Source organism: Melanostigma gelatinosum (genome assembly GCF_949748355.1).
Source record: "Melanostigma gelatinosum genome assembly, chromosome: 21".
Lineage (NCBI taxonomy): Eukaryota > Metazoa > Chordata > Actinopteri > Perciformes > Zoarcidae > Melanostigma > Melanostigma gelatinosum.
Window position 1 is genome coordinate 9316160 of NC_136654.1, and position 72089 is coordinate 9388248.

Below are 72089 nucleotides of genomic sequence, written 5' to 3' on the forward strand. Positions count from 1 at the left end.
TAATTCATGTCCTACTTTGATGCGTTTTTGTGACCAAAAGTATCACAAGTCAACACGAACGTGCATTCAAATAAAATGAGTTCGCGTTTACGACGCATGTCAGTGAACACAGAGGCTGAGCAGCGGCCGGTTGAGGTTATGGTGAACGTAAGATATACTCTGTTACTTTACGGACACGTAACAAAAGAACAACAAGCTGTGACCGGACCCGGTGGTTCATGTCACTCACGTTAACGTTAAATAAACACGCACGTCTCCGTTGTATCACGTCACGTATCGTCATTAATGCATGTAGTTCATAGTTATGTACATTAACTGCTCCACGTGTGTTTGACAGCATTAGTTACTAACGTTAGTTACTTGGCAGATTCAGGATATCAGTCAAAATATACTCAACTAATAAATGATGTGTTATTACAGATTAAACTACCAGCAGTATATAAAGTCATTAAAGTGATGAACACATGCTTTTTTGTACTTTTACTTAAGTCAGACTTTGAGTAAGTAAGATTTGAATGCAGGACTTTCACTTAAAGAGTATTTACACCATGTGGTGGTATTAATACATATTTTTTTACTGAAGTACAAGATGTGTAGACTTTCTCCATCACTGTTAAAATAATGTTTATGTACAAGAAGTGCAAGAAGATATTCATTTAATGAAGTTCTAATTCTCGTCTGTTTGCATCTCAGTGATGGATGAAGATGAAGAGCTGGATAGAGGGATGCTGAGTATCTCCTTCAAAGCCACATGTGCAGAGCTGAGAGTAAACATTTGATGTCTTTCATTTCTACCACCTGAAGATTTAAAATCAGTTACAGTTCAGCCGGTTTGCTATTAATCGTGTATTCTATTCAGTGTATATGATATGTTTTTTGTTTGTTTACCAGCTGTTTCTGCATCATCAAACAGCCAGACAACAACAGGCTCCGGGAACAGAAAGAGGTTTTTCACCAAAAACGTTCTGCCATCAACAGACAAGCATGGGACCATGACTTCTTATCCCACGTGAAGCATTGAACCGTTCTGTCTCATGTTTTGGTGTTCTGCTTGTTGTCCTCGTGACTATGAATTGATACCAGTCATGATGAGGGTACGTATCACTCTTTGTTTTCTTATATGGATAAAAGGAAACAATATGTATGTATGAAACTGCTGTGTTACTAACACCTGAATGCATGTGTTTGAAGTGTGCCATGTTGCTTCACCTGCCTAGGTTACATCACAATGACTGGCCACTGAATATTAACCCATTGAAAGACAAACACACGTGTATGAATGAAGTATATTCTTTATATATTAATGTGAGAAACAGTCTGTCATTGGATACGGCTGAGAAAGGTGAAGTAACGATACTAACAGTTGTGTTTGTATATTGTCAAATTATAAATTACTGACAAGGTGTTTTCCATTGTAGAACCATCTGCTACACTGGCTGCACCAACTCATCTGAAGGGTTCACAAGTAGATGGTAAATACATCCAACATTTAAACACATCTGTCATATTCACTGTGCTCATATCTGTTATAAACCGTTGATTATGTTTTGTGATCCTTCTCTCCTTGCAGCCGCCGCTGTAACTGTAAGGAGACCAGTGCCTGTTCCTCAGGAGCTCACGTGTCTGCTGCCAGAAGGAGCGGGTCGTCCAGCAACAGAGGCGACTGTCACAGTCCCTGGTGTGTGTTATTTGACCTGTATTTGCATCTTAAAAATATACTTCATGTAGTGTTAATCAAAACTGTTGTTAATGCTATACAGTTACTGCTGCACTGTATTCAGACAATAGGTAGGCAGCACTCCAGTGTCCAGCTTGCTGAGTTTCACAGACTACAGTGTAGCTGTCATGTTACATCCTTGCTTCATCTTACTGTCAATAATAATGACAACATGTTTAATATTCTCTGTAGTGTCAGAGGCCCCCCTGATTTCTCCTGAGACGTCTGCAGAGCCCGCTCAACTGTCACCAGCACAGAGAGATCAAAGTTAGTGTGACAAGGTTTTTCATGTCAAAAGATTAAATCAAGACGCAACCAGAATCGTACTCATTTGCTCCGTTTATTCTTGTCTGACTAGGTGAGCCATCACCCAGGCCGTTAGCTGTCCCCACCCGTCCTCCTCCACAGCTCCCTGGCTACGAGCATGAAGTCAGCCAGTGGACCTGTTCACAGCAGCAGAGGATCTGGATGAAGACAGAGCTGGAATCCACGGGTCTCTGGCCAGGCTCCTTTCCTGTGCGCAACCTCATGAAGATGGTGTCATTGTGGCGTCTCCCTCCCCAGCCAGAATGAATCCACAGCATCTCTGATCTTCCTCCTCCAAAGTTCTTTCAGCTGGAACTGGATGCTACAAGGAAAAGGGTGGAGGGCAGAAGACAGCAGAAGAGGAAGAGGACTGAATCCCAGCCCACAGGTCGCAAGTGTCGATTCTGTCAGATGGATCTGAAGCAGGATCCAAACAGTCCTCACATTCACACGGGGTTCCCTGGACTAACAGGGAAGTACATTTACTGCCCTGGTAAAGTATTTTCCTTTTACAAAGACCAGGGCATGAGAAGCAGACAACCTGCTTTTTATGAGACAGAAAAAAAGAGATGGGAGGTTGAAAAAGGGAAAGTAAGAGAAAAGGGGAGTGTTTTGTCATTATTATATTTGTTTAACATATTTGTGTTGTGTATTTGTGACCTTGCATTATTGGCTCTGTGTTCAATATTCACTGTCCCTGTTGTGTTTAATAAATATATTTCATTCACTAATGTTCACATGTCTCATTAATACGTGAATCATTATAGTCAACAGTAAAAACTACAATATAATAGGTTTATAGCCAAAAATAAGTCAAGTACTTGATAATCTATCTGCCACTACAATCTAGTGACAATCAGTAAAAGGTAAAGCTGGATGAACATTTCTTGATTTATGAATAGCTCTTTGTCATTGATGAGTGGCTTAGCCCCAGTGAGACTCGAATCTGCGTCCAGGAGCTGAAACCAGCGATATGAAATGCTGCAATTTCATTGGCTGTCAGCGTATGCCAACTATACACGGCTTGCCACCGCGTGGAAGGCAGCTGTACTAACCACTACACCACCAGCGCAGTACATCAACAACACAATTTAACACACTTAAGTAACCTAGGCCTCTGCTCTGGACCTGTACTCTGGTTACTTTTATTTTAAACTTCGTCCGTTATCAACGACACATCGATTAACTTAAATTCTGCGCTCTCGTACAGAAACTTCGTCAAGGATACTCTAATTAGAGATATCATGTTTTTACACTGCACGCCACTCACAAATTTAGTATCCGGAGATTTGATGGTCTCAATACGGTAATTTTTTCTTCGTCCGCTATCAACGATTCATCGGTTAACTTAAAACCTGTGCTCCCGTGCAGCAACTATCTTAAGGTTACTCTACGCAGAGTTAACATGGTTTCACACCACACGCAACACACGGGTTTAGTGTCCGGAGACGTGATGTCTTGATACGGTAATACTTCACGGTCAATTCTCTCAATACAGTTTATCAATGACATCAATGACATATACATATATCCCCGTCATGTTATACAGTGTCTTCGTAGCCCAAAACGTCTTATAAATTTCGTTAAAGATTACGCTATTTGTGGCATGAATTCGAGTGCTTCGTGTGAAGCGCGTGACAGCGACACAAGAGGCGCGTGGCCGCGTCTCACATTACTTCACATCTACACCGCCACAGGTGCGCAATCTTTCGTCTTTTATCTTACGTTTTCTGCTGGACTCATTCACGCATGTGTACAGACCCCCCAAATGGCTGTATAACAACTCTGTTGCAGTGTGATTACTCTTTACAAGTACTCTATGACTATGCAATACTCACAGTTCGGTCAGTCTGATCAAATTTGGATCATGTCTATAAATACAATATGCAGAATTCAGTTAAATAGGCTTCTGCTCACCTTAGATGTACCGGTACAATCAGACTCCCGAGCTGCTCGCACTGCTCTGGTGGCAATTTCCAGCAATCCCAGCCTCACGGGAAAAAACGCCTTTTGGTTCTGAAAAGATAAAGAGAGGTTCATTATTTCTCTAATCCGAAGCTCTGTATCGTGTCTGCCCGCATCCTCCACCAATTTGTTGTGAAAATAAAGCTATCTTTCACACTCAGAGCGGATTTAAGAGGATAATGAAAGCTCTCAAGAGGCGTTTAGTTATATCAAAAGCAATAGGTTTATTATCAACAGTTATTCAGCCCAGCAGTTATACGTGCACGGGCCACTAATAGCTTCACTCTCAGAGATCCACCATAAGCGCACACTTCAACATAGCAGCGTGATGCTTTATGTAGGGTTCCTCTTATGGAAGCCCATTGGTCAAACTCAAAGATGCAGGCGTAGCGTGTTTGTACACGTATGACACCTGGGTGGAGCCTGGACATATCCGTCCACACTGGCCCGTCCCAGAAGGCGTGGTCATCTGTCAGTGCGTATGAAATGTTGTCGACTGCGGGGGGGGACTGGGTTAATACAGCCCGAGGCTGTTGGGCCTATCTAAAGATGGCGGCCTATTCCTTGTGACGCAGTTAAATCAGTAATCTCCCTCTTGCTTCTCCCTTGCCCTAGCGTGTACTGTGTGTATTGCGTGAGTGGTTAATAAAGCTGCATAAGCTAATGGTTATTAAATCTGCATATAAGCTAGTGGCTAATTAAAGCTGCTATAAAGCTTAGTGACTATTAAAGCTGCTGCTATAAAGCTATTTTATCCCTACTAATTGCAAACAGTAGAAGGTGTAAACTATTACACCTTAAAAGAAATAATTTTCTCAACAATGGACACAGGCTGCATCTCTGTGCGTCCTGCTCTCTGCTCCAGCAGAGCGGCCTACTGGTGCAGGCTGGGACCGCCGAGGGATGGCAGGTGAGAAAGTTACTTCAGCCAATACAAACCCTGGCACCCGCCTCATGGGAGGATGACGGTGCTGCAGCTCCTGTTGAAATGGCTCATGAGTCACGAGTCTGGGGTACCCTCTGCACCGTCTATGCGTCCACTCGACAGTGACCCACAAGAGGCAGGCGGAAACTGGATTGTCGGCCCCAGGGGATCTTGGAAGGAGTCGGTGCAAAGGAACTGGCCATACAGCCCAGTTCAGGCCGAGGTTACCTACCCGCCCCTCGCTTCCGTACAAATCCCAGCATCCTTCAGGGTCTTCCGCGACCCTGATGCACCAGGATACACCGCCTTCGCACCAAGCCTACCCGATTGCCGCTCAGAAATGGCAACGAGCCTGGGTTGGCTGGCGCCCTGGGAACTTATGTCCTGGCGCCTGTTAATCGAGGATGTGTTTTGTGATCCAGACGTGCCAATACACGAGCTTGCCCTCGTGCCCACAGAGGCTGGCGCACGACGCACAAATCTCCTGTATGACATCACGTCTCTGGATGCCTTTTACCACACCGGGACCAAGACAAAGGAGAAAAGTAAGATCTTCACGGTCACCCCCAAGGGGTGGCGAAGAGACGGTGTTATGCAACTACCGGGCGGTTGGGCGGCTAGAGCAGCAACGCCTACCTGGCCGGCCCACACTATGCGCGTCATGGTGACGCTGAGGACCGTGATGTCCCATTCGACGGTGTATACTCCATTGGGGTGGAGCTGACCAGAGTGGATGAAGCGGTGCCTCCTCCAGACCCACTCGCAGATGCAAGGGGTTTAACCGCTTGGGCACGGAAGTCATTCCGCAAACTGAAGCGGGGAGGAAAGGATCGCAGTAGCAGCGATTAAGAAGAATCATTGCTAGAAAACGGAACTTGATTGTCGACATGTCGCTGCCCAACAAACCAAATAAAGAAGGACGGAAAAGAAAAAGAATCTCTCCGTCTCTCCGACCACGAAAAAGGCCATATCTGCAATTGCCGAATGAAAAAGTCTATTTAGACAAACCCCTAAGAGATTTTGCATACCGAAAGGGTTTCTGTGGATCCGGTGCTTATTTCTGCAGCAATGGCGAATATAAGCGCTCCCCAGACCTACAGGTACCAGGGAAGTTGGACCTACAGAGAACTTTTCGCACAGGATGGGATCTCCAGTACGACAGAGCCATGGTCAGGTGGACCTCTCCATGGCTGATGCAGCCGGTCCTCTGTTGTCCTGACCTGTCTCCCTGGATCCTAAATACCGCTTTCTTCACCGTAAAAGGCAGAACACTGAAGTTACGGTGGGGTCCTAACTATGCTGATTATTTGCAAGACGAATATGTTGATCTTTGGCTGGGTGAGAATATGTTTTGGACCAACTGGTCATGCAGTGGCGCACAGCGCTTCACGTTAAAAACAGAGAACGCTGTGTTATTGAGAATCAAGACATGCAGTTGCGTACAGTGAGTTTACCGCCTGCCGAGCCTAGGCCCACCGAACCCGGACCCGGGCCTGCGCATGAGGGATTTGCCTCCTACCAAATCGCGGAATTGGATGCACGCGCAGGTGAATCGCTCAGATTTGTGGGCTAAAGTGACGGAGCTCCAGATGGAGGACGGCCAGCCATTATACGCAGCTCTCGCTCAAGTCCGTAACCTCGCCCACCCGAAGGACAGGGAGGTGTACGTATGGCTTGGGTTGAGTGCTGACGAAGACGGGGATTGCATTGGACCCCTCCCACGCCCCTTAGTTAGTAGTCACCTATTACAAGTGGGTGTGGAGGGGGCTGGACTTCAGCATTGGCCGACACCCATCGGTACTATATCACCTGCTCCTGAAGGGTAAGATTGTTCAGTACGACCCTGACTCTCCCCCGAGCCACAGCTCCGGCTGTACCGCTCCGCCTTCGGACCTGGACCTACCGGTCACCACACTGCAGCATCCCGCACCATGGATCTCCCACTTCTACATGGGAGGGTTCAAGAATTTAGGCGCTTCTCAACCTTAACCCCCCACATCATTAAAACGACGACAAGGCAAGCGACTGGATCAATCAAGTGAACGACCACGGAATGGAAAACGATTATGGATTTGCTTAATGGCTAAAGTAGTAGCAGTACTAACAGGACTGCGCATCATCCTGGCTATACTGTACTACTACGGCAGTGTCCCATGGGCCCTCACTCATGTAAGGGTGTCCCACACTACCACGAAGAGGTTCGACCAGACATGCTGGACGGTTGAATCTGGAACGGTCATTCTCTCCCACTTCACTGGATGGAGGAGCACCTCGTCCCAGTTGGACCTTGAGGTTGGGTCTAACGCCACCAGTCAAGTCCAACAAGGGGGTGGGACGGCACCGAACCTGACCGCTACCATCATCGCGTGGATGACTATCTGGGAACAGAAAATCAATGACAGGTGAGGGAGCAGATTGGGCAGGTGAATTCCAGAAGGTAATAGAGAATTCGACATGGAGGATAGATGGCGTATCTACGCTGGGAGCGGAGATGAAGATTACGATAATGATGAAGAAAGCAGAAGAAGAAAAAAGGGCACAGTGTAATTGGATCTACCCCGAAAACGGTGTCCCAGGCTGGTACTGTTCATGGGCATGTGTCTCATGGGCAGAGCAAGGGAACGAGGGATACTGGAAACCCGAGGTAACATATGCAGCGAGCCACCGCAATGATACGTGTTTGACGATTTTACCGGCAGAAGGAAAGTTCTGGGGACACTACAATCTCACCTGTGAGGCCACACCGCCGCGACGTAAACCCCGGCGGTTTAAAGTTAAAGTGAAGCCACTAGGTAACACCACCAACCACCAGCAGCACAACACCACCAGCCGAGCCGACAATGTCACGCAGGAGGAAGAAGAGGAAGTACTACCTACGGCTCAAGAGGACAAAGAATGGCAGCAGCCGCCGCCACAATTCAAGTCGCGTGACAGTCTTCGGAGAAATAGGAGCAGGAAGTGGACGAAAGAATGTAAAACGAACAAGCTCCCTCTCCTAGATAAGTGCTTCTGGAATGTGTTCTTTTGTTGCGAAAAGCAGAATTACTTCGTAATAACTCCGGTTAATAAACCACAGTATCAGGCTCATAAGAACATCTATCTACCCCTATCTAATGCCCAGCACGAGGAGTGGCTCAACAACACCCTGCCATGGATATGGATAACCCCGCTAACGCATTTCAAAGGGGCCTTCACGCAGGGATACTCCAGAGCTAGCTACGGCCTTTTGGGACCAAGGACAACCGACATGTATGTACAAAAACTGCCGAAACCCGAGGATTTAATGACAGCCCCAAGAGGGGATTTCCAAAAAATGTACACTTGTGTGACCACCAAAATGTTCAACGCTCTGAATGGAACAGAGTATCTAGCCAACGGAGCCTCCCCGCGATGCACTCTGGCAAGAGTGGTACCGGGCTTGGGGAACGTGGCTATATGACTGCACGGGCCTGACAACGAATCAGACGATCAAAGGAACCCTGCAGGCATGGAAAGAGGCCCACACCAGGGACGACAGCTCAACCTGGTGGGGCCTACAGAAGGATGAAGTGATAGAATGGGTGGTGCTATGTCTAACTCAAACCACAAACTACTGGGTGAAATATCAGTACCTGGCCACAGTATACTCGAAGGAAAGAGACATCTGGCCTGGGGTTTGGAGCCGACCAGAACCATATATAGGCCCGCGGCCCTGGAAGATGGAATGCAACCGAGGAAACACGACCTGCAACATCAGCGTGGCCGGGGGACATTGTGAGACTGTGCCAGGATGGAAAGACCATTGCCAGAACCACTATGGAGCTGAATATGAAACCCACGTGCAAGAGGTAACCTGGATGAAGGATAAAGACAAGAAATGGAGACGGTCAGGGCCTCTAACCAGCAGCTGTACCAACTTAATCCTGGGCCATCGCATGAAAGACAGAGTAAATGTGAACGGCCAAATCATCCCCCCGGTAACAGACCCTACAGTCTTTCTTGCTGAGGGCCACGCCTTCAGGAAGAGCCTCTGCGAGGGTAAAGAAGACAAAGGATTTGAATGGGTAGGGGCTAACCGTTAAAACCTAAACCTGGCATTTACCAAGAGCACGGATCCAGAAGAGGGAAGCTGCCATAACCGACGAGACTGGTAGGAGCGCCCGGGGTCAGGGTGGCCCCTCGACCGAGTGCACTCAGACCGGAGGAAGCAGGGTAGACGTCGGGAGTAACGGCCGAGACTCTGTGCGCTCATTGTAAACTCTTGGTATGGAAGGTTGATAGTCTGTTGAGATCTTCATGCATCATTCTCCAGCATTCAGAACCGTACAACAGGGTGGATAAAACACAGCTCTGATACAATTTAAGCTTGGTCTTGATGGTGTACTGCTGTGACCTCCATATGTTATTTAGTACTTTGAAAGCATTCCTTGCCTTCTTAAGACGGTTCTTGATGTCTTTATCTGTGCCCACGGACTGTTTACCTGCACTAAACCAAAACCTGCTCAAACATGACTGGTCTCTACTCTGGCTACAAATGGAAACCAGAATGCTCCCCATGCCGAAATCTTGTTCCCTTGCTTGCTGCATATAAACACAATTTGTTTATTGAGATTAGTCTTGCAGTACCCTGTTCAGGGGCTATAGTTTATTTAATGAAATAGAATACCAAAATCAGTAAAAGAATATATTTTATTTGTGTAGAAAACACCAATAAGGTTTTCCTTGCTTTCAAATTTGAAAACTTCCAAAATAGCAAAACAAAATTTTTTTAATAATAATAATTAGTAATAATAATAAGTTTGTCTCTTTTGTGTTGTCCTAGCACAGCACATTCAGAATGGCTACGATAGTGTTGTATTAAAGTAATGGGGCCTTTTTTATAAACATATTTTGTTATTTTCCTGTGTGAATGTAACATCTGCGTCTTGGGACTACAGATGAAAAATAGCCTCTTGGCTAACTCTGGCGCATTTACAGCAATGTTTTCATTAATGTGCACTGTCCCTTATCAAATGAACCAATAAAAAGACCATACTCAAAACCAGTGGCGGGCCGTGCATTTTATACCTGGGCCTTCTGTGCTGTCCTACTGTACTGTCCTGCAATACAATACAACAATACACGTATTCGTATTAAACTGTTCGAGGCTTACCAACCGAACAATACGTTTGAATAATACTAGTGCATTTGGAAAATGCAGAAGCTTAAATTGTGGGAAACATAATGTTTTGGGTGGACTGCGCTCACATAACAGACAACGGGCTGTGTGACCTTTTGAACCCGGAACAATACCAAAAAACAGCTGAGGCCCCTCACTTCAGGGAGGCTAAGCTAACTAGCTTAGCTGGGAAACAACAGCAGTTAGCTGAACAGAGAATCAGATGTCCGAAATAACCCCGCGATGACGGCATGCTTCATCATTAACGGACAAGTCAGAACCAATGTAACTAACACAATGAATAGAACAAACTCACAAGAACCAGTCACACATATTTATATGACAACAAATCAATCCAGCAAACCTACAGCGCAAGAGCACGAGCCATTCATATTATTCATAGTATTCATAGTATTCATAAAAACGACACCATAGACAAATGAACACAGTAGTAACGGTACTGCAGATGTAAAAACACAAAAGCAGTTCACTTTAGGGTGACCATATCCATAACACCAAAAAGGAGGACACTCTGCGGTATTTTTGTTTCTTTAAAGCAACCCTGATTCAACCCTTCAACCCTCTCCTACAAAAATTCTGTTCCCATACAACTAAAGTTCATTCTCAATTTTTTAGGGAAACTATTTTCTCGACGATTACTGTCAGTTTTAAAATGTAAATTGTAATTTGAATCAAAACACATCAATATTGGTATTGGTGCATCATTAGTAAAAAAAAATACAATAGTTTGGCTTATAAATAAATATGCTCGTTACATTATTTAAGTTGCAGACATATATTAAAATAAGTCAATATTTACATTTGGTTTCACACAACACACAAACAGCTGTCTCCCAGCTTTAAGTCCTGTGTTGAGCCACCCATCCATCTTTACCCAGACGTCTGCGGACTATGATCAGAAACGTATCTGAGATACGTCCAAAACAACATAAATGACAATGCAGTTTCGTTGAATAGGAACATAATAGTATATCCATCAATAGTTAGTTTGATTTTCTTAGATTCAGAAATCTATCTACAGTTTTACATTGTCTTGAGGAAAAGGGAGTCCTTTCAGTTTCATTGAATTAAAAGCTCCCAAGTACTTTCTTACACACGAACTAACTACACTCATGTCCCTTGTTTTGCCAGATGACATCAAACACTACAGACCACTCCATCCTTTTTAAGTCACATACTGCTGTGAAAGAATATATACATGGTTTTAAAAACAACGAGTAAAGACTTTGCACTTGTGTGTTTATTCCTGTGTTAAAGGTTCCCTGTGGAGTTTTTGACCTCAAGTAGTGCTATATAGCTGTATTTTTAGGAGTGGGTCCCTGTTTTGTTTATGTCCTGCACTTCCACAAAGACACACTTCTACCAATAGTAGAACTATTCAAGAGTCAAGATATGCTGCAATGTGCCAACGAAGTCCGGGAAGAAGAAGACTGCAAGCTAGTACACATAGCAATAACAGTAGTAGCTAGTAAGAAACAATAACTTTGAAAATTGGCTTTACAAATGTTTTATGAAGAAGGAAGTGCAATGGGCATCTGTGTTGAAGTTCAAAGATACACACAACATGTTGGGGTGAGAAACTCAACATGTAACCCCACAGGGCAATTTTAATGAATGTGTGCAACTCAACTCTGCACCCAATTTTCATTTTTAATTGATGGTCACGTGAATATATGAGTTGAAGAGCAATAAAATAAAATGTATAACCTTTGATATATTTATCTGTGATTGCTGAAACTATTTTTTTAAGATACCAAGATTCTGACATGTGTTACTCAACTGCAGCTCTGGATCAGCGTGTCACTGTATTAATAGTACAATAGCGCCATCAAGTGGCTTCAAGATTAAAATGACTTTAACAGCTAGAGTTAGTGTGCACCAATATCATGGTGTTGGTCAACACTTTCTGTCCAGGAACTCTTTGGGCACTGGGCTACTGGTTGTGTTATGTTAACAGCACAATCAACCCCATATGCTATGCCCTTTGCAACAAGACCTTCTGAACAACTTTCAGGGATATTTTGATGTGCCAGTGGAATCAACTGTACCATAATCAACCATAATTCCAGAGGTTTTCCCATCATGAGATCAATTTGTACTTGATTTGTAACCACACTGCAGTTCAAATGTATGGTTTAGAGGCAGAGAAGTGAATTAATTTAGGCTCTTAAAGTCACTTGTCCTCCGGGTCTGTCATTACGTTTTTATTTGACATGTCAGATGCAGCTTGCTTAAGTATGGTCTGCATAACAATGATGGCTGTTATATGCTCCATATTGCCATAGGCCAGGCTGTTCCGATTCATTGTTCGTACTTCAACTTCCGAAAAGTAATGCACTGTAATAGTAGTTGTGAGGCAGGACGGGCAGGGCTCCTGCTCAGGAAGTCAGGTGAGGAAGTCTAAAGAGGGAGAACATCTATGTATGGAGGATTGAAGTCAAACACAGGACTTCAAACAAACACAACACTGCTGCTCGTGTCCTCTGTGAAACAACGTAGATTTGTTTAACTTTACTTTTGTAACTTACGAAACTAACGCCACATGTAACAAAATTCATTCTTTTATGTAACAAACACTGTTTTTAACCCAAACTACAATCTTTGAGATGGATTGAGCAAAGTAATCCAGTTCCTCCAAAAGACTTCGGGACAGACTCAACACAATTGAGTTTTATGATGCTGCTGCTGAGTTTCAACAAGAAAACTATTAGGTTGCTGAACAGGAAGATGGGACCAACTGTCAAACATGGCAGTGAAAGACACGCAAATGTACCACCAATCCTCCAACTCCTGGTGGCCATGAGATTTTTAAGCCACCAGATGTTTCCAAGGGGTTAATGTGGACCTGTTTGGCCTACGCAACTCTGCCAAATCGCCAGCAGTGTTTCGGGCAATAGCAAGTCTGAAGAACCAATTGATCTGGTTCTCTCCTACACACGCTGGATTCTACAGGCAAACTGGATGTCCAGGGGTGCTATCTTCCTCCGGATCCATACCCTCAACTCCGTTGAACCTTTCAAACTCATTATGTTGTTGACAAAACTGGGTTATTTGGAGAAATATGCTGATTTGCAGTGGTATAATCAGGATAATGTAACGGAGAGTCTATTTAGACAGGGGTGAGAAGGTATTCGCCTATTTTCACCCGTTGAATATACTACTTAATCTAGCAATAGCTAGCTCTGCTAGAAAACCCTTTCTTGCAGAAAGATTAAGGAGTAGTGGTAATCGTTATAATAGTAGCAGTGCTATAAAAAACAACAAAGTATGTTTAGGGAGTTGGTGGTAGATGAATAGGTCAAACTTAGAAATATACATGGCCTCAGTAAGCTACCGTACTTTCCGGACTATAGAGCGCACCTGTATATAGGCCGTACCTGCTGATTTGTAAAAGGAAAAATAATTTGTACATAGATAAGCCGCACCGGTTTATAAGCCGCAGGTGTCCCCGTTGAACGGCAAGATGCTTTTAACAGTACTGAAGTTGTCTTCTTCTCTGAATATCATAACATGTCCGACTTGCTAGCTTCTAAGCAAATTTTAACATTACCGCCAATGGGGAAATGCTAACCGCGATTAGCATGAGCGAATATAATATATCTTCGTAAATCTTTTCATGCTCCATACAGACATACTTACATTACAGACTAAGGTCTCTCAAGGCTACCAAACGGAAGAAGTAAAACGAAGCAGCGTGTCTTCTCATTAGAATCTAAAAGCCACGAGGCAATAACTGTTAGCTAATAGCTTGGCCAACAGCAATTGGCCAAGCCAGTTAGCCGTAAATGCTATTCAGAGCTACGAGCTACGAGCAACAACAGTTATTGCCTCGTTGCTTTTAGATTCCAGACAAATTGTATTTGGTGGAAAATAGAGCAAATTGGCTCTTTGGGTAGAAAAGGTTGCCGACATTATATTCAAAGTATTTTGTTCATACATAATAGAATACGTGTATTCAACCTCTAGCAAGCACTGGGGGTGTGCAAGCTGCCTCTAGGGGGTGCGCTACCACACACAATCGCCGAAGACGTGTGCTTGCCAGCTGCCAAAGAGATGGTGGAATGTATGATTGGAGAGAGAGAAGCAAACAAGTTGGACGTGATCCCGGTGTCCAACAACAATGTCGTGCCGCATCGATGCTTTGTCCGAAGACATCCTGGCTACATTAGTCGGTCGCGTGAAGAAGAGTGAGTTTTACTCTCTGCAAGTAGACGAGTCTACAGATGTGGCCAATCTGGCCAATCTTCTGGTGTACATCCGTTACCTTTTCGAAGGCACGGTGCAGGAAGAGTTTTTGTCTTTTTTGTGTTTTTTATCTCGTAAACAAACACCACGCACGAGCATACTGTTCTCTCATTGGTCCGATTTTTATGCAGCTATAAATAGGCTCTGTTGTTTTTTTTAAGGTGTGGGGGGTCACATAAAATGACGTGGCGGGCCTTGAGTTTGACACGTGTGCCTTAGAGTGACTTTTATAGTATTACAAATGCTCAGTATTTCCGTGGTCGCAACCTGTCTATCACAAGGTAGCCCCACCCTGAATCATATCGTGCTTTATGGTCTACTTTACTTTGTTATCATAATAATAGGGGGTGCGTGAACCTGGTCGGGATGTAGAAGGGGGTGCGTGGCCTAAAACGTTTGGGAACCGCTGCTCTACAGGAAAAAAAAAGCAAAAGTGAATCCTTCCCAAACAAATGAATAAGAGCATATTCGTTGCTACAGAACAGATGTTTTTTCTTTGTGACCTGGACAGTGATTTTGTGCTGGTCATCTTGCAAATATTACCAGCACAAAAGCAAATTAAGCAATAAAGACAAACAACTCACAACTCTGTTCTCTTGTGTCTCAGCCAAAATTATCTTTCTGGTAGGAGGTAATTAAAAAGCACTAGAAAAGGTAAATCGACGGTACCCCATGGTATGAGCGTACCTTGGAATATAGCACTGTATGCACTATGACATCCAACAGAGCTGACATGGATAAGAAATTGATAAAGTAATAAGAAAAAGGAAGGAGAAAAAAGGAAATATGAATATTACATTTCCATAACAACTCCATAAGTTGAGGAAGATCATGTAATGTGATTGAAGGCTCTAGAACACCTACTGGCACCCTTGTGGTGAGATTTCATTTTTCAAATAAATTGATCTAAGAAACGATGGTCTCGTAAAAATATCTATGAACAACGAACGTTATGTACCTAAAACCATTGTTGAAATACTCTTTTTGTAATTAAATCATAGACTGTATGTAAGAAGTGGAAGTTGTTACTGTTATGTCACACACTGGTTTGTTGACTACCATTAAGAGGTTTGCAGTTTGGCATTTTGGCCTTCGCCATCTTCTTTTTTTGGCATCAGAAGTCACCATATTTGGACAAGAGGGTGGAGCTGGAGAGGAGCAGAATGGCGCGGCCAAGTACCGTTAGCAGCTAACAATAGCGCTAGCTAGATTAATTAGCAAGGCCCTTCACCTTACAGTTTTTCACAATTGCTAAGACACATTTCTTGAAACGGTCACCGATTCTCTCAAAACTGTAAACACAAAACCTCATCTTCAAGCACTATTTACAAAACCTCTGAATCCTCCTGCAAAATGCAACTTTCGCCTCAAAATAGTTTTACCTGTGCTCAAAATCAAACACTGCTCTCAAATCATAAACAAAGTGATCAAAATAATATACACCATCAAGCAGTCAGTAAACAATACACCAATAAATAGAAAGCACGATGTTCAAGGCCATACAATTAGTTTATTGTACATTATACAGCCTACAATGCACTGTAGGCCTACTACAGTACACAATACTCAATACAGGACAAACATCTAAGGAGTCAACATGTCATCAATGTGCTTCTTCTTGTCTTTGGGCTGGGTCAGGCCAGAGCACTTCGTCGACATCACAAGCAATATTTTCTCTCCTGAGGCAACGGGGGAAGAAGCCTCTTGTGTGCCGTATCCAGCCCTGACATGATTCCTCACCGATATCACCACAGGCTAATTCCATGGCTTGCAACAGATTTACTCTGGTGTAGGGTTGTCTATCATACACTTTCCATCTCCATGAGGAGAAAAACTCCTCAATCGCATTCAGGAAAGGAGTGTATGGAGGGAGGTACAAGGTGATAAACTGACCATTGATGTTAAACCATTCCCTTACCAGAGCAGATCGGTGGAAACTGACATTGTCCAGCACTATCACATAGGTGGGAATGGGATTCTCATTTAGCTCCTGACCCTGCTGCTCAAATAAAATATCTCTTAGATTGTCCAGAAATCTTAGAAGATGCTGGGTGTTATATGGCCCGAGTGTAACATGGTGATGTAGAACACCATGGTTGCTGATAGCAGCACAGATTGTGACATTGCCACCTCGTTGACCAGGGACGTCAACAATGGCCCGCTGTCCAATCACGTTTTGGCCTCTCCTTCTCCTCTTTGTCAGATTGAAGCCTGCTTCATCGACAAAGATGAACTCATGGGGTCTGTCCAAGGATTCCAAGTCAAATATTGTCTGTGTAGGAATACAATATAATGTATGTAGAATTGAGTAAGTTGTACAGAGACAGTGCTGTATTGCAGAGTTCAATTAGGCCTACTGTATGCACTTCTGATTCACATACATTGTATGTACTGAAGAGTAATGTCATTCACATAGTATGTGGCAGTACTGTAGACAATCTGGATTACAGTAAATGTGTCTGAATGTACACTTACTTGCACATACTGAGCTCGCACTTCTTTCACCCTTGGTGAGTTGCGCTCAAAAGGTACTCTGTATACTTGTTTCATTCGTATCCTGTTACGCTGGAGGACACGGTCAATTGTGGAAATGCTCACACTGTCGATTCCCTGGAAGTGTGTGTTGTCTTGTATCACTCGTTCCTGGATTTCTCTGAGTCGTATTAAATTATCTTGAAGGACCATGCCCACTATAACGGTCTCTTGCTCCTGAGTGAATATAGCTCTCCTTCCACCTGCATGTGGCAGCCTTGCAGTTCTACAAAAAGTAGATGTGCAGTTACAAATAATATTCATGCAGTACAATACATACAGTGATGAACTTTATATGCAGCTGTTTCAATAGACATTTGTAGTGTAGTACAGTACATTTGCAATTACAAAAATACAGTAGCATACTGTACCTGTTCTCTTCTCTGAATGTCCTTACTATGGTGGACACAGAAAATCGGCTCAAATTGGGGTGCACTCTAAGTCCTGCTTCCCTCATTGTCAGTCCGTGGACTATAACATGGTCGATGACTGTTGCTCGAATTTCATCAGATATTTCCACTCTTTGTCTTCCTCTTCCTCTTTCTTGCCCTCCTCCTCTTCCTCCTCGTCGCCCACCTCGCATACGCACTTGTCCTCGTCCTCGTCCTCTCACATTGTTTCTTCGATCCATTCTCAGACTTTCTCCTTCCCACCTTCAACCACCTGTTTGCTCTCTAAACTGGCTTATATTGGTTGTGTCACATCATTTGATACAAGTGAAATCAATTTTGAGTGATTGTGTTTAATCAATGACATGTGTTCTCTATTTGTAGTTGATTGTTGCCACTTGTGTTTACCAGTGTGGATGACATGTGCATTAGAGTGCAGAATGTGTTTTGAGACTGAGAATGTGTTTAGAGTTTTGCTGAAAAGTCGAAGTGAGATCTGAAAATTGTGTTTTACCATGTGAAATAGTTTAAGGTATTGACAACAGACTGCACAATTAGCTAAATGAGTTCAGGCAACTGAGAACTTTGTTCAGCCAATGGGTTTTAGTGTTTTAGCAATTCAGAAAAACTGTAACTGTGATATTAATTAGAATGTTAAATTAGAATTTATGCAAGCAAAAACCGACCCCTTAGCGCAGGGGTGTCAAACTCATTTCCACTCTGGGCCACATCAGCATCACGGTCGCCCTCAAAGGGCTGGTTGTAACTGTAAGACTGTATAACTAACTTCTCCTAACATATTGTTAAATAACTCTCTATGCATTTGATTGTTGTTTATTTAAGTGTAAAAATATTGTACATGCAGTTATATAAATGAAAAATGATATTTAAACACATTTCTGTTATTATAACATAAATCATTTTAATTGAGGGTTAAGAAACCCACATGACTCTATCAAAGATCAAACTATTAAAGAAAATAACAAAGACAAATATCAAACGCAAGTTATTACATTAACTTTGTTCAAAGCTGTTTGTGTCACCTCTCTGCATCACTAATGTTCCTCCCTGTCGTCGTCCTGTGCATGGCAGCTTCATCCAAGAGCTGCTCACTGAGAGTCAGGTCTGATGAACATGGATAGATGATGTGTCCGTGTTGTCTGTGCTTTCATCAATAGTTCATTACAAACACAAGTACCTGCTCGTCTCTTAGCTGCTGTGTTGTTAGATTGCTGCTAGTTCATGAACTCGGTCTGCGATGGTGTTTCTTCACAAACTGACATTTGTAAAAGTCTGTATCTGGTCGGAGCACTGCTCACATACCTTTAGCATGCACTGGGCTGTAGCTGTGTAAATATATTCTGCTGTGATTGCAGTCTGCCTTTTAATTCTTGGACAATTTGATGTTTTTCTTGGAGGCAAAATTTAGCTCCGTGTTTGGTGTCAAAATGCCGACGTGAATTGTATCCTTCATCACCGACACGCCTCATAACACAGAAGACAGACCCGTTTTCTCCTTGAAGCACAAACATGTATTCGCTTTCCCATCTTTCATTACATTTTCTTCCCGCTGCATCAATTTTTCTCTTCGTGGACATTTTGGGATTATTTGTCGATCTTTTTCAATCGTTGGAAAACCTCTTTTCAGGCTGTTGCCTCTCCTGTCCACCTGTTGTGATAGTTTTAATGTCGGTACACAGACAACATGCTATCTCATAATTTCAACTTTCTATCTCATAATTTCGACCATGGGGATACTTTTATTTTCAAGTCTAACTTTTAATTATTTTTCCAAAAAAAAAGAAAAAAATATATATATTTTTTTGGTTTTTGCTGGCGGATTTGTCCGCCACATAAAATGACGTGGCGGGCCTTGAGTTTGACACGTGTGCCTTAGAGTGACTTTTATAGTATTACAAATGCTCAGTATTTCCGTGGTCGCAACCTGTCTATCACAAGGTAGCCCCACCCTGAATCATATCGTGCTTTATGGTCTACTTTACTTTGTTATCATAATTTACTAAATGAACAGTATGCTGTATTAAAGAATACTTAATTCACGATTGAGACCATAAATTCATGTTTATGATGTTTACAATTACTGAGGTAATAAATCAAGTGAAAAGTAGAGTAATTTTCTCATAGACATCTATACAATCAGGCCAAAAATTTGCAACCAGAGGAGTCGCCCTCTGATGGCCAGTAGAAAGAATGCAAGTTTAAGCCACTTGTGCATTGGCTCCACCTTTTCAGATGCAGAGACTTACCGTTGAAATAAACATATGGCTCAACTTTATTTTTGCTAATAATAAGAATTAGTATTTGTATGTTAATTGTTAAAATGAAAATGAAGGTCATATTTAAAACGAGAACCAGTATCCTGCATTGACATGGAGCTGCATAAGAGGTCCCTCTACTGGAGTCTAGCCCACACTTAGCAGTAGCACTATGGGTGATGTAGGCAGGAGTCAGGGAATCATGGGAAATGTAGTAAGCAACCATGTGATTAACTGCAGTGACAGACCATAAGAATCCCTGACCCCGCCCCAGCACGGTCACTGTGGTCTCCATTTTTATTCCTCTCAGGTCTTTTTATACTTTTTTTTCCAGCAGGCCTAGCTTTGTGTCCCCATCCCAGTTGCTCTTCATCTCTCTCAGTCTGCCTCCCTGTCAGAGATCCACTGAGCATGCAGTGCCTGCGTCACTCCTTTCAGCAGATGGAGAGGAGGGGGGGTTAAGACAGAGAGAGACAGAGAGAGAGAGAGGGGAGGAAGGAAGGGGAGCTGTACATCTCTCCTGCATCAGCGTCAACATCACTGCCACGCCAGCCTTCGTCACCAGAAAACAACGAGGAAGATCGTCGCACAACAGAGCTTTAAAAAAAAAAAAAACCACCATCAGCACCAGCAGCTCCTCCTCCTCCTCCACCTCCACCAGACGTGCACCCACAGATTAGGCTGAGACGGTCCTAGTTTCGCCAGGCACAGGCATCTAAATCCTCCCCCAGGCAGGAGGAGCTCTCCCAGACATGACCTGAGAGGAGAGGCAGGAAGCTGTCGGACGCTCTCTATCAACATGGGCAACCAGGAGGCTAAGCAGAAGAAAGCTGCAGCGGCATCGGGTAATGGAAGCTATCCTTCACTGGATGAAGGATGGAGAGAGGGAGGAGGGGACACTACAAAGAAGGGAGGAAGGAAACTCCACTGTAAGCATGGAGGAGGTGGAGGGGGGGTGCATGGCACAGGACCAGGAAAGAAGAAAAACAAATCTGAGTCCAAGTCCTCCGTTTTCTCCATCCGGAAGAGAAAGGGCAACCTGAAAGCGAAAGGAGACGCGTGTTCATCAGTCACAGGCTCAAAGGAGGACGTTTTAGCCTCTCAACATGACGAACTGGACAGCACAAAAACACCAGAAATGTCTGCAGATGAGCTCGGACATTCGGACACTGAGGCTGAGAGGAAAAAGAAACCGGAGCCGGGGAAAAAGGATGAAGAGGTACGAGAGTGGAAGCAGGAGATGCAGCGGAAAGCCTCGACAGCAGCTACATCTCCCACAGAGGATGGAGGGCAGAAGGCGGGGAGCTCCGGGTCGGACACGGATATCTACAGCTTCCACTCAGCAGCTGACCACGAGGATTTGCTAGCTGACATCCAGCTCGCTATACGGCTCCAGCACCAACAGCAGCATGGGGGGGTTGACGTAATTGTGGAAGAGCAGGGAGGGGGTGAAAAGGATCCGAGCTGGGGAGGAGAGGGGAGGAGGAAGCAGAGTAATGGGGTAGTTAAATTAACTCCTCCTGAGGTGCTTGACCTGACTCCAGAATTAGAACTTGGGTCTGATGCCCTGTCATTCCTAGAGACGGGACCTCCGTCTGGCTCTGTCAGGCACACGGACCAGCAACCAACACCACACCTCCCCTTCCACATGGAGGTGCACGAGAGGAGGGAGGAGAAGGATGGGGTGGAGCATCCGGAGCTAAATAGGAAGGGGCAGAGCGAGAGAGAAGCCTCTCTTTGTGTTGCCACAGGCACAAAGGACCAGCATGCTTGGGCGCAGCAGCCCCCTCACACAGCCATCACCATGGTTACTGCCGGAGGGGCAGCAGTCAGCCCGGTCACCATGACGACCGGTGGTAACAGCTTCCCTGATCACACATTTGACATTGCTGGGAAAACCACAGGGGGCACAGAGGATGCAGGAAGTGAAGGAGAGGAGACGGAGTCCGTGGTGGATGTAGACCTCAGTCCTCCACCCGCAGACAGCCACCACAAAAGTCCTGAACCCACTGAAGGGCTGAGCTCAGGGAACGTGTTCAAAGAAGGTGAGGGTCAGTTGGGATCGGGAACCAGTGCCGAGTCCCTTGAGGACTGCCTAAGCGCTGGATCCAAATCCAACGGCTCTGCTGCTGCTGCCGGCACCAGGGCCTCCCCCCACAAGCATGGCAGGAGGAGCAGTGTGTGCTTCACCCCGCTGCCTCCCCAGGAGAGCCCCACACTGGCCAAACGACTCCTCAGGTCCACCCACTCCTCCACCTCCTCTATCCCTGTGGTAAAACCCTACCCTCCCATCTTCGCTTCCTACATCAAGACTACCACGAGGCAGCTCAGCTCCCCAGGACACTCCCCAGGCCTGTCCCCCTCCCACAGCCCCCTATCCCCGCGCAGAGCCCACCATCACCTCCACAGGTACCTGTGGTGTTGCAACATGTTAATTATAATAACTATATTATTATTATCTTTTATTTAGTTGTACCTTGGACATGATGATTTGACAGCATGTATGATACAGTATGCCATTCAACATTAATTGCTGAGTCTTGGGAATGTGGTGTTGCTAAAAAAACCTGAAGATAGAGATGATCAAACAGCTTGTGAACAAACCACCGGTTTGGTCAAACTTGGGAGACAAAATTGTAAAATCATAACCTAGACTGTCATCACAGATTACATAGAGTAGCAATTCCCTGGTTGAACTCAGATTTACTGTTCTTACGTAATTAGGGATTATTAGCAACCTTTCAGGTGTCGTTTGGCTTTTACCTCCAAATAAAGTGGTTTCGATAATCAGGCTAAACTATTGGCTTGTTAACAACCTGTATGACTGACTGCTTGTTTATCTTGCAGTGTAGTATTGTCACCATGTTCCCATATCCCAACAATTACCTTAGTAAGTATAATGTCATCATAATTGATTGAAATAATGTCCAAAGCTATGATTATAAAATCAAAAGGTAATATTCCGGAATTGATCCTTCACTAAGCCCTTAGTTACTGTTACTGTCAGGCAATACAATTTCACACTGAACATCTGCAAGATGAATTTAGCTGTCATTTAGCAACGCATTCGCACTCCCAACTCCTGGAATACTGCCACTCAGTCAGAGGCAGGCGTGATTACGCCGATGGGTTTACGCAAGCTGACAGCCCAGTGCGTCTCATGCAGACACTACATGGTGCCTCTGTGCGTCGGTATCAGACGCTGAGATGAAAATCAGAACCCTGACAAGATATCTTGAATAAGCTTTTGATGACCAGGATATTATGTTCAGCTCAGCCAAAGAAGTCCTGGAAATAACAAACACAGTCTCACGACAGTTCGTGAAATAGTCACAAAATTCAATCTATTGGTTTCGTTTACAGGGACAGCAATTGTCGGGATTTTTCGTGTCGCTTGGATCTACTTCCTTTCTGGGACGACATTGCGTTAAAAATAAAAGTTACTTTCAACAAAAAGTACTTATGTTATGTTTTGGAAAAAAATATGGTTGGGCTCAAAACTACTAACTACGTACTTTTAGGTTTTGCCAACAAAACAAACGTTACATTTAGGCTTATATTTAGGTTTTTGAAGTAAAGCGAACCTGAATTCTTAATGTTGACAGGACGATGCTCGAGGGCCATCAAGTCCGCAGACAGCGCTCTCGAAACATCGCCGGGTCTCTGAGTCGCTCGGCCGACTGGACGGAGGAGCTCGAGAGGAGACTGAGGAGCAGAGAGGAGGATGGAGGAGATTCGGGCGAATATCTGGTTGGCTACAGAGGAGGAGGCAGCCAACCCCTCTGTGCTACCAGAAGATCTTCCTGTGGACAGGTTTCTACCTGCGGCTTTCAGGACGTCTTCACAGGTGAGTATGGAGCGGTTTCATTTTCAGTTGGTTATTGTTTCCTGGGGGCAAGAAGGAAGCAGGAGGCAACATTTGTGCTGATTTCTCCAGCTACAGGTCAGCAAACAGAGAATGACACTGGTAATATAAAGCATTAGTAGCTCTGGCAGGATGTATCCATCACAAAGGCAGGGGCGGACTGGCCATCGGGGATACCGGTAGGCCGACGGGGTTTGGGCCGGTCTCTGACATCGCCAGCCCCGACTATATTATATGCTTCACAGAACACGTTCAATTTACTCTAATACCGAAAGTCAATAATCAGTGAAAACTGTATCAACAGTATAAACTGACATTATACTACTCCTCGCGATCCGAGGACGCCATAGCACGGCTGGACACTACGTGCTTTTAAAAACCTTTCTCCATAACCGCGGTCTGCGCCGTGCGCTTGTGCCGGGCGACGGTCGGGGCGGGGCCGGCGGAGGTGCGAATGGCCGCCGTAGACCGGCAAAATACATGTATTGAGTGGGCAGCGCGCCGTGTATTGAGTGGGCCGGTCTGACAGTAACTCCCGGGCCACTTCTTTCCCCCAGTCCGCCCCTGCACAAAGGTGTACATGTCAGGCATAACCTCTCTGCCCAGAGTCTAAAAATAGATGTTGTTGAGCTTTGGTAGTTTGTCATCAATAAATGCATAAAGGTAGTTTTAGTTGGAGACAAGCTCAACCTTTTTTTCCATTGATCTATGCCTGCTCATGTGCCGTTCCTGAAATTCACGGTGAAACGGGTTGTTTTTTGTACAGCCCGATTGTGAATATGTGAAATGACCATGACCTCTTAACAGTGTGTGCCGGTGTGACTATTCATTTACAGCTGGAGATCAAATTGAATCATTTCAACATTTCAACTTCATACAGAAATAAAACTATGGTGAGATATGAAAGTCTCCTACCTGATACATGGCTTCTAGCGTGATTGTCGGTTGGCTGAAGAAGTAGAAGATGCCTCGGCCTCGACTCGAACACACGTTGGGGCGCCAATTATGTTGTGGCAAAATGACGAGAAGAGACGGCAAACTGAAGGTGCAACCCAGCGGGAAGTGTTTTAATAAGCACACGCCAACATACCAGTTCAGCAAATCCAAACAAATCCGATGTATTACTTTTCACGGATTACTTTTATAGTCAAAACTTACCCCCCTTAAGTCACTTTCCACCAATCAAACCAGTGGGTTGAACCACAAACAGAGCACCCTGGTCTCTTCACTATGTCATGATCTCGTTTGGGTCGAGATAACCTTTTGGCAGAACACACGATTCGTGTACGGGAAATGTTTGGACACAAATAGGAGTGATAGATTACAATTTGTCTGGCGTGCCTTAATCTCTTCCTAAGAATGTTTTTATGAACCAAATGTGTTCAGTTCTATCCTAAATTATATGATGATTTTCTTCAACACTACACCGTGACAAAACAATGCTCCCAAATCCTCATATAAGGGTTGATATATGTAACGAAACATATTCAGTTTGTTTTTGTGCGTTTTCCTACGAATGTCCAGCAACACGAGCGATCAGTGCAAGCCCCTGCAGCGTTTAAGCAAAGATTGTGTTTTTGGCTGAAACTGACATTACTTATGTAGGAAAGTTACTTGACAAAATGGTCAATGTTGCCAGAGGGAGGGGCAATTGATCGTATCAACCCCAGACATTTATAGTCACATAAGAAACCAGCTTGGCTTTGAATTCTGAGAACACACGCACTGCAATGGTCCGATTACTGTAAAACTCCATTTTACATGTTGGTGAGTTTTCACTGTACCATACTGCTGCCACATTTATATTACGGGTGCAGTCAGCTTTCAGTTGTAAACTGATTTGAGCTCCACTGATTTTACACATCCAAGTTTACATGAGTTCGAAAAAGAGTCATGTTCATGTGTTTTGGGTGGGAAGGAATGCTTTGTCACGTATTTCAACATCTCACATGAATCCCAGGACTCTGTTTACTGATTGGCTGTGGGTATTCTCTGGTCGCAGTTTGTAGGCAAAAGTTAAAACTATCCCCAACTTTAATTTGGCTGCACTTTGCCATAGAATCAAGCGGCCGCCACTAGCGTACTTAACAGCTGCCATCACAGCATTCCATAGACATTGCATGCAGCTCGCCAGTCCGGCATTTTGGCCATCATCTTGGTTTACGGCTGTCGCCATGTTGACTTGTTGTAACCAGTAAATGGAAGTGACCATAGAGAGACACCGTATATGGCTCTGGTAGTGGTAGCAACCTGTCAATCACCATGTAGCCCCGCCCTAAAGCATCCCCTGCTTTATGGTCTGTTTGACTCTAAATGGACGATCATGTACTAAATGAACATCATGCTGTATTGAAGAAGACTTGAAACTAGAGATTGAGACCATAAACTCATGTTTACTGAGGTAATAAATCAAGAGAGAAGTAGTCATTTTCTCATAGACGTCTATACAATCGGACACATTCAAGTTCTAAATAAAAACTGTGCTTTCACCACATTCTTCTAACAGTGCCGTCATTCCAAAGGCTGACAGTAAATATGTACTGTACTACAGTGCACATCCGACTATCTGGTTCTCTCATCTGGGATTTCAGCCAATGGCTTTATAGAAAGCAATATCATTAGTCACATAAGCATTGTTTTGGCTGTCCAGGTCGAACTCTTCTGGAGAAGCTGTTCCTGCAACAGCAGCAGGAGGAGCCAGAGGAGGCTGAGAGGCTCTGCTCCAGGATCTTGGCCATGGGCCTCCTGTTGCCTTTCACTGACTGCTTCAGAGAGCAACTGGGAGGCAGCACCGCCCACATCACCTCCACAGCAACAGCAAAGTTCGACGTATGTATTCACACCCTTTTGCTCACACCAATTTGTACTGTGATCTGAAAAATGACACATTTTCCAATCTCAGTTACATTTTTTAAATCAACATCCAGACGCTGTTTCGATGCCTGTAAGACTCTTCACCATGCACATGTATTGTTTCTTACACATCTTCACCCGGGTCCAAACCTTTGAATCTGCCCACTCCGAGTTTGAGTTGATTGTGTTGAGGCCGAACCACCACTCAGGCAAAGACTCAAAAGCACAACTCAATACAAGGAAAGTTCCGTACACAGGTAGGCAGTCAGTACAGGCAAACAAATCCAAATCAGGGGCGAGGCAAAAAGGCAGTTAGAGAAAAGCTAAGGATACAGGTAACCACGCTCTCAGGGAGAAATTGCTGCAACGTTAGACACGGAGGCACTGAGACGAACTGGAACAGAGAAAGAGAGGCACACAGACTAAACACTCTAGGGAGGAGGAGTGATTGGGAACAGGTGAAGCTGATCAGGGAGGGGAAAGGTAATCAAAAGGGCAGGAAGTGAAAAAAGTAAAACAGGAAACCCAAAAATGACATGAATGTGAAAACAAGGAAAACCTAATGAAGGGAACTTGACGAGGTGTTACGAAATGAATTGTCTGGCACCGACATGAAACAGCAGCTCCTTGTGTGAAAAAGCAATTGAGCCATTATCCAGTCAATGCCAAACTTCTAACTATTGTAGTTTGTTTTCATTTCACTGCGCTCCACTCTTTTAACCCCAGCAAAACTAGTGGCTGTACGCATCAGTGTCGATTTGATGTGCTGTTAGATTCAGGCGGATACGTTGGTCTATCTGACTTTTCAATTACATTTAGTGGAATAAAGACAAAGTTATATATCAGTCTTATGTTGAAAAAATGTAACAATTCACCAGTCAGTCATGTAAATGACAAACCCAATTAAACCTTTTCTTTCTGTAACTCAGGATAATTCTGTACAACAAATATTATAACGTGAAAGAATCAATTCTAGAGCACAACATGCAGTTTGTTTGCGTACCAATCGAAAGCCTTTTGCTTTTCTACACAATCGAGCCTCACTTCTCAATTTAAAGGTGCCTCTCAGCAATGAGGCTTATTATCTGTTGAGTCCAGTCTGTCTTTTCTGGGGGTGAAAATCTGTCCTGTTGTCCTGTCAGCAGGATGCTGAGGCAGGGAAGGCTGTATACTTCTGCAGACAAACTGTACACTATAGGGAACAACTTGAGAACATCCATGCAGTGTTTGTATTACATGTAAAATTGTAATATGGTCAGGAGCTTTTTCTTTGTTGAATTTCATAACAGAACACTTCTTTCTTTTCCTGTATTACTACATTTTGTGTTTGTGTTGTCATGTGACCGACTACCTGCCATCTATGACTGCTTCAGTGGATCTATTCCTCTGTCACTTCTGATTAATGTTATTTTTCAGAGAAAATAATGATGTTTGCTGATGCAACAGTAGCGGAGTAAAAATCAAAAGTACCCAAACTTTTACTTTACACAGCTGGTGTGACATTAAAAATAAAGCATTTAAAAAGAGTTTTGTTTCCCCAGCATGACCAGCTGTATACGTGGGCAGCAGTTAACCAGCCGTCTCACTCCCTGGATTCCCTTGAAGGGAAACTACTGGGGCAATATAAGGGCCCCTGGCTTCCAGCCAAGCCAGGCGGAGACAACAGGACTGGACTCAAATCCACAGAGGCAGGTCAGATCAACACTTAGGCCTACACATGGTTCATATGTCACAAGCTGCCTACTTGACAGGGATGATAAAACAGGAAGACGTTTTTGTCAGTAAATAATTGGCAAGATGCTGAGATTTTTGTGTTGAACCCACTTTTCACGTGTTAATCCCCGTTTATGATTTACAGTGTTTAGACTGTCCTGGGATGTGACAGTAGGGAGAGAGCGGTATCATCGAACCAATGTTGGCTCAAACAGAAGTGCAGATAATAGTGTCTTATATATGGCAGTAGATCAAAGGTATTTTTCTACAACATAGTTTACTGTATATTAGGGTACATGCTTGAAGCCTAATGGCTTAAGTCCTCACCGTCCTCACCGTTGCTTAACAGCTAGCTACTTTTCTGGTACTCAGATTTATGCAAGGATCTTGACCTTTGTGTTTGATTCTTTTCCCTTTTTTTTCATGTCTTCATCTGAATGGGTTTATTCCAACTTTATGCTTTGGCATTTTAGAAGAAAACCAAGGTGAGTACTAATTTTATATTTGTTGTGGGCTGTATCAGTGTGAATATTTGTCTCTGTTTCAAAATATCATAACTTGAAATAAACCTGCTGCTCGATGGTGGGTGGAGCATCCCAGATAGTGATTTAGAAATGCCAACCTAGTCACAAAATATGTTATCTGCTTTAAACAGACAGGACTTTCACTCAAGTGACCGCTGTTTGTGTCCCACGTGAAACCAAATAAAATGGACTTTTTTTTTTACCTTACTTTTGTTATGCAACTAGCACCAGATACATTACACACATACTTCTATTACTTAAATCACAATCTTTTCCAAAGCTTAAACAAGTCTTTCTGGGGCCAATGGCATCCCATGAGAGACCTGGAAGTTGTAATTCCTTGGTTCGGCCACAAAGAAAATTGGTTTCAAAGTCAAATGTTACTCTTCTTGGGGGCTTGCCCCTTACAAGTCCAAAATACCTTCACACGGCTCTTAACATGGGCGCTAACACTGCAAACAACGGTGCGAATAGCCTAATAGCCTGCACATTTGAAAATACAAAGGGTGTGGACTCAAGAATGTAGACATAAGAACTTTTCTCACATCACTTTTTAAATCTGTCATGCAATGCTCCTCCTTATTGTCTGGGGTCTTTCTGATTGGTCAATAATTAGAACACGGAAGTCACAGACAGTTACTGATTGGTTATGGATTAAAAACAGGATTATTACATTTTTACTCACAGGGAGTGGCTATTACACAAGGAAAGGTTTGTTTTTAGTATGATGGTGCCCGGTACCAAATTATAAAGGTTTTATTTAGTTGGTGAACAGCCAGGTAGGAAGGTGAGGCGGCGACGTGGAACGGGAATCTTGGAGCACAAGAAAAACACAAGTTAGTTGCAGATCGGGAAAACAAAGCGAACTAACTGGTGAGACGAGCTAACGCTCAGAGGGGCCGAGGCTGTAGCTACCACTGAGCTGAAGAAACAAGCTGCCGATGAGACTGAAGGAAGCCGGAGTATTTGAGCTGTCTGTGATGATGGTCTGATTGTTGGCAGGTGTGGAGATGAGCCCAGGTGCCGGATGATTGATGCCGCGCCCATGCCATACACACACACACACACACACCGACAGAGAATACAGAGGGGAGACACCGATACGAGCTGAGATCACAGCGGAGCTGTGACAATTGTATCGTATATCACAAATTCTAGTTTGATATTGTTATTGTATAACAGTTGTATCACTGTTTTAAACCCCCTCGTTTTTCAGTCCTGACTCGTCAAACAAATCAGTGGCTCTACATTTCAAACTATGATGCTCTCGGAACCCCCCTGCCTGTCAGATTTCAACAACTTCAAAAACTTTTCACAGGAAGCGTAGAGTTTCCACTTGTTACAGGCATACAGTAAATGTATGTTTACCTAGTTTTTAGGTTTACCTCTGCAACAAACTACTTGTTTAGGCCGAGGAAGAGGTCATGGTCTAGCCCCCTGAAAATCTTGTCTTTGGTGGTTAAACTTCCCACCTTTCTGCCGTGATGTACAGGTGTACTCCAGGACACTGTGACATCACTGTTGGGTGTAGCTCTAGGTCAGGGGTGCCCAATACGTCGATCGCGATCGACCGGTCGATCGCGGAGGTAGTGCGAGTAGATCGCATACCATTAAAAAAAAAAAAAAGAGATGTCCTCATGGCATTTGCCACTTGATTTTCTAACACACGGGTCACCACGTATGCGCGGTCAACCGCGCGAGCTACTGCAAAACTCCGGCGAGCTAATTAGTTAGCCTTCCAATTTATTTCCACTAAAGAAGCTAAATCTGCAGCGCCATGATTTGGGAAACGTCCAAAACCTTGCGTCAGAACTGGAGACGCAACGGAAGGCGTGTGCGTAACTTGACAGTGCGCGCTACACAGAGCAGATTGACAAGTGTCTGTCAGGGTTTGACAAACGCTTTCCAGACTTTGCTTTACTCGAGCCAGTTGCTACACTTATGTGCTGCACATTTCGGGAAGATATTGAGGTTGATTCACTCGCATCAAAAATTGCAACATTGTTTCACCTGAACTCGTCTGGAGTGGAGGATGAGATTCTGACACTGAAGTCCAGGGCTCATGGACAGTTTCCTCACAGAGGAAAAGTATCCAAACATGAGGAAATATGATACCTTTTTGACTGAATTATTCGGCTCTACTCATTTATGTGAGTCAGCCTTTTCCCACATGAAGAACATTAAGTCCATACACCGTTCCACCATGACTGATGATCATTTGAAGTCTGCTTGAGGCGGATACCAGCAGCTACTGTCCGGACTATGCAACTCTGGCCAATCCCATTCAGTGCAAGTCATCAGAGTAAGGGAACGACCAAAAATATACAGAATATATGTATATATATATATATAAATAGATATTCAGCATTTTTAATGTAGGTAGATCATTTTGACTTGGTAATTTTAAAAGTAGCTCGCAAGCCGAAAAAGTGTGGGCACCCCTGCTCTAGGTGTACAGAAGAGACACACCCAACTACCCACAGCAATTAAGGTTCACATATGGAGAAAGCTGAGGCTTTCCATCAGAGATGGCGGCAAAACAATGCATTTCATTGTGGTGTTAAGACTATCTACAGCTAATTGGCACAAGTAAATAATAAAAGCCACAAGATCCAAATACAATTAGAATGGATTTTAGTACAGTAAAAAAGTGATGCGGCTTCTTTGTGTACTACTGGCTTTTGGCTATATCACCGAAAGTTACTGGTGCTTCGTCAAAGTACCAGTCAAACATTTTATACGTGACATCGTACTTTCATATGTTCACAATGCCTACAGAAGACGTATGAGCCTTGTGTAAAGTGTTTCTGTTGACCTGCTGATGTCTCTGTTTGTTCAGAACACCATGCAGCCATCTTGGATTTGACGCAGCAGCAGGAGAGCCAAGAGGTCAGTCACTTCATTTTTCTGTAGTTGACTGAAAGATTATAGATGTTTTATATCTTATGAGTGTGGTCTTTCAATTGAATAGGTAATGTGACTCATTGATTTATCTTCAGCTTTTGTAATGCTTTCCTTCAAATCCCTGTCACCCTACCCAAACATCCCCTGCTTGCGCTTGGATAGCTGCTAAAACTATATATTTGCACTTAGATACATTGTTGCTTGCACAGATTTCCTGCTGTATTTCATTCATTTTTTTATTTGAGATGTATAAAGTACTTTCTGTTGCACTGAAGTAGGAACAGTCTCAAAGCTCTTTGTCCGTTAAGGTAGACAAGTGCTATATAAATGGAGTCCTTTACCAGTCACCATATGTAAAGACTAAAGTATTTTTTGTATGCGTTTCTTTAATCAGTCATCCGATAACATAACGTCTGATGCGTTCCGTTATTCTCTTTGTTGCAATACAAGACAAAACTGAACGAATAACGTGGGTACAAGGAATAATGCTAGTCCCAAACGGTGCAAAAGAATGAATGATATTAGCAAGAAGCTATCGTTCAGCTGCCTATAGAGCAAAACCACCATGTCTCATCTCACGCACATCCTTTGTTTTGTGACCGTTCCTGATTCCAAGCTGTTCTGCAATCACCTGCCACAATCTATATTTAAATGTACTCTGACTTTTTTTCTTTTTTATATAAGTAATTCTACATTTGCCTATGAACAGATTTTACGAAAAAGAGGGCTATGACTGTCGTTATACCTCTTGCTTCTCTCTTATTTGCAGGAGGAACGTGTCCTTCCTTCAGCAAAACTGAAGGAAAAACACGTCATTGTCATCCAACAGCTGGAACAAACCATAGAAGATCTCAGGACTAAGATTGCTGAGCTGGAGCAACAGCCCCTTCCTCTGGACAGAGACAGTATGAAACCCACCACGGACAGGGAGTGTGGGGGAGAGGAGGGCCTGCTGAGGGTGGTGTGTGACGCTCACCTGCAGACGGAGGCAGCTCCCGTTCTAGGCTGCCTGGAGGCCAAGTCGGTGCAGACCTCGCCCATGGACGACGGCTTTAAGTTCAAAGTGCCTTGCAGTGAGCCGGGCGGAGCGAATGGCTTCCTGCAGCCTCCGCCCAGGGAGGATGGCTCCAGGTGTTCATGTCAGCTGCAGCCTCCACCTCCACCTCCCCTGCCAGGAGGAGCAGTACCCCCTCATCCTTTACATGGACAGATAGTGGCACCTCCTCCCCCACCACCTCCTCCTCCGCCACTACCAGGAGGCTCAATGCCCGCTCCTCCACCTCCACCACCATTACCTTTTGGTTCAGCAGTTCCTCCACCCCCACCCCCTCCTCCTCCACTTCCAGGTGGCCTTGCCCCACCCCCTCCTCCTCCTCCTCCTCCTCTCCCTGGCGGCATTGCTCCACCTCCTCCTCCATTACCAGGAATAGGAGCCCCACCTCCTCCACCACCACCACCCCCAGGCTGTGGGCCTCCTCCACCCCCTCCTCCACCAGGAGGCTTCTGTGCTCCCCCAGCTCTTCCAGGAGCCCTTGGCTCCCTGCCTCCTCCTCTGCCACTGGGGCTGTACGCTCTGGGTCTGACCCAGGAGAAGCCACCCAGGAAGGCTGTGGTGGAACCCCCCAGACCCATGAAGCCCCTTTACTGGACCAGGATCCAGCTGAACATCAAAAAGTAAGGATGGTGTGGCCCAAACAGGCTCAACATGATGGTGTATTTAGCTTCACTTGCATTCTGAGCCCAAACAGGCGATGCAGAAAGTCGGGGTTCAAAGACAGGATCTGATATCATTTCAGTGTGTTAAATTACCTAAAAGATGAGGCTTTTCACATTATATATTATATTATTAACAAATCCCATGTGCAGAACCAAAGTATCAATGTTTTAGTTTGTCACTTAATGTTTTCTGACTGCCGTGTCTGTGGCTCTCAGCTCCAAGTCCATTGGTTCCTACTGAAGACATAGATCTATAAAAACACCTCACACACATATAGAAGGTTTATTTAATGTTTTTTAAATTTCAGGAGAGACACTTTAGTTTTAACAAGCGTTACTCAATCAGCAGGGAACTATTTTCAGCAGTGGACTAATCCACATTTGGTGTTCTAGTGAGTAACTCAAGTGAAAACAGTCTGTCCGGCTCTGGCTGGTCTTCTTGTACTACTGTAACGTGGATGCACAGCAGCACCGTAGACATCAGTATTTGTACTTGTATCTGTATATTCTAAGACAGATAAATGATTTGTATTTTTTTCTTTTGATAAAACCAGAGATGAGCATATTTGGACTGCTCCAGACAGCAGCACCTTCTCCTTCTGCTCTATGCTTACTAGTTGTGTGGCCTCTGGCTTTGCTTTTCCCAATGTGGGGCTGTTCAGCAGCCTCAACTCTGATAGCTGACATTTTAGAGCCCCTTGCCCACACATGAACGCACCCAGGTGGACATGCTAATGTTGACTCCAGTCAGACTCCAGTAGTACTTCCTCATACGGCTGAACAACCTATCATCCATCTGTAAGTGCTCTTTTGTGTTTTTCAGGGAGGTTTCTTCTTTGTTGGTGTGGGAGACAATAGAGGAGCCTGACATGGACTTCGAGGAGTTTGTAGAGTTGTTCTCCAAAACAGCTGTGAAGGAGAAGAAGCAGCCGCTCTCTGACACCATCACCAAGTCCAAGGCCAAACAGGTCTGTGTGTTTAAGCGTATGTTACATGCTGTACAATGTGTACATGTACAGTACAAGTAGTATTGTCGCAACAATGACGTCAACAACCAATCAGAGATTTTGAACGTATTTATTTGAATGACCTTCTTCAAACTTAGCAGCTTGATGTGGCTTATTACATTATAGCCCAATCGCAAAGGAAACATGTTAGCATTGTACGTTCCTGCAAAACAACAGATACATTGAACAGGGAGAGTTTTGCATTTCGTCACAGCAAGCGATGCGTAGTACAGCGAGCGATGCGTAGTACATCGAGCGATGCGTAGTACAGCGAGCGATGCGTAGTACATCGAGCGATGCGTAGTACAGCGAGCGATGCGCAGAGCAAGCGGCTTATGCTGCAATCCTTTGCAAGTCGGAAGTCAATAATTCAGAGTCTAAATGCATCCCACTTCACCCACTCTGGAAAACATGGACGCCTGCAGCTACCTGATGTTTGTATGGCAGGTCTCTGGGCTCCACAAGCATCTACAATCAATTACGACAGCACCATTAACGAAGAGAGACAGTGTATAAAGTAGCCATCTTTAAATGAACAACTAGAGAATGCTGTGGGGAAATATTTCACAAAATCTAATTGAAGACATTTCAAGGATCGGCAGAACGCCTGTCAAAAAAGACGGCAGGAGTAGTGTAGTACTGCATGCTCGCAAAGAAGTACAAATCAACTAAATGAAAATTGACATGGCAGTTACAATGTTGTTACACAACACAAACTGACACAAACTGATGATAAAATGATGAAAGTCATCACTGCACTGTGTGCAGCGCCATGTTGCCGTGACGTGTGTTTCAGTCGGCAGACTCTGGCTCGTCCGTGATTGTGTTACGTCTATAATTACGGGTATAACATGCGGGAAAGTCCACTAACTGGGTTTGAGGGTTGATGGATGGGTCAAACAAGGACCTCTGCCCAGAATACCGCTGTTCATGAATCAAAAGTAAACATTATGTAATATGTAATGTAGCATCCTGGCTGAATAATGGTCTGTAGTCTTGAACTGATGGTCCATAAGTCTTTAATGAATCACTCCTTGAACACACTTGAACACAACTTGAACACACCTTGAACACACCGTAAGAACTTGTGCCTATATCGGCCAGGTGCTAAAACAATAAAACCGTATCCATCTTCCTTGTTAAATCACTTTTTCCGTCCCTTCAGTGACTTTTCTAACGGCTTCCTAGCGGCATCTTACTTCCGGTTTTATACCTTCAGAATAAAAGTGCAACAGGAAATGCACCGACTGCAGTGACAAAACGTCCAAAATAAGAGACATAAAAAAGGAACAATCTATTTAAATACACTACACATTCTCAGAGGTCCTTTACATGTAATGTATTACGTATTAGTAACAAACTTTATGTTTGTTATGTAATATCACGTAAGAGAGACTGCTAGTTGTTATTTATTTACGGTTGTTGTGTTTCGTTGTTACGTCCCGTTTACATTTGAACACAAACCATGTTTTTTCTAACCTTAACAAGTATTTTTGTTGGCTAAATCTAACCAATGGTATGACATAATCAACAAGTGGCGTTGTGTGTTTCTGCTCGTGCGATATGAGACTGATATGAAACAGGGTTTTATTCTGTCGATTAGGTTCTATTTCATCCTTACTGACCGCCAGAGGCAGTGCTTCACACTGGATATCTTCCGTCTCGCGCATGCGGAGGTCGAATATTTATATCAACAAAGTCACGTGTGACCTCGGATGACCCCCGTCGTCTATAAGTTCCGGTGTCATCCTGAGCTCAGTCCTTTTTCATCTTCTCGCGACGCAGGTTAGCTACCATGGTAGCATAAACAAGGATGTGTCTACGATCAAGACATATTAGAGCTCGTCGCTGTAGCCTTGTGACCACCGGTCGGAGTTGCGGTTCTCTCGCCCTCCAAAGGCTGCGACGAGCTGTCCCTCTTCGCAGGGAACGGTGTGTTCGCCGTTCGGACATCGAGCCCCGGACTGACGTAATTCGCAGTTAGCAGTGTCTTCACTCAGGCTAACTTGGTGAGATGCTAGCTGGGACTGCGTCCATCAACTTTGTAAACCTTACGGCCGTCACAGTTAACAGAGCGTCCCCGCTCAGGTTAACTCAGTGGGAAGCCAGCTAAACAAAGCTGGTACTGTGGCTGTGGCCATCAACTTTGTAGCATTACAACTATCACAGTTAGCAGAGTGTGCTCGCCCAGGCTAACTCGGTGAATGCTAGTTATACTAAATCAACATTGAGGTTGTGCCCATTGATGTTTTTACGCATTACGGCTGTCGAGACTAAGTTAATGCTGGATTGTGTCCATTGATTGCTGTAAACATTATGCCATATCAGTTAGCAGAGCGTTTTGCTCCGGCTAACTAGACTAAGCTAATACTCTGATTGTGTCCATTGATTGTTGTAAACATTATGGCCATATCAGTAGCGGATATCAGTTAGCAGAGTGCCCTCGCTTAGGCTAACTGGTAGCACACCAAGAGTTACAGCAACTGTCCAAGTGAAGAGAGTGTCCTCGCTCCCCTCTCACTGTAAGGACTGTGTTCTTTTTTGTCCGTTTTCACAGTAGCAGAGTGCTCTCGCTCAAGCTAACTGGTGGGACACCAATATCTGCAGCAACTATCTTAGTGAAGAGAGTGTCCTCGCTCCCCTCTCACTGTACGGACTGTGTTCTTTTTTGTCCGTTTTTCACAGTAGCAGAGTGCTCTCGCTCAAGCTAACTGGGGGGGACACCAATATCTGCAGCAACTAGCTTAGTGAAGAGAGTGTGCTCGCTCCCCTCTCACTATAGGGACTTTGCCTGACCTGTTTCCACAGTGGCAGAGTGCTCTCGCTCAGGCTAACTGGTGGGTCACCAATATCCGCAGCGGCTGGCCAAGTGAAGAGTGTCTGAAGGATCACTCTCCACTGACTGCCCCCTGCCTGTTCTCTCAACATTCAGCAGAGCGCTCCCGCTCAGACTGATTTGGAATTCCGCATCAACTAGTGGGACAAGGGTTCCACCAGAATCGCGGCCATGCTAAACTCTCCCGGCTGTAGGACCTGTATAGCTCCTCTTCAGCCTGAGGACAGACCTGACCTCTTGCCTTAGCCTCGAGCTTCTGAGGCAGGGCCTCTCGGAGAACCCAGGCAGGACCTGCGGCATCAGGCCTTGAGCAGTAAGGTCTGCTAGGCTGGCCGAAGTGGAACACCTGATGCGTGAGGTCTACCTCCCCCTGTCAGGGCAGCTGAATCCAGCCCAACGTACCCTGGTCATTTGTATGGCGCTTGCACGCCTGGCATACACAGCAGCTGGAACATCCACCTGTGAGTGCCTTCTTCAGGTGCCTTCCCGCCCTCACCACCTTTTCTGTTCCTCCCTCTGAGGAATATCTGAGGGAGTTGCGTGCATGGTGGAGACACCAGGGCTCTCTCCCGCCTTACATCAGACCATGCAGGAGGTGGCAAATCTGGCCTTGCACATATGCCAGCCAGTTAGACGACTATTGCGTCCATCATAGTTTCCCCTGAGGAGACTCTGAGGCCCGATGCCAGGTGCCGTCGACCCAATGTCGGGTCAAAGATGACCTGCTATCCAGGGCTTATGACACAGCAGCGCTGTGTACCGTATCGACAACTCCCTCTCCCACCTCATGCTTTCCCTCGCAGATTCTCTGCAGCAGGCTACTTTGACGCTTCCGCTCAGTGATGCTTCATTGCAGGCGTTTGCGCTCATGTCGAGGGAACGTGGATGTATGATGTCCACCCTGGTTCAGACTCGCTGCCAGGTTTGGCTGGCGCAGTCACCCCTATCTGAGACATGTAGGAGGACCCTCCGTACTGTCCCAGTGGAACCTGGTGAGCTGTTCGAGTCAGCTGCTATACAGGCGCTTCAGCGGACTGTTAGAGCTAGCCAGACCAGGCAGCAGTTCTCTGGTCTTTGCAGGGACATGCCTGCACCCCCAGACCTAGGGGTCCCACTTTGGCCCCACAAGGCCGTTTTCTCAGCCTCCAGCTTACCTTAGTAGCCGCAACAGGCCTCGGCATCCTACTGAGAGGCCGGACCGCTACCTATACAACCCTACTTACGTCCCCCCCGGCAGGGGTGCCAGGAGATGTCTCCAGGCCGGCTGTCGGGGTTCTTTCTCCCAGCAGCGGATTTCCAAGGGAGAGTGGTTCACGTCTATTGACGCCTATTCCCATGTTCCCATGGTGCATCACCACAACTTTCAGTCCTGGGTGCTTCCATTCGGACTCTCCCATCTCCCCATGGGTGTTCACAGTGTGTTACTGCTGTCCTTTCCCCCTGCAATCGCAGGGCGTGAACATACTGCCGTACTTAGACGACTGGCTGACCTAGGCGCCATCCCGGCTTCAGGCGCCACAGGACACTGCTCGCCTTCTCTCACGTGGCCCGGTGGGCCTCAAGGTGAACATGGAGAGGAGCTACCTGAGCCCTTCTCAGAGCATAACCTTCATTAGTGTGGCCCTATGAGGGCCTGTCTGTCGCCCCAGCATGTGGCCAACAACCCCCACAACCTCTCCCTCTTCCGAGGGTGCAGACGGTTGCGGTGGTCCTTTAATTGAACCACGTTCAATTAATATATATTAATCAATTTCCTGCATTTCTGCATTTTACTACTATATTTTATTTCTTACACTGTTTTTTAATTGTTTTTGAAATCTCCTTTTCTTTTGCCTTGTGTTTTGATGCTTTTAATGGTGTAATGTGAAGCACTTTGAATTACCTTGTTGTTGAAATGTGCTATACAAATAAACTTGCCTTGCCTTGCCTTGCCTTACATCCTTTTCTCCGACTATTGGGTAAACTGACAGCTGCCTCAACTGTCGTTCCCTTGGGTTTGCAGATGGCTGAAGAGCCTTCACTTGGATGCTAAGTGGCACAGATACAGGGCAATAATATTATCGAAACAGTGCCTATTCACTATCCCCATGGAGGGAGTGCATATCTGGCAAACAGTGTCCCAGGAACCGAGCCCCAGGGGCTCGGTTCCATTCCACCAGGAGATTGTCACAACAGATACCTGCCTCTCAAGGCGGGGTGCAGTGTGACAGAACAGGACAGCCTGGGGGCAGTTGTCTGCTGAAAGACCGCAGGGAGAGGTCCAGGTTCTAGAGCTAGCTCTCAAGCACTTCCTTCCATATTTGAAGGGAGAGCATGGGCTTGTCCGGTTGGACAACACCGCTGCTGTGATTTCCCATAAACTATCAAGGGGGCACCAGATCTGCAGAAGTTGCTACGGGGATCACCGTGGTCTTCTGACTTGGGAGGCCCCTTGTCTGACCAGCCTGTGGGCAATGTACCCACCAGGAGAACGAAACCAGGTTGTGGTTTTCCTGTTCCGTCACAAGCCTCCACCGTGAGAGTGGCGGCTGCATCCAGGCGTGTTGACCCACTGCCCCCACTGGGTCTCCCTGACGGAGAGGACCAGCCCTCTGGGTCAAGATGCCCTGGCTCACACGTAGCCAGAGGATCTTCTTTATTCCTTTCCACCATTCCCTTTGATTTTGCAACAAGCTTGTCAGAGTCCTTCCCCGACAGGGGGGATCTCCTGTCGCAACTAGGAGGTCGGATTTGGCATTCCAATCCCTGCCGCCTTCAACTATGGGTCACGGGAGGGCCTGACCGGATGCTGAGTGGCTGCATAGAACCAGTCTGGCTGACTATTCTGAATGCCAGTGCGCGGTCTACCTGCCTGCAGTACAAGAAACAGGTGGAAGCTGTTCTCCGACTGGTGTGCGGCTCAGAACAAGGTCCCAGTACAGCGCCCCGTGCCTGCTGTACTGAGTTTCTACAGTCCCTCCTGGATAAGGGCCGGTCTTACCCTTGGTACTGGACACCTTATGCTTGTCTCCTTTTGAACCCCTGGCACAGGCGGAGCCGAGATGGCTATCGGCAAGACGGTTTTCTCCTTGCCGTCAATTCAGCTCAATGTGGGAGCGAGCTGCATGCCCTATCAGTGGAAGAATCATGTCTGAGGTGGAACTCAGATGGCTTGGGTGTCACTTTCTGGCCTAATGCAGTGTTTGATACGTTCACATATAAACCGGCCTATCCAGCTGGCAAAGTTGACCCCCCCCCCCCATTGGGAGAGGAGAGGTCAAGGCTGCTGTGCCCTCAGAGCTTATGTGGAAGCCACCGCCTGCATAGTCAGTTATGGTGAGCCTAAGAAGGGCTGTGCTCCTTTTAAAAAAGAAAAAAAACAGCACCTGGCCACTGGATAGTGGAGGCCATTGCCTATACATACAAGGCAAGAGGCTGCGCTCGGCCATCCGGGGTGAAGGGTCACTACCAAGAGTGTCTCCACACCAAGGGCAAGCCTGAGTGGTGTGCCTGTGGAGGATATATGTGATGCGGCCTGTTACGTGGAATGGGGGGTGACCCCTCACGATTTTTAATTATTTTATTCGATAATAAAAAGAATTTGAAAAATGAATTTATTTTTTTTATTTTTTTTTTATTTCTATTTGAGTTATTAAAACTAGATTCCTTATGTAAATGTTTTCAATTTATCTGGAAATAATTAGTAATAAGCAAATAGGAGGCCTTTCGTGTGAAACGCACAAAAGTTTGAGCAGATTCAGCTCCGTGCCAACATTGATGCGCAGAAGGCAGAAGGTTCTGCCGGCGATAGATCAACCCTTGCGATCCACCAGAGGGACCACGACTCCACGTGACTCGTGCCCGGCGGAGTCGGCCCCTCCATGTGTGTACCCCTGGTGCCGTAAGATTTGGCTTGAAGGAGGGGACACGCTTTTTAATTCGTTCCCTATATGATTTTCACACCTGGCCCTGCGGGAGATATTCGGGAGGAAGGGTTCCCGAATTCTCAGTCCCTGTTTTTGCCTCGCGCACTGCTCTACTTTAAGAGTGACTGTTACCGGACTTTAAGTTTGCACTAAAATATTCTTCAATTGCTGACACAGACCAGGTCGATGGCTTGCTTGCTGTCCCATCTGAATCGACCCACAGTAACTCACTTTGACAGTGTAATTCGGTTGCTCAGACTAGCAGTCGGTCTTATAAAAGTATTAACTTTTTCTTTTAATGTACATTGTTCCTTAACCCTTTCGAAATTGATAGGACCCTGCTTTAGAGCCCAAACCGTTATAAAGCTCTTTTAATACGCAAGCGGGCCTCTTCCGGGTGTCATTGCTTACACTAGAGCGAAATTAATTTGAATAAGTATCAGTGTGGTTTGTGCATGTCAAGAATGCAATCAGTAGTGTACCGAGCTGGATCAAACACAACTTACCTCAGGGGCCGAAGGGGATCTGCTGAGGCGTAACCCCTCTCTGGGCTGGCTTCTCAAGAAAATATGAAGAAAAGGATTTGGTCGAAGAAACCGATTCGTTATTTATTTATTTGCATTTAAATCAAAGTATAGTCTCTTGGTCCAAAATACAGAGAAAAAAATCGTTAACTGAAAAATATAAGAAAACATCACCAGAGTGTTTAAACCCCTTCAGAGCCGTTTACAGACAAATGATCTTTAAAAACTCTGACTCAGCCAGCAGACTAGCTGGCTATGTAGTCTACGGAGGAAAAAGTTAATGATTCACCCAGCGCAGGAATACACCGAGTGAGCTTTCTCTCCTGACTCAACTTCAAAAAATCTTACAAGTATTCTTAAAAACTCTGACTCTCAAAGTCCGGAGGTCTGCAAGAAGTTTAAAGTTCTACCCCCGTGCAGGCAGAAGCCCGCACGGGTTCTTGTTAGAGACTCCTCACACGACCGCTCACACGACTCCGCACAACTCCGCACAACTCCTCTGCTGTTTCAAACTGCCCCTATTTATACTCGTCCGGGGCTCAGATCTCTGACTTCAAACGGATTTTTACACATCACATCAAACATATCTTCAAACTGAATTTCAAACATTACTTGATTGATTATACCAAAAAACCCTTACTCCAGCGGGATCTTTGAAACCCGGGTATGCTTTTGTCTTTATATGTACCCGTCAGCATTTTCAGTGACCTTACTGTCAAGGGTATGTTTATTTATATGTACCCCGGGGCCTAACTAATGACCTTAACGCCCTACCAACTTCCTAGAACTGCTGACTCGGTCTTGTGACTTTGTCTTTGAAGTCTCTACTACCCTAATGTCCGACACCTGTTCAAGTGCCTCTGCCCCCGGCATCCCGGATGAATCATAAGTGCAATCTGCGCCCCTCATCTCCCGGGCAATTCTAAGCCTCCATCTTCGTTCTTTGTGTGAACTTGCTGGCTCAGCCTTGCACTTCTCATGAACCGAGAAGCACGCCTGGGGGTGTGTGTGTGTGTGTGTGTATGTGTGTGTGTGTGTGCCCAACCGTACACGTCAGTGCAACAGAGGGTTTTTGACCACAGAAGCATGTCTGTTTAACAGGTACAACTTTATGCGAGACTTGTTCTAACTCCTGATAACCCGGGCTTTGCTGTGTAGAGGCATCACGATTTCGCAAAACATCCACCGTGTTCAACAGGCCTCATGGGCATCACCGAGCACATTCACCAAACACTACAGAGTTAACGTTGCCACCCCTCACCCACTGGGGAGGGTTCTTTCAGGTCATCCAGGATTCATAGAACCGTAGTTACATTCGGAACTTTCGTTTTACATGAATGTTATTCAATTGCTTATTATAATGAGAATCATTGAGTCTTAACCTCTAAATTCTATTCTGTCAATAAAAGGTTTGATGATATCGGACGTCTATCATATATAAAAGCCATACATACATAGATACTGTTAGGATCTCGGTCTGACCTAGTGTGTGCTCCTCTGTTTTTCCCCCTGTCAGTGTTGTTGGTTGAAGGCCATGTGCTTATGTTTTGTTTTTGTGTCAGCCTATAGTTTCCACCCCCGAGTTCCATCTCCAACCACGCCCCTCTCCCCAGGCTCAGCTGTGGGGAATTCCGGTGATCAGCGCCGACTGACTTAAATACCCCCAGCTGTCCTCCGGCGCGTTGTCAGTCCGTACGGTTACCAGTCTGGTTCTAGTCGCCGTGAGTTTGAGCAGTGTTTTCATGACGAGTGATTTCTAACCTTTCTGGCTGTCTGCAGCACTCCTGCCGCGCAGAGTCGATCCCCGGGAATTCACCTGTGCGCAGAGGCCGATCCGAGTAGTACCACGGAGTTCACCGGTCGGCATCCCTTGTTTTCATCCCGGACCGTTTCCAGCCGTGAGTAGGTTGAGTTTCCCTCCCGACTCTGGAGGCTGCATCATTCTTCCTCGGTTGAGTTTCCCTCCCGACTCAGGGAGAACGGACAGGCTTTGGCCACTGGACACGTGCCGTAGTCTGTTTGGATATTGTTGTCTGTTTAAGTCTGCAGCTATATATATATATATATATACACAAAATAAAGATCTTGAAGGATTAATCTGCTGTGTGAGCGTGCGTTTGGGTCCATCTACTACACCACCACATAACAGAACGAACTGACCATGTCGGACCCAGCCGCCGCAGCAGATGTTCTTTCTGTGGATCAGCTGCAGAGGGAGATGGCTAACCAGGGCGCGCTCCTCGGGCAACACCATCAGGTTCTGCGGGACCTAGCGGACTCACAGCGATCTATCGGGGCCCAGGTAGCGGAGATAGGAGGCCTGCTGCAGGACTTCACGCTACGCCATTCCCCTCCCTCGGAGCCGGCTCCTGAGGACGCATCCAGCACCCGTGAGTCCTTTGTTCCCTCACCGGTGCCCTATAATGGAGCGTCCGGGGAGTGTAGAGGGTTCATGCTCCAGTGTGGATTTGTTTTTAACCAGCAGCCCCGCACATTTGCTTCGGACAATGCAAGGGTGGCCTTTACGGTGGGGTTGCTGCGCGGCAAGGCGCTGGTCTGGGCGGAGGCTTGGCTCAACGTGCGCAGCCCAAGCCGGGGTCCCTATGAGCTCTTCGCGGAGGAGTTCAGGAGGGTATTTGACCACCCAGTTTACACCAGGGACGTTGCTCAGCGCCTGCTCAGTCTTCATCAGGGTTCCACCAGCGCAGCGGAGTATACAGTGGACTTCCAGATTCTGGCCACGGAGTCCGGTTGGGACAAGGAGGCGCTTAAGGGGATATATCGCCACAGCCTTTCGGATCTGTTGAAGGATGAGCTCGCAGTCCGGGAGGAGCCAGAGTCTTTAGAGGAGCTCTACACTCTGGTCATCAATATGGATAACCGTATCCGGGAACGCCGCCGGGAGAGGAACTTCCGGCCGTCCAATCCGGTGCGTCAGTGGGGTTTCCGTCCCAGCCTTCAGTTCCCGAGCCCGTCCGGACGGTACAGCTCTGCACGCCCCCATTCTCCTACCTCGGCCCCTCCCCCTTTCGAGCCGGAGGAGCCAATGCAGCTCGGGGGGACTAATCTCTCTCCGGAGGAGAGAGAGCGACGCATCCGCTCAGGAGGCTGTCTGTACTGTGGTGAGTCGGGACACCGCAGGGCCGTCTGCCCTGTTCGACCAAAAGAGAGCACTCGCCAGTAAGAGTGGGGATGCTGGCGAGCGATGCAGAGAGAATTCCCCCTTCTAAGCCTCGTGCACTGTTTCCTGCCACCCTGAGTTTAGCTTCTGGGCCTGTGCACCTGTCGGCACTCATGGATTCAGGGGCTGAAGAGAACTTTTTGGACACTGAGTTTGTTAGGCGTAATGGGATTCCCGTGGAGGCGTTGGAGTGCACTCAGCTAGTGAGCGCACTGGATGGCAGTTCACTGGCAGAGATAACACACCAGACTCAGCCTATTTCCCTGCTCGTGTCCGGTAATCACAGCCAGAAGACCCGGTTCTACGTGTTTCCTACCCCTCAGACACCCCTGGTCCTGGGACTTCCCTGGCTTAAGGATCATAATCCACAAATTGATTGGGCTGGGAGTAGGATCACCGGCTGGAGCTCCACCTGTCACTCTCGCTGCCTCAGATCTGCAGTCCCCCGGCAAGCTCCTCCCCCCAGCAGTCCTGAGACCGGTCCTAGCCTCTCCGCCGTGCCCCGGGAGTATTGGGATTTAGGAGAGTCATTCAGCAAGGAGCGGGCTCTTTCACTCCCCCCTCATCGCCCCTACGATCCCACTAGTCGGCTATATAATCTCTCCCGGCCAGAACGCGAGTCTATGGAGAAATATATAACTGAGTCAGTCGCCGCAGGAATCATACGTCCCTCATCTTCGCCTGTGGGAGCGGGTTTCTTCTTCGTCTCCAAGAAGGACAAGAGCCTCCGTCCCTGCATCGATTTCAGAGGTTTGAATCAAAGTACCATCAAGAATAAATATCCTTTGCCACTCATCTCATCTGTTTTCGACTCCTTAGCCTCAGCTAAGATATTCACCAAGCTGGACCTACGCAACGCGTATCATCTGGTCCGAATTCGCGAGGGAGACGAGTGGAAGACGGCCTTTAACACACCTTTGGGACACTTTGAATATCTGGTGATGCCGTTTGGATTGACCAATGCCCCTGCCGTCTTTCAGGCACTGGTTAATGATGTCCTCCGCGACTTCCTCAACCGTTTCGTGTTTGTGTATATTGACGACATTCTGATCTTCTCCCCGAATCCCCAGGAGCACACTAACCACGTCCGCCAGGTGCTGCAACGACTGTTGGAGAATCAGCTCTTCGTTAAGGCTGAGAAGTGCGAGTTCCACGTCTCCTCTGTGCAGTTCCTGGGCGTCTTCATTGAGGAGGGTCAGGTGAGAAAATACCCCGAGAAGGTTAAGGCCGTAACGGAGTGGCCGGTGCCCACCTCGCGAAAGAAGCTCCAGCAGTTTCTGGGGTTCGCGAACTTCTACAGACGGTTCATCCGGGACTACAGCCGAACGGCAGAACCGCTGACGCGACTCACCTCCTCCAAGGTGTTGTTTTCATGGACCCCAGAGGCCGACAGGGCTTTTTCTGCTCTCAAGGAGCGGTTCGCCTCGGCTCCAATCCTGGTCCACCCAGACGAGACACGGCAGTTTGTCGTCGAGGTGGATGCCTCCGACACCGGAGTCGGAGCCGTACTGTCTCAGCGGTCAGTTTCCGACTCTAAGCTTCATCCTTGTGCTTTCTTCTCTCGTAGACTTTCCCCTGCTGAGAGAAACTATGACGTGGGCAACCGAGAGCTGTTGGCTGTCAAGTTCGCGTTGGAGGAGTGGAGGCACTGGCTGGAGGGATCGGTGGTCCCCTTCATCGTTTGGACCGACCACCGAAATCTGGAGTATATCCACACGGCGAGACGCCTCAATTCTCGCCAGGCCCGTTGGGCTTTGTTCTTCGCCCGCTTCAATTTCACCATCACCTATCGGCCAGGTCACAAGAACACCAAGCCGGATGCACTCTCCCGTCAGTTTGCCCCGGAAGAGGGGAACTCTACTCCCGACACCATCCTGCCTGCTGCGTACGTGCTCGGTGCTGTCACCTGGGAGATCGAGAGGGTGGTACGTGAGGCCCAGCAGGCTCAACCTGACCCTGGAGGGGGCCCTCCGAATCGTCTGTTTGTCCCTCCGTCCGTCCTCTCCCAAGTCCTGCGGTGGGCCCACGACTCGCGTCTCTCTGGTCACCCCGGCATCCGGCGGACTATAGACTGGCTCCGCCGCACCTTTTGGTGGCCGTCCCTCGAAGAGGAGACCCGTACGTATGTGCGGGCCTGCACTACGTGCGCCCGGAACAAGGCCTCGCACCGACCCCCCATGGGGCTACTACGGCCACTCCCGGTTCCACAACGTCCATGGTCCCACATTGCAGTGGATTTCGTAACGGGTCTCTCCCCGTCAAACGGTAACACCGTCATTCTGACTGTGGTGGACCGGTTCTCAAAGGCGGCCCACTTCATTCCCCTGCCCAAGCTTCCATCGGCCCGTGAGACCGCTGACCTACTAGTCCAACACGTCATTAGGCTTCATGGCATTCCTGCGGACATAGTCTCGGACCGTGGCCCGCAGTTCTCATCCCAGTTATGGAAGGCATTCTGTCACACCCTCGGCGCCACGGCCAGTCTCTCCTCGGGATTCCATCCGCAAACTAACGGCCAGACGGAGAGGCTGAACCAGGAGCTCGAGGCCATCCTCAGGTGTGTGACCGCCACTAATCCCTCCTCTTGGAGCCATCACCTCCCGTGGGTTGAGTACGCCCACAATTCCCACACGTCCACTGCCACCAGACTGTCCCCTTTTGAGGCCTCCTTGGGCTATCAGCCTCCCCTGTTCCCTAGCCAGGAGGTCGAGGTGGCAGTTCCATCAGTCCAACACAATGCCCGGCGTTGTAGACGGGTGTGGAGAGAGGCTCGGGTGGCTCTGCGCCGCACGGCTGAGCAGAATAAGAGAGTGGCGGATCGGCGTTGTGTCCCAGCTCCGGCATACCGTATTGGAGACTTGGTCTGGCTTTCGACCATTGACATCCCCCTACGCACCGAGTCAAGGAAGCTCTCCCCCAGATACATCGGTCCTTTTCCCATCATCTCCATCATCAACCCGGTATCGGTCAAGCTGCAGTTGCCTCGCTCCATGAGGATTCATCCGGTCTTCCATGTCTCCCTCCTCAAGCCTGTTGTCTCCAGTCCCCTAAATCCTCTGCGAGCACCCCCTCCACCCCCCCGTCTCATCGAGGGGGGCCCCGTCTACACGGTCAATCGCCTCCTGGATGTCCGCCATCGAGGTAGGGGGTTTCAGTACCTGGTGGACTGGGAGGGTTATGGACCTGAGGAGCGGTGCTGGGTGCCACGGTCCAGGATCGTTGATCCGGGGCTCATAAGCGCCTACCACCGACAGCACCCCGGTAAGCCGGGCGGTTCGCCAAGAGGCTCCCGTTGAGGGGGGGGTACTGTTAGGATCTCGGTCTGACCTAGTGTGTGCTCCTCTGTTTTTCCCCCTGTCAGTGTTGTTGGTTGAAGGCCATGTGCTTATGTTTTGTTTTTGTGTCAGCCTATAGTTTCCACCCCCGAGTTCCATCTCCAACCACGCCCCTCTCCCCAGGCTCAGCTGTGGGGAATTACGGTGATCAGCGCCGACTGACTTAAATACCCCCAGCTGTCCTCCGGCGCGTTGTCAGTCCGTACGGTTACCAGTCTGGTTCTAGTCGCCGTGAGTTTGAGCAGTGTTTTCATGACGAGTGATTTCTAACCTTTCTGGCTGTCTGCAGCACTCCTGCCGCGCAGAGTCGATCCCCGGGAATTCACCTGTGCGCAGAGGCCGATCCGAGTAGTACCACGGAGTTCACCGGTCGGCATCCCTTGTTTTCATCCCGGACCGTTTCCAGCCGTGAGTAGGTTGAGTTTCCCTCCCGACTCCGGAGGCTGCATCATTCTTCCTCGGTTGAGTTTCCCTCCCGACTCAGGGAGAACGGACAGGCTTTGGCCACTGGACACGTGCCGTAGTCTGTTTGGATATTGTTGTCTGTTTAAGTCTGCAGCTATATATATATATATATATATATATACAAAATAAAGATCTTGAAGGATTAATCTGCTGTGTGAGCGTGCGTTTGGGTCCATCTACTACACCACCACATAACAGATACATGTATGTGCATTTGAATTAAGAATGCCCATAACCGGCCTAAAATACAGCACAGTAAAAAGTCTTTGTATTATCATACACGGGTATGATAATACAAAGACTTTTTACTGTGCTGTATTTTCATATATTATACATTTAAAAACACCTGACATTTCCTCTTGCAGAAACTTAGGCATATTTGTTCCATCCTACAATTTAATAATGTGAAATGTAACTTAAGTCCTTTTACCATGCTGTCATTGATTATGTATGTTATCTATCCTTTACTGGCAGTATTATTAGTTTGACAGACTTTTTAAAGTCACAGCCCAATCGTTGGTACCATATCAGTGAAATATAGAAACGTCAAAGGCACAGCATTGACAAAGCTACAGCACATCTGAGCTTCATATCTGTGTGTTTTTAGGTCTTGAAGCTCCTGAACAATAAACGTTCTCAGGCGGTAGGAATTCTCATGTCCTCCCTGCATCTTGACATGAAAGATATCCAGCATGGTGAGTTCATCCGTTTCGTAATGACTTGATATTTACAGACAGTAATATATGGTTCTTGTTCCTCATTAAATACCACAATGTAGATAGGTGTATGCCACACAGGGTACCTTGGGGAAAAGATGCATCTCAGCAATACTAATTACCCTCATAATCAGCTGTTCGAGCCTATTTTTAGTCAAAGGGGAGAATGATTGTGCCAAAAGAATGAGAAAACTCTTTAACACTATCATTTACCTACCTATATATCTGTATGAATATTAAGTGGATGGATATTCGTCTAGTCATGCTTTAAACCGCAAATAAACCTCCCAGTAAAAGTATTAAATGCAAAGATATTTTGTGTCTGTTACTTGGTACATTTGACCAAAACAGTGGTTGTGGTATAACAATCACATCTGGTGCACATGTGCTTCTACTGACTGTATGGACATCTGGGGCCAATAATAGCTGACGCTGGATACATGGTAACATCTTTACTATAAGTTGCAATAAATGTGATTTTGCAGAATTTGTCTCTGCTTGGAGCAAGTTTATCATTTTGTGCCTTCTTCTTTTGCATGTTATCACAACATTTTAGCAGAGAGTCAGGATGAGATATCTTCATTTCTTTCTCTTTCCTCTGGTCTTTTTTTTCTTTGTTTTTGAAGAATGAAATGGACCCATTCACCTAAACACAGGGACTGCCCATTGTTACGAAGGCCCACTATTCCGAAATCCCAATAGTCCCAAAAACGTCTTTCAGTCCAATGGGACCAAGTTTCAGGTTTCGGAATAATGGGCCGTCAGAACAATGGCATGGCACCCTAAAACACTGAGGTACAGGCTGACCCTTGACTGCTGCTGAATAGACTTGTGACTTCTCCTTCTCTCTGTTTTAAGCTATCCTGAACTTGGACAACACAGTGGTTGACCTGGAGACCCTGCAGGCTCTCTACGAAAATGTGAGCAACACACACTCTACAAAGACAGTTGATCTCGCTTGTCTGATGACTGTGACAGAATCTGATCACTTGTCTGTAAAGGAAGTCTGGGCATTTGAGTCCTTTTTTTTACAGTTTTCCGAGGTAGTTTGTACTTCAGGTAGCACCTTCCTGATTTTATGCTGACCCTCAGAATATTATTGCTGATGAACAAGTTTGGTGGAAGGTTAGTTTAATGATTTCAACTCAGATGTGGATCAGCGGCTCAGAGGGTCAGCTATCTCATAAGGATGGAGGGCTTCTTGTATCGTGTTTTCATATTTAATTACAATGTCCTGATTATTGGAGGAAAATATTTTGAAACATACACATTAAACAGATATTTCTGACTCACGCACATAATTACCTTCAATGTCCCAATTTTGTCCAAGTGGAATCCATATCGTCCGATTTGAAACCCCTGGTCTATAGTTCCTACTATGTTTTTGTAATTGTATGAAAGTCTGTCTCTTGCGTCTCTTCCTCAGAGGGCACAACAGGAGGAGCTGGACAAGATTGAAAAGCACATCAAAGCCTCAAAAGACAAGGAGAACGCCAAACCTCTGGACAAACCCGAGCAGTGAGTCTTTTTTGTTAATCCTCCGACACGTCCACTCCAATGAGCAGACGTAATGGTGACTGCCGTGCATCAGCCAGTATAGACTGTAAAGCACACAAAGAGAGAATAAAAGAGTGAGTAGGGAGATGGCAGAGGACAGGAGTTTGGATCCAAAGCTTCCTCTTGTGTTGCAGCTTTCTCCACCAGCTCTCCCTGATCCCAAACTTCTCCGGCAGAGTCTTCTGCATCCTCTTCCAGTCCAGCTTCTCTGAGTGCATGTCGTCCATAATGAGGAAGCTGGACACACTGCAGAGGGTATGCAAGGTGAGTTAAACTCTCCAATGAGAAATCAACTTGGTTGGTCCTGCGGGAGGACTGTTTGAAAAAGAAAATTGATTACAGGCAGGAACTATTTCTTGAAAAACAACAGTGTATCCATCCGCAAAGTGGCAGCATCTCTGGCTATTGCGCAGGTTGCAAGATACAGTCAGTGAACACAGGTTTTGGCTTTGTAAACGTTTCCAATGTCACTTTGCTGCCCCCTATGGGAAACGCCTCTCAAATGTGTGGGGCTAAACAAAGGCCTCTTACTTTGTGTTTGTAGCTCTGACTCACTATGTCTGTCATCTGTAGGCGTTGCAAGACAGTCCGACAGTGAAGCAGGTTCTCGGTCTGGTTCTGGCTTTTGGTAACTTCATGAATGGTGGTAATCGAACAAGAGGCCAAGCTGATGGCTTCACCCTTGACATCCTGCCCAAACTCAAAGATGTGAAGAGCAGCGTGAGTAAAGAGGGACATAAGCGGAAACAAACTGCACTGAAACTTTATGAAACTTTTTAAAAAACAATCTGCTTTTTTACTCTGGATCTTGTGGCTTACAGCCTTGCACATTTTGTTGTGCTTTTTATAGTAGAAGAAGAAAAATTACTTCATGAATTCCCTTGTTCATACATTGATAATTTACACACATACACACAGAGGCTCAGAATACACACGTGTCCACACATAGAGGCCCCGAGCAGTGAGGTGGTTTGGTACTCAAGGCCACCTCAGCAGTGCCCGAGTAGACTGGCACCGCTCCAGCTACCAGTCTACACTCTGGACTGACTGGTCCATGCTGGACTTAAATGGAAGTGGTGTTTACATGCCAATATAGAGTTTATTAAGGCTGTGTATTGGCAAGAATCTGGCAGTACGATATGTATCATGATAATGGAGTTCTGATTCAATATGTTATATGTTGCTATAGTTACAGTTATAGTAGTTAGGAAAACTGGCATTGTACACAGAACACACGACTAACTGAATAAAATAAAAAAGCATAATTCTTTCGGTAAACATATTCAGTAAACAGACTTATATGTAGTTTATACAAACTACTGTATACATTTTGTAACTATTAATTGAAAATCTACATAGTGTCAGAATCAATACCGTTTTAAAAAACATAAAAAATCATGATGCTGAATATATGGATACTTAAGTGTATCCATATTTTCTTAAACCCATAGAATATATATCTGTTTAACATTGATGTTATTTGTTGTAGGCAGTGTTGCTTGACTATATTTATGGAAGCATGCAGTATATAGACATTTCCATTCAGTCCACTTTTCTATACTATGTTCTATATACTATGCAGTATAACTTCATACAGTGCATTTATGAAGCTGTGGTGTTGAGGGACCGCTTCGTTTTGCTCGCATGGGACAAAGCCACAGCAACTATCTTTGTGAAGCCCAGGTGACAATGTTTGTTTTCTTTCCTCCACATGCAGGACGGCATGAAAAGTCTTCTGTCTTACATTGTTGCATACTACCTCAGACACTTCGATGAGGTGAGTGCTTTGGTTACTAGGGGTGGGAATCACCAGAGATCCCGCGATACGATATTATCACGATACTGCGATATTATCACAATACTGCGATATTCTGAGTATTGCGATAACATAAGCCTATTTTGCGATTTATTACTTTTTTCAACTTCAAATGATGTCCCCAAAGGAAAACTGTGTCAACATGTTTTATCTAATAAGATAAAGTTTTCAGTCTGTTCATCTCACTTCAATCATTTTTATTGCAGCAGAATATGATTGTCAAGCAGACAGACTGACCAACAATGTCATAAATGTTGCATGAACCTGACAAACTGAACAGTTTGTATTACTACATAGTCCAACTTAACTGAATGCAAATGTGTGGACTCAGTATATGAACTATAACTTATATAAGTAGGATATAAGAGTTATATAAATCCTTCTGGCTACGATACTCCCCCATTTGGGCACAGAGCGAGATGGTTTAGCGAAGAGCGTGTCATAAAAATGCACTTTTCAGAAACGAATATAATGAATGCAACACACATGCCACATAACGTCTTAACGAAGAACGTATGGGTAACGTCGTGTAAGCCATTTTATACACTGCAAACACAATTATACATGAACTAATATCATATCTGGAAGATATCTAGAAGATTTGCCACAATTTTGGCCATACATCGACAAACTATGATCCCTGCATGGCTCTCTCATTACGAAACATAGATCGCACATGGCGGATGAATACATGAAACAGGCTCGTGATTCGACCCCGAGACGATCAGTGTCGTCTAAATTACTCTCTTTCAAACCGTTCAAAAGTTATGGGTATATATGCCAACATCAGCCACAGGTCACGAGAAAAAACAAATTGGGTAAAAAAACGTACATTTTGATGGTTCTAGACATGAAAAACTGATTTATTCCAGCCGATTTTGGCGCAGCTACTTCCGCAATGCTGTGCTGTATGTCTGTGACTGATATCAATCCACTGGTAGAATGAATGACAAAATGGCAGGCGATTCTGTGAGGTGGACCAATCCATGTAGGGAGGGGGGTTCGCCCAGCATTTTCTGATTTTTAGTCAGTAAACAGACAAGGAGATAGTCAGACACCCCCGCATGGCTCCCGTTGGACTATCCCACATCGAAAAAGGTGTTTATTGTGTAAATCGGCAGACCACAGGCCATACCAGGCTCACACAGACACATTATGATTCATATATATTCATGATTGACAGATATGACACTCATAACTGCTCAAATTTATTCCAAATGGTGTCAAACTGCTTTATTATGATTATTGAACACTCTTAGTGATAAGAAAAGTGAATATATAGTTAATATTTAGTTATATAGTATATCCAATTAGAATAGCGCAGCGCAAAATCTGGTTCCGAAAATCTGAATTTTGCTTGAAATTCTGTACTCAGACCTCATTTATGCTGGGCTGCTAAGTAAATTAGCTTGGACAGACCACAAACCTGTTGTGCTATGACACTGGAGTATTTTTAGGGTTCATTAGGCATTATTTAAAAAATAATGTTCAATAAAAGTGCTTTTTTTCCAGACGAACCTGGAACTTTTTCAATTTGAGCTGTGCCATAAGTGTATCTGTTATTAACCAGTAACATATACACAATATTTACATAATTGAACACATCTCACAAGTGTTACCTGTATTACACCATCAACATTATTAAAATAGACCTTGTAGTTAGAGTTGTGGACTCTCTTGAGTATGGGTATGCAATTTTCGAGCAGAGGCCTAAAAATAGGGCTGACTTCATATTTATTAGCCAGTAAAGCAAAAAGCTATGTACATGGTGGTCCTAAAACAATATCAGACATCTGTCCTAACTGTTTTTGACATAATATATGTGCGTGTGCCCGTCTGTCCATCGGCAGGATGCTGGTAGAGAGACGTGTGTGTACCCTCTCCCTGAGCCTCACGACCTATTTCAGTCCTCACAAATGAAGTTTGAAGACTTCCAGAAAGACCTGAATCGACTCAGGAAGGACCTGAGAGGTAACACACACACACACACACACACACACACACACACACACACACACACACACACACACACACACACACACACACACACAGTATCAAGCTTACATGGTAATTAGCCTCAGTCTTTGTGGCTTCTGCTTTTGATTCACCAAATGGCAGGAAAAGATAAATTATGAAGGTTTAAGTACAGACTGAAAAGAGTTGGAGATTTTAAACTGATACGCAAAGTAGGTTGAATGGATTTAAACTATGATATATTCACAATATTGTGAAAAAATAATATATAATAACCACTCTGTAATATATGCCTACTGGTATTTCACACAAAATGTGCTGCTGGCTTGTAATTATTGTCTGCTTTTTTTTTATTAGCGTGTACATCAGAAGTGGAAAAGGTGTGCAAGGTTTCAGACGAGGATGACCTGCAGCCCTTTAAAGACAAGATGGACGACTTCCTTGCGCAAGGTGACTTACTAAACTAAAGTGTTTTAGTTTGCGTAAACTTAAAAGCGGCCAGTGTTGGTTTCTTGTAGACCAACAAAGTTTCTGCGTATATTCACTGTTTCCCACCAAAGCGCATTGTGTGTTCCCCTGAGATATAACCATAGACTGTATGTAAGAAGTGGACGTAGTCATCGTGACGTCACCCGTTGGTTTGTGGACTTTCGTTTTTAAGCCTCGAGTTCGGCGATATGCCGTCGCAATGTTGCTTTTTCGCAAACCCATGAACGGAAGTTACCATATTTGGTATGCGGCGGAGTGACGTAGAGATGCCGTATACGGCTCTAGCAGCAGCGACCTGTCAATCACAGTAAGCCCCGCCCTAAAGCATCCCCTGCTTTATGGTCTGTGTGACTCTAAATGGACCATAATGTACTAAATGGACATCATGCTGTATTGAAGAAGACTTGAAACTAGAGATTGAGACCATAAACTCATGTTTACAATGTTTACTGAGGTAATAAATCAAGAGAGAAGTAGAGTCACTTTCTCATAGACTTCTATACAATCAGAGGAGCCCCCTGCTGGTCGCCCCCTGCTGGTCAGTAGAGAAAATGCAAGTTTAAGACACTACCACACCGGAAGTGTCTCTGCAGAACCGGAGGTTGCCGTCTGGTTCTAACAAACTGAATCAATCCCCATTAAACGTTTGCAAGCATTTTGAATATTTTAAATCATGCATTGTTTACGTGTTTACTTGCTAGCAGTCTCATTCTTTCTTACCTTTGTGGGCGCATTGCTTTGTTTTTTTGCCTCCAAGTCCATGCGACCGACAAGTGGGCAGCAGTTGCTAACAACAAACCCAAGTACTTTCTCAAGTGTCACTTGTGTTTTGACCTCTTGTATTCTTTCTTCTAGCAAAAAGTGAACTGGAGACCCTGGATGCTCAACTCAGCAGCACTCACAAATTGTGAGAAAAACTCATTACATTACGCACCATACAAACAACCTTTACCTGCTTTATTTCAACTGTCGCCATCACTGAGAGCACCAGTTTGTACAAGAGAGCTGTTCTTTACATATCACTGTAGTCAGTACACTTCATGTATCAGCTGGCCCTTCACCATATGTTTAGCAGTTACACCATTACACCATAGATGATGACTTAAAGCTTTGATTATACTTCTGTTCAGATGTATAAGATAACAGATGTGCACTTGTGCACGCTTCTTTACTGTACATACTACTGTACATTGGTGAAGACGGTTCAACACAGGCGCACGAGAAGAAATGATGGTGACCTCCTGACAGCAACAGGAAGAGGTTCTTTTGTTTGTTGCATTTGGCGAATAACATGAAAAAGTTAAAAACTGTGTGCGACTGCTTGATGATAATAGGAGAACAGGTGGGAATTATATACAGACTGTGCGCAAACAACGCATCCAGTTTACTTGTCTAGCTCATGAGCAGTCGATGTGCTTGTAGCACGGAACCAACATTTTGGACTGCACAGTGTCCGCTGGGAGCCAACACTATCCCCTCTGCTGGAGGGAAGTGAGGCATGGGAGATCCAAACCCAGGACTGATCAGGACAGACTATAGGACCCTGTTGCAGGAAAATGAGAGGTTTTCTAAAGGGACTCTGGTGCTCCGAAACATTACCACTTTTGTCCCAAGGGGTCGCCAAAATCAACACAAAATTCAAGTTACCTGTAGTAGCTTTAAGTAAAAGCACAGAAGTAGGCTATTTTCTGCAAATTGTGTGTCAAAATCTCAAGTAAAAATACTAATACTAATACTGATTCATCATTCATTAGAAGTATTTTACTGCTGAAGCTTGTCGAGGTGGACTTACTAGTGGTTCCCAAACATTGGGAACCACTAATCTTTAACACTGCATATATTCTATAAACATATATGTTTTTATGTCAGCTCTTAATCTGAGACATACCTTGTAACTGTCATATAGATGTAGTGGAATAAAGTGTAAGATATTTTCCTCTTCAATGTTGTGGAATAACAAGTGGAACGTCTGCACCATTAGGCTTTTTAGCTCCAGTGTTGTATTTTCTCTCAACTCGTGGATAAAAAGGGAACGCCACAAGTCAACTTCTGATGGTGTCCTGTTAGGTTCCTGGAGCTCACAGTGTTCTTCTCAGTCAAGGCCAAGTCAGGAGAGAAGGAGCCTTCACCGAACACTTTATTCTGCGTCTGGCACGAGTTCTCCTCTGACTTCAAGGACCAGTGGAAGAAGGAGAACAAAGTTATTCTTAAGGAGAGGTACAGTAACACATGCTGCTCTAGAAACTGCTGTTTTATTTTTGTAAAATGCATTGAATGTAAAATTAAAAGCGTTATTTCTCACTATTGCAATGGGAAAATATGGTGCGGAAAATCTGCCGTGTTCCATTTTTGACAAAAAACGGTTTGATATAGCATTTGTACAGAGCCAGGCTAACGTTAGCTCCTTCACCCTGTTCCAGGCTAAGCTGTAAGGGATTGGGGGGGGGGGGGTAGACCGCTGTTCGTTCCGCATGTAAAACTAGAAAAGTCAACGTTGATTTTTTTTCACGCAACTTGTTTACTTCAGAAACAACACAATCTTTTCCTTAACCTAACTAATTAATTGAGCTTTACAAGTATTCTGAAGAAGCAACAAAATCAGTATGTGTGTATTCATATTCGCTGCATTCATATTGTGTGTTCTGCAGGTTAAAAGCAACAGAAGAGTGTTTCCGACAGGCCAAGGAGAAGGCTTCCTACAGCGTCAAACCAAAACATGCCTCTGGCATTGTAAGTTGACCTTTAACCCTTGTTCTTGTGATCCCTCTGTTTATCTAAAGACTGAAGAGTATGTTTTGCACTGCCTCATAACTAACTAAGTACGACTGACAGTAAAGCTCTGAGAATTAGCTTCATCACTATATTTATTTAAGTCCTCCTAATTATAATTCATAAGCCGTATATAAAGAAGTAAAAATGGTTTATAACACTTTAAAGTGTTTATTAATGGATGTGTTAGGTTTGTTTGACAACAGACAAAATATAAAAAGAAGGGGAACGTACAAGTACCACAGAAAGTCATCTAAAATCCCTCCACACTGCTGGAGGACCAGGCCATATTGCTGGACCTGCTGGAGGGAAGGGAGGCAGGAGAACCAGAACCAGGACTGAGCTGGGTAGACTATAAGATCTGGCTGCAGTACAATGGGAGGTATAGGGTATAGGGTATAGGGAACCTGAATCTCGGAAATACTACCGCTTTCGTCCACGGGGACCGCCAAAAGCAACGCTATACGAAAGTTCCTCATAGTAACTTTACGTCTCTTGAACACTTCATGTTTGGGAATTATGGTGATGAGTGCTGGCCACTATTATGAGACAGGGTGTCAAAATATGAAGCTAGTATTGAAGGCAGCAAATCCATTCCTTACATTGCGACAAATTGAAATGAGTTCTAAGCACTGCAATGCACTTGACCAAACAGAAGTTAAATGTTTATCCATTCTTACTTCAATATAAGGACAGATTTCCATTTACTTGTTTGTGTAGCGTGAAACCGCAGATAGTATCAGGTGATAGACGGTGTAATGCATTTAACCTGATGATCCTATGTCCTTTTCACAGAAAGCCAAGCTTGGCATGAAGATTTGACTCAGTGGGCACGGAATGCTTGTTTTTCCTCGACTTTGGGCACCAGCCGTGAGTCACCCATAAAGAAAGTATGAAGAGGACAGAAAAGAAAAATGAATGGATGTATGTGCAGCTGAGCCTACAGTCTGGACATCTTGTTTCATTGATTTATTTCGTGCACTGGCAGCTTGATCCATTTTGCTGCGCTGCTCTCCAGCTGTCTGATAACTGAATCCAACGCAATCGTGGATGGATGTTCCCTGGAAGGCCACCAGACACCAGGAATCAGGTCTGGACACCTATAGTAGACTGGAGTAATAACAGACTTCAAACAACATTTAGAATATAACAAATGTCTCAGTCATTAAGATTTTTCAGCAGAATGGTAATGGCAAGTTCAACAAAAACCATGCCATTAATAGCATTAAAAACAAGGCCTATATGATTCAAATCTTAAGGATAATAATGTAAAACCAAGCATTCAGATCCACCAGATGTTAATACGTGTTTGTAGTAAGTTTCTGTGGACAACAGCACATGGGACAGGAGCACGTAAGGCTGAACGGCAAAACTCCGCAGGAACAGTCTTCATCTGCAGTAACACTGATGGAAGCACCAATATACACTCGGTATGTGTCACTTCATCACTTGTATGTTTAATTGAGGAAACACGTTTGATTTAGTTCTCTACACAACGTAAATTCAAACTCTGTCATATACATCAGCATGCAACAGGACTTGGGAAGTTGAACTTGACGGAGGTTTGACACAACAATCTCAACTTGGTACAAAGAAGAAAAAAGTGTGGCCATTTAAAAAGCACTTCATGTTTTGACTCGTAATTCCTCAACTGTGTGGCGGCCAAGCCAAATCACTTCTCTTGACTTGTTGGTTCAAGATTACACCTGTTTTTCCACAATTTTCTATAAACAACATCAAACGTTTTTTCCTTCACTCTTACTATTTGTATCCAATCTTGAAAGTCCCTTTATATACAGTAGATGTTTTTGTTTGATGCTACAGTATAACGTTATTCTTAAACTGACTTTTGGCCTATTTCTTATTGGCATAGATTATTCACCATGAATGGATTTAACCCCTGAGTGCATTGGACAATTGCAGCCAAATGTAGGTGTCACTATAGCATTTAAATGGCCATGACACATGACAAGTCTGACTCATGTTAAGTTGTCAAATTCATCTTAGTCCTAAGTCTTAATATTTAGGTACTGTCCGAAATATTTAGTCACCATCAGATATCAGCATGATTACGAATGTGTTTTTTGACTGAAACGTTTTAAAACATTAAACAATTCTACACATCTTATGATTCAAATCTATTTTAGAGGATTATGCAGTTTTGGTGAAAGTAAAGAGTTGTTTTTTTTCTTGAGTGTGGAGCAAACAGAGCCGGGCCAGCTTGCCCAACACATTCTCACTCCCAAGTTGTCAAATACCAACTTTTGGACAATGGCCTTAACTTCAAATGATGGTTCCTCTCGAGCATCGGTGTTGGACGTGTCAGGGACGCCGTTTCAGTCTCCGATCTAACATGCATAGTGTCTTTTCAAAAACAACTTCCTTGTTCACAGGAAACGTACAGTTTCCGCTCGTTACATGCATACTGTCTTTTTTCAAAATAAAGCAATGCAGGTTTACTTATGCAGCAAAATTCCTTGGTTAGGTCTGGAAAAGATCTTGGGTCAAAACACGTACGTTTGTTACACAAAATAAGTAAATTTTCCGTTTAATTAATTGGTGTTAGTTACCTACTTAAGTTCTGTAACAAAACTACAGTAAAATAAGTCAACTTGACCTGGTTTCACACGAGACACAAACAGCAGTCTGCTGGGTGAAGGTCTTGCGTTGACCTATCCAACCTCCACTCTTACCTGCCCTATGTACACTTTCTCGTTCTTTATGCTACATCGGCTGCTCTGACCGTCTAATAAGGAGGTGAGAATGGGTCGTCTTCCCTGTTTAGAAATCTTAAAATCTCAGCAGCCGCTGAAGTAAGAGAGTGACTGGCCTTGTGAATACCCAGTGATATTTTCTGGTGATGCTGTGCAAATATTACTGACAATAACGTCAAAATGCTATGTTGAAAAAGTGATTTGGGTTCGCCAGACATCAGCCATGGACACCTCCTTTTAAAAATGCCGCAGTACACCGCCTCACCGCGATATCAGCACTGTCTATGCAGACTTGTATATGCTGCCACACTGCTGTTATTAATTCTACGTCCTGATTGTCCCATCAGATTTTGGCCTCTCAGCAGAACAGCTAACTCAGTATGCATTTGTGCAGCAGTGTCAATGAGCAGAAGAATGTCACTGTAAACTTACATGTGTCATCTCAACGTACTGTATGTTAAATTATACAAGATATCATACCAGATATAACATAGTAGCCGTGTATGTCTGTGTGTGTGTGTGTGTGTGATTTTTCTCATCAGCTGGTTGATCTCTTCTTTGCAGTTGAAAGCCATGTAACAAAGGATGTGTATCGTGCATTAAATCACAGCTTTTGAATTTTGTTGCGGAATTACTGACTTCATCAATGTTAGGTAATAAATTGTTTAAGTATTGTGAGACACGTTTTGTGTTTCTTTCATTGATGTCATTTTCTGCTGGCCAGCATGATGCTCTTAACAGGGACTTGACTTTGAAGTTCGAACTGTTTCATGTGCAATAAATGTTTATACATGTACATGGAGAGGATGCATGGGGTCTGGGAGTGGTGTAATTTATGTAAAATAAAGAGTATGAATTCTGCATTATTTTGGTTTCAAGCAGTATTTCATTGTGATAAGGTCAGGGATGTGACCGAAAGGTCGCTGACCAGGCTGGGAGATAAATGAGGTACAGTCCTTTGGAGGGCAACTTCGGTATTCTTCAACTCTATTTCATCTATGTTTTTGTGACTTAACTGTGGGGACAACAGTATTTGAAATTAGTCCTTGACTCCTCGCTGTCAATGTACATCGACTAAAAGTGATTGTTTTTGCCGCTGACAGGCTCAGCATTATTCTAAGTGTCTGACAACAATATGGAAAGAAACCTATAGAGAAATAAAACATTTTTCTTTACCTTTCGCTTTCTGTTTTTTCTTGTTGTGTTTAACTTTACGCTAGATCAGACATGCCATAATATAACCATGACGGTTCCCACTCACCAGGTCTTAAGTGAGCAGACATTTGCCGTAACAGATGTGTGGAAATGATGTGCTGTTAAATACTCCCCCATCGCGGAGGATTGGCCTTTGTACATTGGTAAGGATGAAAGTATCTGTGCAGGTGGTGTACAAAAGAGTAGAAAACATAATTGGAGTAAAAAAGTCCCCAAATAAAACCCACAGGTTTAAGAGGCAGTATGCCTCAGACCGCAGAGTATATTTAGATGGTATGATGCAACCCAGAGGGATCCCCGAAGAGTTTAAATGAAGAAATTAGATAAAAGCAGGCCTCAAATCCATATTGGTTTGGATGACACCAAACAAAAATGTTGATTGGATCGATTATATCTATTATAACCAGCAACGGTTCAACAAACGTTAGGCCAGAGTTTCAACTTGCGGACACGGTGATCAACTCACCAGACTTGTTCCCTATTTCTGATTACATGAAGGATGCAGATTCTAACTCAACGAAGTCTCGTTCTGAAATCTGTCCTCACATCCACATTGTGTGGAAATCATAGATATTCAGCCATGACATTGACCATCTTTTAGAAAACACTAAGCTACGCTTTCTGTTCTCCAACAAAACAAACTCTTACACCGGCTCTTATCTCTCCAACTCTCACTCACGCTACCCATACTGGTCAGAGAGACAGACAGAAAGTCAGAGAGACAGCAGAACGTCAGAGAGACAGAGAGAAAGTCAGAGAATCAGGCAGAAAGTCAGAGAGACAGAGAGAAAGTCAGAGAGACAGACAGAAAGTCAGAGAGACAGAGAGAAAGTCAGAGAATCAGGCAGAAAGTCAGAGAGACAGAGAGAAAGTCAGAGAGACAGACAGAAAGTCAGATAGAAAGTTAGAGACAGACAACAAGTTAGATAGACAGACAGAGTTAGACAGATAGTTAGAGAGACAGAAAGTCAGACAGAAAGTCAGGGACAGACAGAGAGACTGACAGAAAGTCAGAAGGAATCAAATATTCAATACAATTGGGACAGTACTAGGTATAAAAGTTGACCCTGGCAGGACGCATTGACACTTTTAGCTAGACACCTCATACTATTCAAGTGGAAACACGTTCTCCCGCCTTCACATAACAGTTGGTTAATAGAGATCTTAAATCATATAAAACTTGAAAAGATCAGATTTTCACTCAGAGACTCCAGTGAAGCCTTCGAAGAGACCTGGAAACCTTTCATGAACTATTTGAGCGATGCTGCAATCCAAAAAGTGAACTAGAAGACTTGAATGTCCAAGGTTGTCATAGTCAGAATCTAAAGTTAACTCCCCCTCTCTGTTGTAATGTGTGTGCGTCGAATGGTCCACCACTGGGTCCGCCCCGCCGCCTGCTCCTCCCCTCAGTCTGATGTTGAGCCTCCCACCAGTCTTTGTTTCATGGAGATTGGGGGCAGTCTCTTCTCTGTGTCCGGATTGGCCACATTGATGACACACAAAGTTTTCAGCTGGTGTGTGTCTCAAAGTCTCTGCCCCTCTGTTTTCCTCTTTTGCCCCTGTTGTCTCTGTCCTTTCCTCCTTGCCTGTCATGGCTTGATTCCATTGTCAGCTGGGCATCCTCGGGTTTGCGCTGACGAATACATGTGGGAACTCAGTCTTTTCTTGTTGTCTGTTGTTGTTCTGCTCCTCAGCGTGTTCAGCATGTTGCAGTATTCCATGTCACACAACTCTCTTAGGTGTGATGTGTTTCAGGCTCACGGATAAAAGATAAGATAAGATAGACTTTATTGTCCCGAAGGAAATTTGTCTTGGAAACATACATACAGTGTACAGTGTCTGCTGTTAAAAACCAATACAAATAACATATGGCATATATACATTACAGTCTGAAGCATCTGCCTGAGGGAAGAAGCTGATATTCAGGGTGGAGGACATGAGTGGTGTCTGAAATAATCTTCTGGGCCTGTCTGATGATAGTTTCATCAAAGACGTCCTGGAGTGTGGGATGCTGTCTGACTCCCATGATTTTCATGGCTCTTTGTGTTAGCCGGGTGATCTGGGCTTTCAGCTGCACACTGACGTTGCCAAACAAGGCTGAGATTCCAAACCGCAGGACGCTCTCAACTATGGCGTGGTAGAAGAGAAGCAAGACTTTCTGGTTGACACCAAAGACCCTCAGCCTACGGAGGAAGTGTAGCCGCTGTTGGACCCTAGTGCAGACATTTTCCAGTTTATTGTCGATGTGTATGCCCAGGTATCTGCAGGAGTCAACCTGTGCAATAACCACTAGTGAGTGGTCTCCAATGTGTTTGGGGTCGAATACCATCTCCTCTGTTTTCCTGACGTTGAGGATGAGGAAGTGTTTGTCGCACCACTGGACAAAGTTCTGAATCTCATGTCTGTACACAGCTGTGTCCGATGTGTCAGACATGAGACCCAGGATGGCTGTATCATCAGAAAACTTGATCATGCAATTGTTGGCAGTGCTGCATGTACATTCAGTAGTGTCAGGGTGAACAGGACTGGTGAACTGACGCACCCCTGGGGGGCGCCGGTGTTGATGGTCAAGGGTTCAGACTAATCTTGTATGGTGTATCGATACTAAAAAGGTACCACGGTACCCGTTAGTTAAAAACGATACGATTTTGCATATTTTTAGTATCGATACTTCATTAAAATAGCGAGCGATCAGAGCGCACTCACTGCTCCGCTCCCTGCCATGCTGCCTGCACGCATTGACTGCAAGGGGGCGGGGCTGCCCAGCGCTGACCCACGCAACAGGCAGTGTTGGGGTCTGACCATATGGCTTCAACATGTGCTGTGGGACAAAGAGAGTCAGGTCTTCCCTTTTGCAAGCAAAGGTTTCATCCTGATTGTGGTTTGATGAGAGCAAACCTCCTCTGAAGGAATTTCACATTAGGGTGTGCATTTCCTCCCCCCCCAAAAACTATGGTTCCTGAAGTCACCTGAATGCACCGCTGCAATCTCATTGGCCGAGAGCCAAGACACCCCAGGACCCCTGTGGTTCAGCCACTGTTCTACAAAACTCCCTGCAGCCCCCAACTCAATGCTTTTTTCCACCGATCCCCTCCGGGGTGGCAGGAGGCACACCAACGTTGCTCCTCTTTTTAACCAAAATCCTAGGTTTCACAGTTATATTCGCTGGCCGAATTCACCAAACTGTCTATTTTATCTTTGTTCGCATCCACGAAGCGAACCCGTTTAATCCTGCAGAAGTGAAGAAGCAGACTTCTTCAGAACGAGAGACAGAGAGCTTCCACTCCCCACTCTCCACCAAGCGCCTCGTCTGCTCCGGCCATAAGGACGCGAAACTCCCGTATCCAGACGACAGCGATTCTCTCCCACCGAGAGAAACACGGCTTCCGACGCCGCTGCACGAGCCCAATGAAGCTCCGAAGAAACCCCCCCAGAAGACTCCCCTCAATCACCACGATTGAATCGTACCGTAAGGCAAGATAGTCTGGGCAGAGTTAGAGAGAGTTCATTTGTGTTTATTTTATCTTGTTTACGTGCTTAAAGTACTGTTCATTTTTATAACGAGGTGTATGCTTAATAATCGCCAACACTAACGATCACTGAGATCGTTGGGGTGGTGTAGAAGTAGCGTGTATTCCATGCTACTGTGATCAAAAAAGATCAAAGCTGTCCTGGCAATCAATGATTCGGTTAGTACAAATGAATAGAACATCCGTTTCACTGAATTAGGTTGGTTATTGTAACATTTTCTTATCTATATCTGTTCATTTAAACACATTTGAAGAATGGTAAATGGCCTGCTTATATAGTGCTTTTATCCAAAGCACTTTACAGTGTTTGCATTAATTCATACACACACGCCAATGAATATGAAATTCATGACAGGCAACAGCCAGTTGGGGGCATTTAGGGGTTAGGTGTTCAGGGACACTTCAACAGATATAACCCTCTGGACTTCAGCCAACCTGCTCTCCACCCTGTGCCACCGTCTCACCCACATTTACCTAATTTCTTTCCTGATTTGTTGCCCTTGTTTCAGTGTGACAACATTAACACCAGGAGGGAGTGCATCCTGAGAAGCCTGGTCATCTATCTTAATGAAGATCCAGACTCTTTCTTCAAGGAGTATCTGGTAAGTTTGAATCTGCTGTTGATGATTTAAGAATGCTTATTTTATAATGCATATATATATTTCGGGTTTTACTTAACACAAGTGTTCTGTGTTTTTGTTGTTGTTCAGGCCTCCGCCTCTGAGGATGCAGAGAGGGACATTGCAGACACTGTCATGGGGATTTACGTGATCAGAAGAGATGGGGAGCCAGAGGACGTGGGAATTGTGCTCGAAGGCGTTCAAATCCTGAACAAAATAGACGGTGTCTTCATGGCAATCATCATGCTGTTCGGGTTCATTTATGCCCTTGACCTCAGCTTTCCGGACAACCTCAAATACACCTTTGAGTTTCTCCACAAGATAATCATGAACTTGGATGGGCACAAGCTGAATGCAAAGATACAGCAGCTAAAAATCAAGTTGTTTGCATGAGGTGAACATGCGGTGACAAGTTCACGACAATCAATGACTCTTCACTTTGTGCATTAAACTTTCTTATATGTCAAAACCTAAAACGATATCCCTTTGGAGAGCAGTTCAAAGCCTCCACCTTGAGTGCAGTGCATCGTTGTTTGTGGCACTGTACGATTTGGGATAGCTGGGTCTTTATTTTTCCTTATTTAAATTTTTTGCTGAGCTCTTACAAGAGTACTGTTTCCAGGGTACTACCCTAATAACTACCCTCACAAAATGTTCTTTAAAAAAAAAAAGTTAATACCTTGCTGTGTGTCGTGATGTAAAGGTTTGTTGTCATCGACTTTGTCGATAATTTAAAGATGTAACAGCACAAGATGCACTCAATAGATAATTTTTGCAGTTTGTTAATTTCCTAGACAGTTTGTTTATTTGTTTTTAAAAAGACTGTTTTAAACTTTAATAAAAACACCTGAACTAGGGTTTGGCTTATGTGTCTTAATTGGGGATCAAATAGAAAAAAGGTTTTTACCTGATTAATTCATTTCCAATTAATTATATAATATTGAGTTGAACAAACAAAAATCAATTTCATTTCATTCATGGTATTTTTTTATTTAGGTTGCATCTGATATAAATGAGTCGGACTAACTCAATTCAATTATATTTCATGGATGTGTTTAGTTTAAGTTAGGTTTAACTGTATTTCCTCGGTGGAAAACCTGCCCACAATTTAATTGAGTTCATCCAATGAATTATTTTTTTGAGTGTAGATCATTAGTATTAGAACTTAATAAACTGTTATATTTTAAAGAGCAGCTGTCTGTGATTACTTTGTGCATGCGTATTGTGATAATAACTGTATATGTGGTCTGTGCTCCAACTTAAACCTTCACTTTTGCTCTGAATGTGTAATAGTACTCAGACTACTGACATTGTGAGTGAACACTAATTATGAGACTTAGTTTTATCGTTTGGTTGTTGATCCCTGTTCGCAGGGTGGTGCCCCGTTATTATTAATAATCATTAATAATTGTTACTTACATCAATAATTCTATTGAGGTCAAGAATTTAGTTTCTTAGATGCTGATAACCCAAACACACTCCTTTGCGTTCCCAACAGCAGCGAGCGCACTCACAGCGAGTGATCACAGGGGAGACATGGCATCAGCTTTTGCCGACCGTCCTCGGTTTGTTGGAAAAAAAGATGCCAGAAGTGAAATCTGGAAGTACTTTGGCTATATTGCAGACAGTGAAGGAAAGCCCACTGACCTAGAGACCCGTCTGCAAAACGTGTTTCAAAGCCACACAGACCAAGTGAGGCAACACGTCTAACATGGCAAAGCACCTTTCAGACAGACACCCCCAACTTTTCAAAGAGTTCAAAGAACGACGGGTAAGCAAATGTGATTATAAACATGAACACCCCTAAGCTCACCTATATACAGCTAACACGAGTAGCCTTAGCCTAGTTTGACAACAAGCCTATATGATCATGAGGTCACAATGCACACAAACATGTAGTTTTAAACACTAAGACAAGATAAAATAAGATAATCCTTTATTAGTCCCTCAGTGGGGAAATTACAGGATTACAGCAGCATTGCTCACAAGTAAAAAAGATAAAAAATCAAGTAATATAATAAACTAAACAGTAAACAGTAAAACAGTAATAAAACTAGAAAATGCATTTCCTGCTGAAAATGCGTTGGAATGCTGAAATTTGAAATTAATTGCAAAAACATTGCTGAAAATAGATATCCAATTTTTTTTAAAGTGTCTGGAACCCATAAGCACACTGAAAAGGTGACAGGCCTGTGGCGGAGCTGGTCAGGGTGTTATGGGCATACTCCACCCACATCAACTGGCGGGACCAGGAGGCAGCTTCATCCGATCTATCAGGGTCAGGATATTTATTAAAAATCTCCCTCACTGCTTTTAGGCCCAATTCAGTGTCTATGTTGGTGTACAGAGCATCTACGTCCACAGTGAAAAGCATTGCTCCAGGAGGTACATCAATAGTTTTGATTTTGTGACAGATTTGGTGACTCACCCCCACACACTCCAGCATACTCAACCTGTCACTGGTTAGCCTCCCCTACAGGCACAATGTCTCCAAAATTGGCCTAATCACATTGAGAAAATGATGAAAAGCGACCTGGTCGGCATAACTTACAGAGAACAAAAAAGAAAAGCCGCGGAATGTAACCGTCGCTCAAAGCGTGAAAACAAGTGTATATCCCTTCGATTAGACAGAAGAGATGACATGTGATGTGTGGAGGACGAAATTGTTTTTAAGTATAAATAAATGCAATAATAAATGTATAAATGAATACAGGATGCATTAATTAATGTATAAATGAATACAGGATGCAATAATAAATGTATAAATTCAGAAATGAATAAAACACAGAATAAATAAATGCGGAAATAAGTGTTTTTGTCTTTCACATTTTGTCTTTTTTGTGACAGATGTTGATGAGTTAATTAATTAATATTCGTTAAAGATTAGTAAGGCTGCTTGATGCAAATGTTTTGCAGGTCCTTGGAAGAACCTCAAGACAAGTTAAACAGTTACGAAGGGGTTAAAAGAGACACTGATCTGGCCTTTGCTGACTGAGAGGAAAGACACAATTCAAACACTGTTTGGTCAACTTCCACATCCATATTAGCATTGAGCTGAGCCAAGTCATCTATCAATCTATCCAGCCCAAACTGAAGATAGTCGTTGAGTACATGGTTCTCTAAATCTTTCGCTAATGATCGTATTTGATTTGAAATGGCTTGTAAAAACAAACAATTCCATGAATAAACCAGCGTTAAAACAAATGCCAACGACTTCGGCTTCTGCTAAGGTGTAGCTGAGCGGGCTAGCCAACTTCAACATTTATTTAAGCATTTATTTATTCATACATTTCTTAATGCATGTATTTATACTTCAGTCATTTTCTGTCCTTCATACTGATCTGGCCTTTGCTAACTGGGAGGAAAGACACAATTCCCCTCCTCTTTACAAGAGCATCTGATTTACAGTGCACACCACAGGTATGTGACCCCATGATGCTAAGTCAAAAACACTCCTCTGAACTCACACAAAGTACTTTCTCAGAAATGACCCTGAATGAAAAATGAAGGAAATCTAGACATAATTAAATAAATAGAATCAGGTCAGATGTTTTGTTTTCAAGCAAAGGAGTAACAAAGGTGGATTAAGTGTTTGTCCTAAAGATGCAGTTTTTGACATGAGTACACTCACACACACACACACACACACACACACACACACACACAGAGACACACATTTATAGTGTGTGTATATATTATACACACTAGAAAAGTCTTGGAAGCAATGGAAAAAAATCAGCTTGTGTTCCACCTGTGTCCCTAGACCGGCCGTATATCACCCTCTAAATCAGGGGTGCCCACACTTTTTCGGCTTGATGACCAAGTCAAAATGATCTACCTACATTAAAAATGCTGAATATATATATATATATAGATACATATATACATATGTACATATACTGAGTATACTTTATAGTTACACTATATGTTGGCGTACCTTGCATAACTGCATGAACCCTTATGGCACAATTCTGTACATTTTTGGTCATTACCTTACTCTGATGACTTGCACTGAATGGGATTGGCCAGAGTTGCACAGTTGTTGAGAATAAATCTCATGTTGAGGAGAAAACTCAGGTGAACAGACTTAGGTCGAGGCGTTTAGCTCAATTCAAGCAATAAGGTTTATTTGTGACAGAAGTATTATGTCCAGCAGTTAAACGTGCACGGACCTAAAAAGTTCACTCTGTAGGAGTGAATGAAAAGCTAAAAGGCGCTTAGACAGAGTGCGCATGCGTTCATATATTAGGTCCTCCTTTTGGAGCCTATTGGTCCTAGTAGGAGGCGGATTTGTTTCTAGCATTCAAATGGCCTGATGGAGCACTGAGCATCTCCGCCCACACTGGCTCACGTCCGGGATCCGCCTTCTCTGGAACGTCAGTGTGTGTGAGATGTTGATTCAGCCGCATATTGTTATGTTCGGCCAACTAGATAAGCTAGGCGCTAGATATGCAAGGGCGCCTCTTTCTATCTCTAAGATGGAGCAGGCAGTTGAGACTGGTTCTCTGTAAGACTATGTGACATTTAACTGGGGCAAAAGCTATCCTTCAGAGTTCTAGTAATTTCCACTTTGTTCAGGCGAGTGCGAGAGTGCCCCACCTGGCGTTTTTGACCTTCGTGTACTAGAACTCACATATCCGCGTATAAGCTGTGTTTAACATTGAATGAATGTATATTTTTATTTACAAATCCCCCTTTTCACACCTGCTAGGTGTGAACTTCTATGTTTTGGAACTACTCATTCAATGGCTGTAACTCGATGTTTAGGTCCCTATCTGAATCGTCTGGATCGGAAACTGGTGAGGTGCTATGTCTAGTTCGGGTGTGTGTCTGATTCGGGGATGGTGAGGGAAGAGGGGCAGTTGAATGAGATGGGTGCTGGTGTGTCTGATACTTGGTTTCTAATCCCCAGATCAGTAAGGCAACTAGTATGCCCATTCCCACCCCCATTATAGTTTTCTTCCCACATCCCACCCCTTCCCAGGTGAAGCGCTGCCGACCTCGGTCGGCGGGGTTTGCATAAGGGTCCCCTAGACAGCGTCTAAGTTCCTGATGCATTTTCCAAATTAGTGCGAATTTCTCCTAGTGTTCTGGTTGGTACCGGTGCTGGGACACAATGTGTCAGGTGGTGCCAAGGGGCGCCTGATTTGCCCTTGACCTGGACCGAGTGTGAAGTAACCTCCTTCACCTCGTACGGCCCAGTCCACCTGGGGTCAGTCCACTTGCGCTTGTGAACCTTGACCCTGACCCAATCACCTACTTGTATCTGCTTTCCAGCTGCCGCTGCTTCAGGTACTGCTCGAGTCCTCTCGATCTGCTTGGAGAGAGCTTCAGCAAGAGAAGTTAGGGCACTCATATAGTCAGACATTTCAATCTGCTGTACATCCAGAGGTGGCATATGACCTCCATCTCTGGGTGGACCTGGCATCGGCCGGCCAGTCATGATCTCGTGTGGGAAGAGATGTGTTTCTCCCCCTTTTCCGGACCTCATGGCCATAAGGGCCAGGGGCAGGGCCTCAACCCATGTTAATTTGGAGCCCGCGCAAACTTTGGCAATTTTGGCCTTAAGGGTCTGATTCGCTCGTTCCACCAGGCCCTGAGATTGCGGGTGATAGACTGACCCGAATCGGTGTGTGATTCCCAGAAATTGCTCTGCCTGTGCGAGCATGGTGTTGCTAAAGTGTGATCCGTTATCAGAGCGGATGCATCTCGGCACTCCGTAACGGGGAATCAGTTCTGTCTGCAGCCACCTTACAACTGTCTGCGCGTCTTCTCTCTTGGTGGGAATTGCTTCCACCCATCTTGAAAATCTGTCTACCATTACCAAGATGTACCTCTTTCCCTGCACTCTGTTCTCTAGTCCCATATCTGTATAATCTATGCTGATGTCTTGGAAACAGGCAGAGGGCACGGGATAGGATCCCATCGGTGTCTTGAATGGTTTTCTTGGGTTGTATTTTCCACAAATTTGACATTCATCGCAGAAGAGGAAAGATATCGCTTCCATGTGCGGATGCCACCATAGTTGTTTTAAATTGTCCAATGTCCGTTTCTTTCCCTCGTGTGTAGGTCCGTGGGCCCCTGGTAGGAGTGCTGCACACAGTTCTGCTGAGGCAACCACTCTGCCGTCGTGGGCTCTCCACAGACCTTCTTTGTCTTTTGAGGCTCCTTTTCGTGTCCATTCGGACCATTCATAAGGTCCTGCTTTCTTTTGATGTTCTTTGATGTGCTCGATTGTGAGCTCAGGTGGGCCGGAAATGGTTTTGAAGAATGATACATCAGTACCTGTCTCTCACCCCCCTTTTTCTGGAAGAGTACAGCATTGAGTAGGCTGTCTCTTTCGGAAAC

The 72089-nt window shown here is 44.8% G+C and overlaps 1 protein-coding gene across 1 annotated transcript; it reads left to right on the top strand.

The window, feature by feature from the left end:
- Positions 1–20312: 20312 nt before the first annotated feature.
- On the top strand, positions 20313–58548 carry fmn2b (formin 2b; the record flags this gene model as incomplete). Its single annotated transcript, XM_079293549.1, has 19 exons — positions 20313–21922; positions 23119–23360; positions 26029–26207; positions 27773–27923; positions 31308–31357; positions 32142–33046; positions 33912–34056; positions 48949–49036; positions 49916–49977; positions 50484–50575; positions 50749–50878; positions 51188–51334; positions 52332–52391; positions 54281–54401; positions 54762–54854; positions 55749–55800; positions 56961–57110; positions 57542–57623; positions 58458–58548. 19 exons carry the CDS (start codon positions 20313–20315, stop codon positions 58482–58484), a joined length of 4386 nt encoding a protein of 1461 aa, XP_079149675.1. The 3' UTR covers positions 58485–58548.
- Positions 58549–72089: the final 13541 nt, after the last annotated feature.